The sequence below is a fragment of the Bos javanicus genome, chromosome 19 (assembly GCF_032452875.1).
Source record: "Bos javanicus breed banteng chromosome 19, ARS-OSU_banteng_1.0, whole genome shotgun sequence".
NCBI classification, from domain to species: Eukaryota; Metazoa; Chordata; class Mammalia; order Artiodactyla; family Bovidae; genus Bos; species Bos javanicus.
Genome location: NC_083886.1, coordinates 39112224 through 39173171, shown reverse-complemented (window position 1 = coordinate 39173171; position 60948 = coordinate 39112224). Strand labels below are relative to the sequence as shown.

The window sequence follows — 60948 nt, the reverse complement described above, 5'->3', positions numbered from 1 at the left end:
ATGAAATCTTGCCATTTGCGACAACATGGTTAGTTCTAGAGAGTGTTATGCTAAGTGAAATAAGTTAGACACGGAAAGACAAATGCCATATTATTTGACTTATATGTGGACTAAAAAACAAAACAAATGAACAAACAAAACAGAAACAGACTCAGAGATACAAAGAACAAACTGGTAACCACCAGAGGGAAGGCAGGTTGGCTAAATAGGTGAAGGGGATTTAAGAGAAACAAACTTCCAGTTATAAGATAAATAAATCACAGGGATGTAATGTACAGCATAGGGTATGTAGTCCGTAATATGGTAATACTTTGGTAACAGATGGTTACTACATTTATGGTGGTGATCAATTCACAATGTGTGTACATGTTGAACCACTATGCTGTGTACCTGAAACTGATATAATATTGTTTGTCAATTGTATTTCAATTAAAAATTTTTTTTGAAGGAAAGGCATTTTGAACTTAAATTTTTATACAAAATTTCATACAAAGGCAAATAAATCATCACTGCAATGTGAAATTTTTTACATTAAAATTTTTAATTAAAAAATCCATTTATCTTTTTCCGTCACCTCAAATATCACCTCTTCTAATGAAGCAGACTTAATCTTCGCAACTGGGTGTGAGGGCATTTCCTTCTCATCCACCGATGCTCTTCTTTAGTGGAACTTAAATCTGACTAGTTATCCGGGGACCCGTCTTACCCCACCGCACACTCCATGGGGGCAAGGACTGCCACGAGCATTTTTTGTCCCCCATAAGCATTCAGCAGACAATTGCTCTGCATAGCTCCATGGCTGAACAAGCAGGAGGAGGTGGGGCTAGGAAAGCATCCTACTCTTAATAATATTTTGCCTTTGGACAACCCAGAGCCATTACAGCCTCTAGGCAGGATCAGCTACTTAATTTGGTGGGCCCAATGCAAAAATGAAAATACAAGACTCCTTGTTCACAAATTATTCAGAATTTCAAGATGGTAACAGCATTAAACCAGATGCAAGGCCTTCCTAGCGTGGAGCCCTGTGTGACTGCATAGACTGCACGACCATGAAGGTGACCCTGTCGTTAGGTTCAAAAGTGCTGGCACCAAATTGTCCCTTAGGAAGACAAATAATTCTGACTTCACCTTAAGAGACTTCCATTTTATCAACTCAGGAACCTTGACTGGCTGGGGTTGGTGACTAGGGAGAAAAAGGGAAAGATACAGAGCTTCTAGGAAGTCCCATTTCAGCAAGTCTTACACCTTTTCTCTGGGCCAGACTATGACCTATGGCAGCCTAATAGTGATGGTGGCATCAGAAAAGGCAATTTGAGTTAGGATGGTAGGGAAGGCAGCCGGAAGATACTTGGGCACAGAGCTGCTGGTGTAGGAGGAGGTCTGGTCTTTACCTGATGAAGTTACAGCTGTCCTGATTCCCTTACTCGGGGCTCAGAGTTCTCCATCAAGCCCTAGCTCTTTGTCTTTTCTCTCTGGAGTTGAAGACCACTGACACTGACCTGGTGGTGCCCTGAGGGCTCTGGACTTCTGGAAATGGGGAGTCCTTCCTTGCAACACTCCTCCCTTCATGTTGCTCTATCCTTGGGAGTGTCCTGGATGGCAGTGCTGTGTGAGGGACCCATAAGAACGCCACTGGTGGGGCAGCTAGGACGTGTCCTGGGGCAGCACCCATAACTCCCGGAAGTCGTGGTTCTCCAGGACTGTAAGCTAACTGGGGGGCGGGACAAAAAGCAAGGCTGTTAGCTTCCGTAGTGCTAAAGGGAGGTAGTCATAAGACCAGGCTCTCTAGATGAGGAAATAAAACTTTCAGTTGCTTCTGCAGGCATCGTAGACACTGTAGGAAGAGACAAATCATTTCCTGGGAGTAAGAGGAAGAAATGGCAGAAATCCAGTCTGACTCTGGAAAGAAAAAAAAAAGATTTTTTTCTTAGATTTTTCTTTAAAATGGCTTCTAGAATATTTAAGTCAATTAACTTTCATCATCACCATTCCTATCTTGTGGTGATTCACATCCATTACCTACACAACATTCATATTCCTGAATCCTTATCATAGCCCCAAACATTTGACAAGGATCATTTAAGAGCTGCTAACCTGGCTGGTCCAGAGACAACAAGTGATACTTGTTAAGAGCACAAACTTAGCTCCCAGTATCTGTGTGCCCTTGGGCAAGTTAAGTTCTCTAAACCTTGGTTTCCTCATTTGAAAAAAGAGAATAACAGTGGTACTTACCACAAAGAGTTGCTTTGAGGATTGAGATACTGTAGGCAAAACTTTTAATACACCCCAAACAAGTGTCCAGTCTGTGTTGGGCTCAACACCATCAGCACAGTATCGTTACCACCATCATCACTGTAGCTACATTTATCGAGGAGGTTGCCAAGCACCCTGCATTAGCAAGCTTTAAATCATCCTTAAGTGCTACAAAAGGGACTATTTATCCCCTAAAGCTCAACTGTTAGCAGATCTGAAGCCCTGACCTCAGTGGCCTCACTGCGAAAGTGGATCCCAAGGAAGGATGATGAGGTTATAGAGATTTAAGCAGAAAAATGGAGGAATTTGTCAGGGCTCCCTTCCTCACATGAGTCAGGATGGGATCTAAGTTCATGGCGGATTGGTAAAGAGGAAGAAACACCGAAACCCACCACTGTGTGACATTGGGCAAATCAGTTAACGTTCCCAAACCTTGATTCTCTTCCTCTGCAAATTGAGGATAAGGGAATAATTCTGTCTTGCCAACCTCACAGCATTGACCTGAGGCTTACATGAGAGACAGTAGGTAAACGTGATGTGTGGAAGGTATTGTTATTATACCTACAGAGAAAGTTCATGATCTGTAGTCTGAACATCTGCTCTGCGCTTTCCTTCTCTAATTCAAGCATTATGCAGAAGCCCTATTCTCATACCCATCCTGCTCCATTTGTAAACCAACTCGTTGACAGGCATTCTGCTGCATATAATTAGACTTTTCCCAGTTTGCCTTGTATGTGTCAGTTCCTTGCAGTCTGATCAGCTGGGAATTTTGAGAAGCCATTACTTGACCTAAAAGCAGAGGATAAGCTCTGAGATCTGGTGACTCCACACAATACCCTGGAATGCCCTGCTTGGCCGTGGCCACCACTGCTTCCTACAGAGATACCTTCACTAAAGAGCCATTTATCATTCCCTTAGCTCTAACTGAAGACTAATATTAAAAATACCACTTGAAAGAAAGAGTGGTTGTAGAGCTTGAGGATTGGGAATCAGAAACATCTGACTCAAACCCTTCACCACTGAAAGCTGTGGAACCTCCTGAATGTTAAACCTTATGCTCTTTGAGCCTCAGTTTTTTCTTTTCTAAACTTCACAATTATGATTGAAATTAAATTATATATATACACAGAGAGAGAGGGTGCTAGTGCCTATAGAGTACATTACCAAAAAAAAGAGTAAATTTTACCATCATTCATATTCATCAGAAAACATGCCAGTACCTTCAGCCATTGTCTACTATGGTAGAGAAAGTCCATAATGGCAAGTGACCACATGACAAACTGCTCTTAGAAATCAGAGGCAGTGAAAAGAATCACCCCTAAAGAATCACCTGTTTACTAGATGAGTAAATTTATCTTTACTCATTTAGGAGAAAATATCAAAACCTTCTCTGCCTACAAATCCCAGAGCTTCTCATGGAGTCCAAATCCAAGCTGGACTTTGCTAAAGAATGGCCTGAAGAAGCAGCATCCCACGTCATAGCTGTTCACCAAGGTTCAACTGAGAGAGAAGCTATCTTTGTTCCCAGACTAGTTACATGAGTGCCAGGGTGTACAGAGATGTGCCAAGAGGTTGCTGTTGTTCAGTCACTCAGTTATGTCCCACTCTTTGTGACCCAATGAACTGCAGCACGCCAGGCTCTCCTGTCCTCACCATCTCCCAGAGCTTGCTCAAACTCATGGTCATTGAGTTGGTGATGCCATCCAACCATCACATCCTCTGTCATCCCCTTCTCCTGCCTTCAATCTTTCCCAGCATCAGAGTCTTTTCCAATGAGTCAGTTTTTCACATCAGGTGGCCAAAGAGTTGGAGCTTCAGTATCAATCCTTCCAATGAATACTGAGGACTGATTTCCTTTAGGATTAACTGGTTTGATTGCCTTGCAGTCCACGGGACTTTCAAGTCTTCTTGAACACCACAGTCCAAAAGCATCAATTCTTCAGCGCTCAGCCTTCTTTACTGTCCAACTCTCACATCCATACATGACTACTGGGAAAACCATAGCTTTGACTAGACCGACCTTTGTCGGCAAAGTAATGACTCTGCTTTTTAATGCACTGTCTAGGTTGGTCATAGCTTTTCTCCTAAGGAGCAAGCATCTTTTAATTTCATGGCTGCAATCACCATCTGCAGTCATTTTGGAGCCCAAGAAAATAACGTCTGTCACTGTTTCCATTGTTTCCCCATCTATTTGCCATGAAGTGATGGGACTGGATGCCATGATCTTAGTTTTCTGAATGTTAAGCCAGCTTTTTCACTCTCCTCTTTCACCTTCATCAAGAGGCTCTTTAGTTCCTCTTCACTTTCTGCCATAAGAGTGGTGCCATCTGCATATCTGAGGCTATTGATATTTCTCCTGGCAAACTTGATTCCAGCTTGTGCTTCATCCAGCCCAGCATTTCGCATCATGTACTCTGCATATAAGTTAATAAGCAGAGTGACAATATACAACCTTGACATATTCCTTTCCCAATTTTGAACCAGTCCACTGTTCCATGTCCGATTCTAACTGTTGTTTCTTGACCTGCATACAGGTTTCTGAGGAGGCAGGTAAGGTGGCCTGGCATTCCTAACTCTTTAAGAATTTTCCACAGTTTGTTGTGATCCACACAAAGACTTTAGTATAGTCAGTGAAGCAGAAGTAGATGTAGAAGTAGCCAAGAGCTTAGGGGATGAAGAAACCCACAGAACCAGCCCTAATCTTGGGGAGTGCCCTCTCCGGGGTTGGGGTAGGAGGATGAAGACCCTGCCTTCAGGGAAACCCCAGTGTGACGGTGCAGACATAGTCTGTGTCCTCGGGAGTCTCTGATTAGGGAGACAAAAAAGTCCAAAACAGTATGTGATGTTATTTTTTCTGCTAAGAGGTCCAGAGCCAAATTCAATTGTCATTTTAGGAAGCACTTAATCATACCCTTTCAATATAATTATTTCTCCCTTTCTCAGTGTGGCTTCTGATCATTATAACTTTATTTTAACACTCATATTGCATATGTTTTCATGCCCCAGGCTTCCTAGTGGTTCAGTTGTAAAGAATCTAACTGCAATGCAAGGAGACCCAGGTTTGATCCCTGGGTCAGGAAGATCCCTTGGAGAAGTAAATGGCAACCCACTCTAGTATTCTTGCCTGGGAAATCCCATGGACAGAGGGGCCTTGCAGGCTACAGTCCATGGGGGTCATAGTGAGTCAGACACAACTCAGCGACTAACCCCCCTCCCCTCCAACCACATATCATCCACCTCACTTTAAAAAATATTTATTTACTTGGCTGCATCAGATCTTGGTTGCGGCACACAAGTGCAGTTGCTCCAAGGCATACGGGATCGTAGTCCCCCTATCAGGGGTTGAACCTGTGTCCCCTGCATCACAAGGTGGATTCTTAACCACTGGACCACCAGGGATTACCAGGGAAGTCCCCTATCCTTCCCTTTAAAAGTAGGAGCATAAATAACTTAAAATTCTAGAAAATTATGAACCAGAGACAGTGGGGGTGGGTTTGAGCCCCATCAGGACTGAGGAGTTTTGTTCCTATAACAGGTCCACAGGTCAGGGTGGCCATCACAGGTTCCTCTGCCCAGGCCTGGGTCTACATATAGGATAGTCTTCATTTCCACACTAGAGAGATGTCTTCAAAAGGCAAATTCCCAGTGGCCTGTCCCAAATCTCATGTCAGGATTTCCAGAGGTGTGGCCTTGGAAACTACAGGCTTAACAAGGGCCCCCACACAATTCATATCATCGCGGAAGTTTGGGAAACACTAGGCCATTTTTTTCCTTTGAGGGTGGTGAGAGGACCATCAGAACACGTAGTGGAACTTCTTAAAATGCAGATTCCTGAACCCCTCAGTAGGACCTACTGATTCAGAACTTCCAGGAGCAGGCCTTGGAATATGCATTTTTATGAGCATCCAAAGTGATGCATATGGGCTGATATTCACTCGTCAGCCCTTCTGCAGTGTGAACTATAGGTCACAAGGGGGTCAGGTCAGACTGTCCGGTCAGTCTGTTTTAGGTGGCAGAAGTGAATGAGATGATTAAAATTTATCTCCTATAGGCAGTCAAGCAGTATAAATCCCTCCACCATCAGTTCAGTTCAGTTCAGTTACTCAGTCGTGTCTGACTCTTTGCGACCCCATGGACTGCAGTATGCCAGGCCTCTCTGTCCATCACCAACTTCCAGAGTCCACCCAAACCCATGTCCATTGAGTTGGTGATGCCATCCAACCATCTCATTCTCTGTTGTCCCCTTCTCCTCCTGCCTTCAATCTTTCCCAGCATCAGGGTCTTTTCCAATGAGTCAGTTCTTCGCATGAGGTGGCCAAAGTATTGGAATTTCGGCTTCAGCATCAGTCCTTCCAATGAATATTCAGGACTGATTTCCTTTAGGATGGACTGGCTGGATCTCCTTGCAGTCCCAGGAACTCTCAAGAATCTTCTCCAATACCAGAGTTCAAAAGCATCAATTCTTCGGCACTCAGCTTTCTTTATAGTCCAACTCTCACATCCACACATGACTACTGGAAAAAAAGCTTTGACTAGATGGACCTTTGTTGGCAAATAATGTCTCTGCTTTTTAAAATGCTGTCTAGGTTGGTCATAACTTTCCTTCCAAGGAGCAAGTGTCTTTTAATTTCATGGCTGCAGTCACCATCTGCAGTGATTTTGGAGCCCAAGAAAATAAAGTCTGTCACTGTTTCCACTGTTTCCCCATCTATTTGCCATGAAGTGATGGGACCAGATGCCATGATCTTAGTTTTCTGAATGTTGAGTTTTAAGCCAACTTTTTCACTCTCCTCTTTCACTTTCATCAGGAGACTCTTTAGTTGTTTTTCTCTTTCTGCCATAAGAGTGGTGTCATCTGCATATCTGAAGTTATTAATATTTCTCCTGGCAATTTTGATTCCAGCTTGTGCTTCATCCAGCCCAGCGTTTCTCAAGATGTACTCTGTATATAAGTTAAATAAGCAGAGTGACAATATACAGCCTTGACGTACTCCTTTCCCTATTTGGAACCAGTCTGTTGTTTCATGTCCAGTTCTAACCCTCCACCATAGGCAATGCTATCTTGTAGAGCTCTAAATTTTCACATATCACCTTCCTTCAGAAGCACTAATGCTCTGACAGAGGGCTCCCTTGCCATCTCTTTGGTGCTTTTACACAGTGGAATTAAAGCTTAAGGGTCTTTGAACTTTCCTGGTTGTCCAGTAGTTAAGCATCTGCCTGCCAACAGAGGGGACACAGGTTCAATCCCTGGTCCAGGACAAGATTCCACGTGTACGTGCGCCATAACACAACTACTTAGCCTGTGCTCTAGAGTCCATGTGCGGCAACTACTGGAGTCCCTGGGCCTAGAGCTGGTGCTCCACAACAGAAGCCACCACAATGAGAAGCCTTCACACTGCGAAGAAAAGTAGCCCCGGCTCAGTGCAACTAGAGAAAGCCTGTGCACAGGAAAGAAAACCCAGTATAGCCATAAATAAGTAAATAAGTAAAAGCTTAAGGATCTTTGTTTCCAGATCTCAGGCGCCAGTGTCCTGTTGTTCTGTCCCCTTAGTACACGCCTTACAGGGTCAGCTCTCAGGTCAAGTGCCCTGGACCTAAGTAGGCTAGGTTGGCAGAGGACAAAAGATATGGAGATCAACCTTTTCATGGTTAACACGGTTCTACTTCCAGGGCCGGTATTAGTGACTGTCTCAATTTCAGCCAGAAGTGGAAAACAAGGCAAAGTGTACTTAAAGCAGCGGGGCCAGATCAGTCATAGTAGAAACACATCGATACACTGCAAGGGGGTCACATTTTGACTGTGGTGAGTCTTTTTTTAAAAACATATTTATTTATTTTGGACTGTGTTAGGTTTCCGTTGCTGTGTACAGGCTTTCTTTAGTTGGGGCAAGCAGTGGCTACTCTTCATTTCGGTGTGCAGGCTTCTCATCATGGTGGGTTCTCTTCTTGCAGAATACAGGCTGTAGGCAGGGCTTCAGTAGCTGTGGCTCCCAAGCTCCAGAGCAGAGGCTCAGCAGCTGTGGTGGACGGGCTTCGTTGCCCCGCAGCACATGGATCTTCCCGGACCAGGGACTGAACCCATGTCTCCTGCATTGGTAGGCGGATTCTTTACCACTGAGCCAGCAGGAAGCCCTGAGGTGAGTCTTAACTGTCTACTTACCTGCGTGTCTTTATGAATCTATCTGCCCACCTACCTACCCAACATTCCAGAAATATATGTAAGAGTGCCTGCCAATGCTGTAGACACATGAAGGGAATATAAGTGGGCCTACCTAGTTCCTCTCACATCCTCTTTGGCCAGAGATCAGGTAGTGACTGTATGCTTCCTGATCCTGCATACACAGGTCTTTCAAAGCACCTGTATGGCTTCTGCCAGGCCTTGGGTCCAGTCGGGCTGGAGTGGCAACCACCAGCAGGTCTTTCAGGGAAACATCATGGCTGTGAGAATTCTGTAAGAAGAGGAAGGAGGGCACATCCAGCTGCCTCTTCTCACCAGAGCTTCGGCTGCGAAAGTAGGACTCCCGGAGCAGGGAGGGGTTTTCTGGAAAGGCAAAGTCATTGGCATCATCAATCTGTGCTGCTGGACTCAGCACAAATTCCTGGCGAAGGCCACCTCCCACTAGGGTCTCCTGCTTAAAACTGGCTGAAGCTCCTTAATTAGAATCAGCCACTGCGCCTTTCTTCCAAACAGTTTCTCTTCCCTTTTTTTTTTTCCAGACTTAACACCCCAAACTTGTACAGGCTCAGCTGAAGGGGCTTCATTTGAATAAGAACCAGAAAAGACTGAAAAGGGTACTTAGACATAGCATTCTATTTTTATCACTTTTTTTTTTTTTTTTGCTTTCCCATTAAGGCTAGAGACTCCCTAAGTACAAAGACTATGTCTCCACTATCAGACTGGGATCTCCCTGAAGGCAGGGGTTTCAGCCCCCCTCAGATGGGGCACTCCCCAAGATTAGGCTGGTCCTGTTGGTTTCTTCATCCCCTATGCTCTTGGCACATCTTCAAACACACTGACACTCACGTGACTGGTCACTCAGCACCAGCTTTGGGTTGTAGTGAGCTGGGAACAAAGACAGCTTCTCTCTCAGTTGAACCTTGGTGAACAGCTCTGACATAGGATGCTGCTTCTTCAGGCCATTCTTTAGCAAAGTCCAGCTTGGGTTCGGACTCCACGAGAAGTTCTGGGATTTTGTAGGCAGAAAACCGTTTGATACTTTTTCTGGGATGAGGTACCAAGGCACCTGCTGTGGCTTGCATTTAAAGGAGGCCACCCTGTCCATCTTTGGGCTGCTACACTCAGAGCTGGCTGTCATAGTCACATTCAGCAGACATTCAGGGGTGTCTGAGACCTGGGTGGTGGATTCTGGGAAGGCTTCTACTGAAGTTAGAGGCTGGAAGAGAAAATGGCCCAAAATGAGATTATGAAAAGCAAAGGGCTCCTTCCTATGCCCTTTTTAATTAAAACAAACAGATGAAGAGCTGCATTCATGAGCAATAAGGAAGATTTTGGTTAGAACAGTTTCTAACCATGAATTGGTTAAACACTAAGGCGGAAGATGGTGGGGAATGTCCACAGAGCTTCCTCTGGAGGTCTTTAAATGTGAGAGACTTTAAACACTGGAGACTAGTAATCAGAGAAATAGGTATTATTTCACAACTATTAAACTGGCAAAAAATAGAAAGCTGGATATCAGTGTTGGTGGAATGCAAGGGAGCTACAGGGACACTCATGCACTGCTGATGAGAATGTAGGTTGGTCCAGACACTCTGGTGAACCATCTAGAAGGATAAGTAAGATAAGATTACAACCCGTACACTGCAATGAAGAGTAGCCCTTGCTCACCACTACAGAAAACCTGCATGCAGCAACAAAGACACAGTGCAGTCAAAAATAAATAAATAAGATTACAAATACCTTGTTGACCCAGCAATTCAGCTCCTAGCTATAGATGCTAAATAAGTTATAAGATTGCTCCTTTTAAAAAAGTATGTACACCAATGTTCCCAGCAACATTATTCACAATAGGCAACAGGTGGATACAGCCCAAATGTCCACCAACAAATGAATGGATAAACAAAATGTGGTATAGGCACAGTGGAATATTATTACCATCCTCAAAAGGAAGTACATTCTGATATATGCTACAACATAAATGAACTCTGAACAGATTATGCTAAGTGAAATAAAGTTAAAGTGTTAGTCACTCAGTCATATCTGACTCTTTGCAACCCCATGGACAATAGCCCACCAGGCTCCTCTTTCCATGGGATTCTCCAGGCAAGAGTACTTGAGTGGGTTGCCATTCCCTTCTCCAGGGGATCTTCCTGACCCAGGCTTCGAACCTGGATATTCTGCATTGTGGGCAGATTCTTTACTGTCTGAGCCACCAAAGAAGCTCCGAAGTGAAATAAACCAGACACAAAGTACAATTATTGTATGATTCTCTTTATATGAGGTATAAATAAATATTTAGAAATAAGTCCATAATTGGGGTTGAGATTTTAAAATCCATCTCTAAGCAATTGATATAAAAAGCAGAAATCAAATTAGTCTGGATATGGAAAATCTGAGTGACCCTATCAACCAGGGTGATTGAATTGATATATATAACACTATACTCAGGACTGCAGAATACACATTCTTTTCAAGTGCCCATGGAATATTCATCAGGGTATTGCTGGGCTGTAAAAATAAGATGATAAATTTTAAGACACTGAAATTTTATCAAAGCATTGTACAAACCACAAAGGAATCAAATCAGAAATTAATAGCAATAAGCCACAGGACTGGAAAAGGTTGGTTTTCATTCCAATCCCAAAGAAAGGCAATGCCAAAGAATGTTATTTGCACACATCTCACATGCTAGCAAAGTAATGTTCAAAATTCTCCAAGCCAGGCTTTAATAGTATGTGAACCGTGAACTTCCAGATGTTCAAGCTGGATTTAGAAAAGGTAGAAGAACCAGAAATCAAATTGCCAACATCTGTTGGATCATAGAAAAAGCAAGAGAATTCCAGAAAAACATCTACTTCTGCTTTATTGACTATGCCAAAGCCTTTGACTGTGTGGAGAGACAGGAATACCAGACCACTTGACCTGCCTCCTCAGAAATCTGTATGCAAGTCAAGAAGCAACAGTTAGAATCAGACATGGAACAATGGACTGGCTCCAAATTGGGAAAGGAGTACATGAAGGCTGTATATTGTCACCGTGCTTATTTAACTTACATGCAGAGTACATCATGAGAAATGCCGGACTGGATGAAGCACAAGCTGGAATCAAGATTTCCAGGAGAAATATCAATAACCTCAGATATGCAGATGATACCACCCTTATGGCAGAAAGAGAAGAACTAAAGGGCCTCCTGATGAAAGTGAAAGAGGAGAATGAAAAAGTTGGCTTAAAACAACATTCATAAAGCAATTATCCTTCAATAAAAAATAAATTTAAAAAACTCAGCATTAAAAAAACTAAGATCATGGCATCCGGTCCCATCACTTCATGGCAAATAAATGGGGAAACAATGGAAAGTAACAGACTTTATTTTCTTAGGCTCCAAAATCACTGCGGATGGTGACTGCAGCCAAGAAATTAAAAGATGCCTGCTCCTTGGAAGAAAAGCTATGACCAACCTAGACAGCGTATTAAAAAGCAGAGACATTATTTTGTCAACAAAGGTCCGTCTAGTTAAAGCTATGATTTTTCCAGTAGTCATGCATGGATGTGAGAGTTGGACTATAAAGAAAGCTGAGCACTGAAGAATTGATGCTTTTGAACTGTGGTGTTGGACAAGACTCTTGAGAGTTCCTTGGACTGCAAGGAGGTCAAACCAGTCAATGAATATTCATTGGAAGGACTGATGCTGAAGCTGAAACTCCAATACTTTGGCCACCTGATGCAAAGAACTGATGCAAAGACGCTGATGCTGGGAAAGACTGAAGGCAGGAGTGGGAGAAGGGGACGACAGAGGATAAGATGGTAAGGATGGCATCACCGACTCAATGGACATGAGTTTGAGCAAACTCAGGGAGTAGGTGATGGACAGGGAAGCCTGGCATGCTGCAGTCCATGGGGTCACAAAGAGTCAGACATGACTAAGTGACTGAACTGACTGAATAGCAATAAGATATCTGCTGCTGCTGCTAAGTCGCTTCAGTCGTGTCCGACTCTGTGTGATCCCATAGACGGCAGCCCACCAGGCTCTGCCGTCCCTGGGATTCTCCAGGCAAGAACACTGGAGTGGGTTGCCATTTCCTTCTCCAATGCATGCAAGTGAAAAGTGAAAGTGAAGTCGCTCAGTCGTGTCTGACTCTTAGCGACCCAATGGACTACAGCCTACCAGGCTCCTCTGTCCATGGGATTTTCCAGGCAAGAGTACTAGAAAACTCTTAAATATTAGAAAATTAAACAATACACTTCTAGATCACCCATGGAACAAAAATGAAATCACAAGGAAATCAGAAAAATATTTCAAACAATGATAAAAATGCAACATATCAAAATTTATGTTATGAAGATAATCTGGTATTTATAGGGAAATTTATAGTGCTAAACACTTATATTAGATAGGAAGAAAGGCTTACAGTAAATAATCTAACTTTCCACTTTAAGAAACTAGAAAATGGTGATAGAATTAAACTAAAAGCGAAGAGAAAAAAGGGAAATAATAAAGAAAACACTGGTCTTCCCAGGTGGCTCAGTGGTAAAGAATCCTCCTGTCAAGCAGGAGATGCAGGTTTAATCCCTGGGTCAGAAAGATCCCCAGGAGAAGGAAATGGCAACCCACTCCAATTTTTTGCCTGGGAAATCCCATGGACAGAGGTGCCTGGTGGGTTACAGTCTATGGAGTCACAAAAGAGTCAGACACGACTTAGCAATGAAACAACAAACAACAACACTAGAAAAGCAATCTGCTAAATCACGTCAGTCATGTCCAACTCTGTGCCACCCCATAGACAGCTGCCCACCAGGCTTCCACTTCCCTGGGATTCTCCAGGCAAGAACACTGGAGTGGGTTGCCATTTCCTTCTCCAGTGCATGCAAGTGAAAAGTGAAAGTGAAGTTGCTCAGTTGTGTCCGACTCTTAGCAACTCCATGGACTGAAGCCCACCAGGCTCCTCCATCCATGGGATTTTCCAGGCAAGAGTACTGGAGTGGGGTGCCATTGCCTTCTCTGGAAAAGCAATAGCAATAGAAAATAAATAGAAAGCAAACTGTAGAGAAAATTAACAAAGCCTAAAATTGGTTCTTTAATAAAATGAATAATCTCATACTAAGATCAAAATAAATAAAGAGGAAATATAAATGCTTTTATCATCCATGAAAAAGGAGATATCTGGATGCATCATGCAGAGATCAAAGAGATAAGAAAATTTAAAACAACCAGAAGGGACAGTAGTTTGGTTCTGATTCTAGCTAAGATGAATTAAGCATATTGCATCTATCTATCCCATAGGCTATTCCTATAAAACCTGCACAGAAAGCATGCATAGAATAGTTATCTGACAATTCTGAAAAGTAAATAGTAGCAAGCAGATTGAGGAAGATTTGAGGAAGATGAGAATTCAAAGCACCAGCAAGTCAGCAGTGCTGTGCTTAGTCGCTCTGTCGTGTTCCACTCTTTGAGACCTCATGGACTGTAGCCTGCCAGGCTCCTCTGTTCATGGGGATTCTCCAGGCAAGAATACTGCAGTGGGTGGCCATGCCCATGCCCTCTTTCATGGGATCTTCCCAACCCAGAGATCAAACCCAGGTCTCCCACATTGCAGGTGGATTCTTTACCATCTGAGCCACCAGAGAAGTTTACTTTTTTTTCCTTCAGTATGCCCTGACTTGAACTCAAAGCAACTCAAAATTCAAAAGTGGGTACTGGGGAATATTCACTATTTTGTTGTATTTTTTAAGATTCTACATATAAGTGATATCATCCAGTATTTGTCTTTCTCTGACTTAGTATAATGTCCAGGTCCATCCATGTTGCTGCAAATGGCAAAATTTTGTCCTATTTATGGCTAAGGAACATTCCTTAGCCAGCTAAGTAATTCCTTAGACAGAGAAAGCCCTAACAGAACCTTTTAGTTGTGGCTCTTCTTTTCTTTTCTCTACTCTCTTTGCCCCCATACCCATGATGAAAGTCCTGAGGTGGATTCCAGTACTGAATAGAATTCAGTGATTAACAGAACTAGTATACAGAAATTTAGTAAGAATATAGAAGAAATGAACAACATCAGCAACCAAATAAACCTAATTGACCCACTGCCCAATAGCAGCAAAACAGATACTCTTTTGAAGTGCACTTGAAACATTCTCCAAAAGAAACCATGTTCCGGGTCATAACATAAACTCTAACAAATTTTAAAGAACTGAAATCACATAAAGTGTGTTCTCTGATGATATGGAATTAAATTAGAAATCAATAACAGGAAAACCCCCAAACAACTGAAAGTTAACACATTTCTAAATTGCCAAGATATGAAAGCAACTTAAGTGTCCAGCAACAGAAAAATAGATAAAGATGTCGTATAACCACACACACACACACACACACACAAAAGAACGTTCCTTAGCCATAAAAAGGACCAAATTTTGCCATTTGCAGTAACATGGATGGACTTGGAGGACATTATGCTAAATGAAATAAGGCAGACAGAGAAAGACAAATACTGTATGATATCACTTACATGTAGAATCTAAAAAATACAACAAACTAGCAAATATAAGAATAAAGAAGCAGACTCACATATAGAGAATAAACCAGTGGTTACTAGTGGGGACAGGGAAGTGGGGAGGGGATAGGGGAGTCAGAGGTACAAACTATTAGGTACAAAATAAACTACAAGGATATATTGTACAAATGGGGAATTGAGACAATATTTTATAATAACAATAAATGGAGTGTAACCTTTAAAAATTATGAATCATTATATTGTATATCTATAATTTATATATTATATAGCAAATATAGTTCAATAAAAAACACAAAAATAAATAAAATTTTAAAAATTAAAAAACAATCCACATTTCTAAATAACCCAAGGGTCATAAAGACAATCTCAAGTGAAATTAGAAAACATTTTGGACTAAATGAAAATGAAAATAGATCAAAATTCATGGTATCTAGTTAAAGGTGTTCTTAGAAAGAAATTTATAGCATGAAATGTGTATATTAGGAAAGAAGGTCTTATTCAACATTCTAAATGTCCCCCTTAAGAAATTAAAAAAGCAAAAATAATCCAAAGCAAACAGAACCTAAGTATTAGTGACAAAAGTCAATGAAATTAAAAAATCATAAAATAATAGGAAATGGGAAATAATAATAGAAAATAATTGGAAAATAATAGAAAATTTAAAAATTCATGGAAACAAAACTCAGCTCTTTGAAAATAATACATTGATAAACTCTTAGTGACACTGACCAAGGGGAAAAAAAGTGAAAGAATAAACAAATTACCACTATCAGGAATGAAAGAATGTATCACTACAAACTCTGCAGACATTAAAAGGATAATAGGAAACTACTATAAACAACTCTTCACATATAAATCCAATAACTTAGATAAAATGGACCAATATCTTAAAAACCACAAACCACCAAAACTCACTCAAAATGGAATACATAACTATTAAAGACATTTAATTATAGTTTAAAATATTACAAAAAAAGAAATCACCTGCTTGAGATCATTTCACTGGAGAACTCTAACTGAATACTTAAATGAGAAATAATGACAATTCTACACAATCTCCTCCAGAAGAGGAGAAAACACTTCCCAATTTATTTTATGGAGCTAACAGACAAAAGAAACAAACTATAGACCAACATCCCTGATGAACACAGACAAAAATCCTCAACAAAACGTTAACAAATTGAATGCAGCAATCTGTAAAAAGAACAATACAACCTGGCAAAAGGGTTTTATATTCCAGGAATAAAAGATTGGCTCAAGATAAAAAATTAATCAACGTTATATACCATATTAACAATGTAAGTAGAAAAACTTCTATCAATTGGTACCAAAAAAGCACTTGACAAAATTCAATATCCATTCATGATTTAAAACAACTCTCAGCAAACTAGGAATAGAAGTGAACTTCTTCAAGCTGGTAAAGAACATTGTCAAAAACTACAAATAATGCCATTCTTAATGATAAAAGACTGAATGTTTCCCCTTTAAGATTGGAAACAAGGCAGGGATGTCTACTCTCTCCTCTCCTATTCAACACTGTGCTAGAAATCCCAGACAGGCAATAAGGCAAGAAAAAGAAATAAATGGTATGAAGATTGAAAATAAAGAAGTAAAACTGTCTTTATTTGAAGATGACATAATTGTTTGATAAAAATCCTATGGCATCAACAACAACAACAAAATAAAACTTTAATAGAACTTATAAGGCACCTAAGCAATTCAGTGAGAAAGGAAAGTCCTTCAGTAAATAGTCTTGTAACTAGATGTGCCTAAGGGGATAAAACCCTACTGCCCATCACCTAGCACACTCAAAAGTTAATTTGAGTTGGATCATGGACCTATACACAAAGCTAAAACCATAAAGCTTTCAGAAAAAAACTAGGGAAATATCTCTGACACGGGAGTGCATGAAAACTTCTTCAACAGGACACAGAAAGCAATAACCATTAAAGAAAAATTCATAAGCTTCATCGAAATTGCTTTTTCACTAATCAAAAAACACTATTAAGAAAAAGAATAGGTAGGTTTCCAGAATATATAGAGTTCCTACAACACAACAGCAAAACAAAAAATCCCATTTCTTTGTATATATTCCCAGAGAAAAACATGGCCCGAAAAGATACAGGCACCCCAGCATTCACTGTAGAACTGCAGTGTTTACAATGGCCAAGACATGGAAACAGCCGAAATGTCCATCAACAGAGGAATGGATAAAGAAGATGTGGTGTATATATATTTATACAATGGAATATTATCCAGCCATTAAAAAGCATGAAATAAGGCCATTTGCAGCAACATGCATGGACCCAGAGAGTGTCATACTGAGTGAAGTAAGTCAGACAAGGAGAGGTGAAATTATCATATGACATCCCTTATATGTGGAATCAAAAAAGAAATGATACCAATGAACTTACTTACAAAACCGAAAGAGACTCACAGACTTAGAAAAGGAACTCATGGTTGCCAGGGGGAAGGGATCGTTAAGGACTTTGGGAAGGTCATGTACAAACTTCTATATTTAAAGTGGATAGCCAACAGAAACCTGTTGTTTAGCACATGGAACTGTGCTCAACGTTATGTGCCAGCCTGGATGGGAGGGGGCTTGGGGGAGAATGGCTACCATGTATACGCATGGCTGAGTCCCTTCACTTGTTCACCTGAAAGCATTACAACATTGTTAACTGGCTGCACCCCAATACAAGATGTTTTTGGTGTTAAAATTTTTTTTTTTAAATCTGGGACTTCCCTGGTGGTCCAGTGGTTAAGAATCTACCACGTGGGTTTGATCCCTCATCAGGGAACTAAGATCCCACATGCTGCAATGAGGATCCCCTGTGCCACAGCTAAGACCGAATGCAACAAATAAACAAATATGTTTTTTTAAAATCCCATTTCTTAAAAAGGAGAAAGGCAAAAACTTGAACAAACTCCTCATAAAGAAACATTCATGAAAGAAACATACTTGATGAAGTGCTTGACATGGTTAATCATCAAATTAAAACTGAAATAAGAAATCACAACATAGCCATTAGAGTGGCTAAAGTTTAAAAGACAGCACCAAATGGTAACAAACATGGAGCAATCAGTACCTTCATCCATTGTTGGCTGAAATGTACAAAAGCTATTATAATCACTTTAACTAAAGGCTTTGGTGTTCTTATAAAGTTATACATAGATCTACCCTTTGACCTAACAATCCTTCTCGTAAGTAGCTATCCAAGAGAAAAGAAAACTACGTCCGCAAAAAGACTTATATCATAAGACCTTTAATCACAATAGCAATAAAAGAATAAAAACTAGGGACAACCCACATGTCCATCAACAGGAGAATGAGGAACACACTGCCGTGTATTTGTACAATGGAACACAATTCAGCAACAAAGAAGAACAACGTACTGATGTCTCCAACAACATGAATCAATCTCACAGATATAATACTGAATTAAAGGAGTCACACTCAAAATAATATATACTGTATTATTCCATTTACACAAAATTCTAAAATAGGCAAAACTAAGATGAAAAAAAGAGTCAGGATAGAGGCTGCCTTGGGGAGGGATGCAGGGAGCAAAGGTTAATTGCCTGGGAAAGGCCAGAGGGAACTTTGGGGAAATATCAGAAAGTTCTATATCATGACAGGGATATGGATCACACGGGTGTATTTATTTGTCAGAACTGTTCAGCTAAAACTTAGCATTTTAATGCATGTAAAATTAATCTTAAAAAAGAAAAGAAAAAGTAGAGCTCAATAAGAATAAAAATAGGACATAGAATGAGATAAATAACCCAGTCACATTTAAACAAATTTTAAATGCTTGCATTTTAAAAAATCTCTTCTTTACAAGGAAACATATAAACAAAAGATGGTGGCTAGGTGAATGGAGATGAGCATAGGGACAAAGTGACAAGTAAATAAACCAAACAAGCAAAGGCTTTGAATGAACCAAGTATAGTACAACATCCTGAGCCAATGATTTTGCTCAAATCAACATGAAATCCAAAAAAAGAAAAAAAGTGAATTTTTGCTAGCTGCCTTATTTTGTAATTTCATCAGAGTTAAGTAGTACTGCTTTAAGTCTTAGGTTAAAGTACTGCTTTAATTCTTGGGTTTATGCAAAACACACACACACGCAAGGGGGTGGGTCTTAAGAAGTAGCAGTAACATTAAAATAATAGCTAATGCTTACTGACTCCTGTGTGTTGAATACCACTCGAAGCATTTTTGCGGATCCTTTCATTTAATCCTCATAGTAATCCATTGGTAGGTACTATGATGAAAATTCCATTTTTTAGGTGAGGAAACTAAGGCTTAGGGAGACTAGACTGATTAGATGGAAGTCATGTATATAATAAAATTGAGACCCCAAGAACCCAACAGAGGCAGCCGGATTCCCAAAGTATACTCCTTACTCTTCATTATTATAGTAAAAAAAAAACCCTCATATAACATAAAATTTACCATCATAACCATTTTTAAGTGTATAGTACAGTAGTGTTAACCATATGCACATTGTTGGGCAACAGATCTCTAGAATCTTTTTAATTTGCAAAACTGAAATTCTGTACCCATTAAACATCCTTTTTTCGCCCCACCCAGCAGCCACTGGCAACCACCACTCTGGTTTTTGTTTCTAAGAGTTTGACTACTCAAGATACCTCATATAGGTGGAAGCATGCAGTATTTGTTTTCTTGTTTTTGTGGCTGGCTAATTTCATTTCGGAGAAATGTCTATTTAAACCTTTCCTTCCCCACCCCACTTTTTTTCTTTCCTTTGGCTGAATCACATGGCTGGCAGGATCTTAATTCCTGACCAGGGACTGAGCCTGTGCCCTCTGCAGTGAAAACATAGAGTCCTGACCAGTGGACCACCAGGGAAGTCCCCGCCTTTGCCCAGTTTTTAATCAGGTTGTTTGGTTTTGTTGTTGCTGTGTGTTGTAAGAGTTCTTTATATATTCTGGATATTAATCTCTATCAGATATACAATCTGAAAAGAGTTTCTCCCATTCCAAGGTTGTCTTTTTATTTTGTTGATTATTTAAGTCTGATGTAGTCCCACTTATCTATGTGTGGGTTTGCTGCTTGTACTTTTGGTGTCATATCCAAGAAATCATTGTGAAATCCAAGGGGATAAAGCTTTGAAGCAAACTCTCTTTAAGATGTTTATCAAACTATGGGTTGCAAGCCTACCACTAGGTCATGAAATTAATTTAGGGAGTTGTAAGTGGTATTTTTAAAAGAAAAGACTGAGTCACTCACTATATGCAGCATGGCTAAGCACTGTTTTAAACTCTTCTCCAGTTGTAGGTATATATATTTGATGGACTATGAAATAAAATGAATTTCTATTATGGGCTCTGGTTAGAAATTTGAAAAACACTGCACTGCTTTATACTGCACTTGGACCAAGTGAAGGCCCAACAGTGCTGAAGATTTTCCAGTAGAGTCACCACATAGCTTGTGGTTGGCCTAAAAGAACCTGTGTTAGGACTCTCAGTACCACATTTATGTGGCAACTTGGTTTCTACAAAAAATAGAACATCAACTGTCATGTGAAGTTAGTATTTTGTGCCCATTTTATTGGTGCTGTTTGCTTTGTTTTTTAATTAATTAGTTTTTGGCCAGACTGGGTCTTTGGTGCTGAGCGCAAGCTTTCTCTAGTTCCAGGGAACGGGTGCTTCTCTTCTTTGTGGTGTGTAGGCTTCTCTTGCTGCAAAGCATGGGTCCTAGAGTGCGCGGGCTTCAGCAGTTACAGCTCACAGGCTCTAGAGCATGAGCTCAACAGCTGTGCTGCACGGGCTTAGCTGCCCTGAAGCCTGTGGGATCTTCTTGGAGCAGGGATTGAACCCATGTCCCCTGCTTTGGCAGGCAGATCCTCAACCACTGGACCACCAGGAAGTGCTTTGTTTTGTTTTGTAGCTGTGTAAGAGTTATAAGTTTCCCTGGTGGCTCAGTGGTAAAGAACCTGCCTGCCAATGCAGGAGACACAGGAGACACTGGGTCTTCCCTAGGTCAGGAAGATCCCCTGGAGGAGGAAATGGCAACCCACTCCAGTACTCTTGCCTGGGAAATCCCATGGATAGAGGAGCCTGGTGGGCTACAATCCATGGGGTCGCAAAGATTTGGAAACGACTGCAACAACTTAGCATGGAGCAAGAGCTATAGGTGGGCTTCTCTGATGGCTCAGATGATAAAGAATCCACCTGCAATTCGAGAGATGTGGGTTCGATCCCTGGGTTGGGAAGATCCCCTGAAGAAGGAAATGGCTGCCCACTCCAGTATTCTGGCCTAGAGAATTCCATGGACTCAATAGTCCATGGGGTGGCAAAGAGTAGGACATGACTGAGCAACTTTCACTTCACTTCAAGAGTTATAGGTATAAAGGCTTTCTATCTGATCTTATGCTTGTATATATTAAAAAAATAATTTGTTTACAGTTGGAATCTGAAAGAGGTTTCTTTCCATCAAAAGGTGTCCATACATCAATGGAGTTTGAAACTCCATTGTTTCAAATGGAAATGTTGTTGAGGTGGTATACTGGGTTCAACAGCTCCCTAAAATTTATGTACACCCACAACCTCAGAATGTGACCTTACTCGGAAATAGGATCTTTGCAGATCTCAAGTTAAAAATAAGCTCATTGTGGATAACGGTAAGCCCTAAATCCAATGACTGGTATCCTTATACCAGTCAACACAGAGGAGAAGCACAAGGAAGAAGTCCATGTGATGACAGAGGCAGAGATTGGACAGCAACCACCAGAATCTAGCAAGAAGCAAGCAAGGATCCTCCCTAGAGAGGGGAGCATGACCCTGTCAACACCTTGTTTTCAGATCTTTAGCTTCTGATCTGAAGAATAGATTTGTGAGAAGAGATTTGTGTTTCAAGCCACTAAGTTTACGGTAATTTGTTACAGCAGCCCTACAGAAACTAATACAACAGATGGTAACCTGCCCGAAAGAGGGCATGCATCCTTTCTAAAAGCCCTATACCATAGGTCTAGACTCCTAGCAGGAGTGTCGTTCCACAACTTGGACTTCACAAGTGGGGAAATCGAGGCCTGAGAAGGGAAGGCAGCTTACTCAAAGGGCCATAGTAAGTCAGGGGTGGAGAATGGACCAGAAGGCAAGACTCCCACCACTACCCCACCCCACCCCAGCTCAGTCCTCAGGGGAGGCAGACTGCTCTACTTACCACAGTGCTGGTGATCGTGTTCACTGCAGAGGTAGACTTGGCTTCCTTCATTTTGGAGATGGGTTTACTGAGCTCTGGCCTGGAGCAGCTGAGAAGGCTTGAATTCCTCAGGTCAGGTACAGAGCTGTAAGGCCTTGAAGATGAAGGCTTACGGAGTGCTGGATCAGCCTCCTCTTTGGGGGCCTCCTGGTCAAGGCTGCTATCTGCTTCATTTTTCTCTGTGTGTCTGACACTCGAGAGCAAGTCAGGTGTACCGGACACCAATAGCAATGGCTGGAGATACTGGGAAGAAGGAAACCAAACATAGAGCCCATGGGAACCAAGCTCTGTCCACTTCCAGATCATCTGCACCCAACGGTAGGTGCAAAGGAGATCAGGAGTAGAGGAAAGCAATCTGAATCAGTCTCTCTAATCCAGGGCTCTTAACCTAGGGTTCAAGGACACCCCTAGAGGGCTCATGGATGGCTTCATGGGGCCTTTGAACCACTTAAAACTGCAGTTACTTATGGAAAGAGATTCCATAGCTTTTATCAGATTCTCAGAGGGTCTATGACCCTAAAAAAATTATTCCAAAAAAACCCCTCTAATCCTGTCACTTCAGGTAAGTCTTTAAGAAGGAGGAGAGAGACTGAAAAGTCAACTGAATCTTTCCATTGAGCAAGAAGAGAGAGCTAGGCCAAGAAGGGGGTTCCAGAGACTGAGATCACGGGACAACTGGACAGCTGGCTCCAGCCTGGAGGCCAGTCCATACTTGGAGCAGAGAGCAGGCTGGAAGGACCAGCTGTGTTCTGCCCTCCATGTAGTGTTCTGAGGCCCTGCCCCCAGAAGTTCTTCCCTGTAGCCTCCTCTCTCAGTTGTGCCCCTGGCCTGCAGGAAGGGGGCATTCCAACCTAAACTGGAATTGGGGACCATGAGTAGGGTAGTCCTAGAGCCCACTCCCACATGGGGCTGGTCCTCAGCCTCCCAGCTGCTTTTACTCCTACTGCAGGGAGAAGGACAGAACAGCGCGAGTCCTCTCTGCCTGGATGGAGGGATCCTCTGAAGGCCGCGGGGCTCCTTGTGACTTCCAGGCCCCCCTCCTGGGCCCCAGCCCTCCATGCAGCCTCCATTCCTTCAGTGTTTCTGAGCTCTCAGTAGGGGTCTTCTCAGCATCCCCCCCTGGAAAACTGGCCCCAGCCGGGGAAGTGTGCTGGGCATGCGCGTTCCCCTCCCATCCACGTTTACTTGTTTGGAGGTCTGGCTGGTGTTAGTCTTGCATTTCTGCTGTCGTTTCTGTCGCAAGCTCTGCCAGCTCTTGCCTTTCGCTTGCTCGCCTGCCGATTCCCCCTGCATGTCTACCCTCTTCTGTTTCACTTGGAAGGATTTTTTCTCTTGTTTCAGTCTCAGCTCCTGGATCAGCTGCCTGCCCAGTGAGGAACAGTGAGTATCACGCAGGTTAGGGATGGGCTATGAATATTATGGACATACTTCTTGAGGGGCAGACAAGACTGGGCAAGGAGGGGCAGTGCTCCATCTTCCCTGCCCCAGTGTGTCCAAATGATTGAGAGTTCCAAAGCAAGAGATGGAAGAGATAGTCCTTCCTCCAACCACACCACTTCCCATCTGGGATTAGCCCAGGGAGACATGTGGTGGGGGCAGCACCCTACTGTACCACCCCATCTCCCTCCTCCCTTCCCAGTATGCCAGATCACACAACCGACAAGTGCTAGGGAGAGGGTCTGGGTAGGAGGATAAAATCAGGGGCTCCCACATCCAACCCCTTCATATGCTGGGCCTCTCTGGTCAAAGACGTGATGGAAATAACTCAGTCACAGGACTCAGGGGACAGGGCTTCTAGAGCTTCTTCTGTCATTATTTGCTGGATGATCCTTTTTCCACTCCATGAAATGGATGGTGGGTAGGCATTGGACTGGATGGGATGAGTCCCTTCTGGTCCTTAAATCTGATACCTGAATGAATCTAGGAAGTAGTTCTGAGGGGTTGGGCTTTCTGGGAGTGGGGTTGGGGTGGCTGTCTTAGGGGTGAGTTTGTAGAAACAGCTTCATATCCACTTACCAACATCCCACACCAAGGAACCTTATGATTCCTGGTCCTTGTGAGACTAAAGCAACTTCATGGCTGCCCCAAGGTCACACCACAGGTCAAGCACTATCTCCTCTTCCCCCAACACCCAGCCACCCTCACCCCAGGAGCCTTCCTACCGGGCATAGACCTCCCGAGCCCTGGAGGTAACTGTATTCTGGAAGAGGGAGTTGTTGTCCTGGAAAAACTTCTCATACTTCTCCGAATTCACACTGGGATAAATCAGGCGGAACCCTCCACAGTTTTCCTTTTCATACTTCTCAGTTTTCTCTACACGCACGGCCTGAAAGCCCTTGACTTCCTCTTTCCTGTTGAGAAGCAGAACACAGGGCTGCAGTTAGGTTTTCTTGGGACCAAGCTTGGAAAGGACATGGCCTTTCCAAGGACATGGATGTCATCTAGGGTGAGACCAAGGCTTTGCACGCAAGAGCGTTCAACCAGCGTTTCCTAAGTAAATGAATCCATGAACGTTTCCTGAAAGGAGATTCTAGCCCTCCTGGGACAGCTGGTGTCATAGTGCACTAACAGCTGGTTAGAACAGTCTTCCTGACAGCTCACCAAATTCTCTCCCATCACAGGTAAAGCCCATTTCCCTCTTGGCTTAGCTTCTGACGGGAGGTAGACTGTTACCTTTCCAATCACAGTCCCCGCTACTCTCCTCTGGAGAACCGGCTAAACTTGAGGGCTTCGTGGATAAGCCTGATGAGATTTTACGAGAGCTGATGATCTCATTCCCCCTCACAGCCCCCCAGGAGGTGGAGGTCAGGCCGGAGGATCAATAAGCCCTTTTGATAGTAGGGAAACCAGGAGCCCCTGAGCCATCCAGGGCCAAGTCATGACGAGGAGACTGATTCAGGGGATGCTCCTTAGATGATGCTGCCTCCTTCTCCAAGAGTTCAGTGGAAGGCATCCTGGAATGCCAGACAGCGCACACCTATCAGGCTCTGTGTCCAGACCTGACACTTGCCAGCGAGGTGACCTATACAGGCAGCTCCCCTTCCAGAGTCTTGGTCTTCTTAGCTCCAAAAGCAGGACATACAATCCCCCATGCTACCACCTACCCGCCCCCTCCTTACAGGGAAGATGGTGGACATGAACGTGCTCTGAGAAACACAGTGCCATCCAAACAGAGATGGCCTGATGCCATGGCCTGGTTCCAGAAGTTCAGTTCCAAAGGGTCAGGCTTGTGGGGAGGGCAGGGGCCACTGTGAGATCTGAAAAGCAGCAAAGCCAAGTCCTTGACGGGCTCTGAGATTTCCTTTTCGCTCTGCGGACAAAGGCCTCTGTTATAGAATGAAAGCAAATGCTATGCAGCAGGGATGAGGTGTCCCCCACAACTCAGTGACAAGGGGAGAACAGATGAATGTTCCTTTTTGTAATGACAAATGGTTTTACTTTTTTGTATCGGTAATCCCTGGATCTCTTCATATGATATTAACAAATTATATTCATCACATGTACTTATGTCTATAAATAAATCTATTTTTAGGAACAAAGGAATAACCACAGGAAAAACTGTTTAACCTGCCACATCCTGCAAATGGAAACTAATGTTCCAAACAGGATTATCATTTGTTAGAACTGACCCATGACTGTACCTGGTCTCCCGAGAACGACACTGCTGTAGGAACTGCCCCCGCTGTCTCTCCTCCTCCAAGACCTTCTTTTTGTCACAGCTTCTCAGGTTGATCAGGACCAGAGTGTCGTACAGCAGACTATCCTTTACCTCTTTATCCAACCAGGAGTCAGTGGAGAAGCTTGGAGAGTGGTTTACCTGTGAGGACAAGACGGCAGCTGGGGAGGCTGGGCAGCATGCAAGCAGGGGGTAAAGCTAAGTGCCCCCTCCACGGAGCCACCCGAGCCCACCTAGGGGCCCTGGCTACCACAATGAGTGGAAGAGAGAGGGAAAGAGGGTCTGGACTGGAGCCCCGGTGAAAAAAGGAAGGAGCAGAACCCCCTGCAGTGTAACTAGCTTTATTTCAGTCCTGAATTCCTGAGGAGCATGCCAAGGGGTGGGAGTTGGGGCACTGTCTTTGGTTTCCCCTCCATCTGGGGTGCATGTGCCCCTCCCATGTACTGTGCACCCCAGGGAACAGCTGGAAGAGGGCAGTCCAGAGGGCCAGGCTGGGAGGTGGGAGGGGAAGGGAGTGATGCATTCAGGATCCTGACAGGGGTTAAGGGTCAGGATGGTGGGAGGACTGAGATGACTCATTCCTGCTCACAGAAGAGTACATATTGTTCAGAGGCACTATGTGACATTTGAAGACTTCTAGCAGTTTCTGAAGGCTTGCTCCTGGTAGCTTATTCTGCTCTTTGGTAAGAGCTCTGAACGGCCATATTCTCCTTCCCACCTGCACTTGGGAACAAGGGCTAGGAATGGAGGAAAGGCAAGACCCCAGGAATTTGATATGTAATTCTGGGTCTTCCCGTCTGAGGGCTGCCTCTGTATCACTGGCAGCCGTCACCATCACCTCTGACTTGTACCACAACCCTGCCCTCGCCCCTGCTTCCGGTGTGTACTCTGAACGGCCGTGGGAGAGGCCTGCTCGCACAGGTCCAGTCAGGAAGAGACTCAGACACCCAGAAGCTTCTCTTCCTCCTCTTCCCACCACCCCATGGGTCTGGAGGAGACAGGAAACTCACTGAGTGGCCCCCGCCCTTTTCCGTGCCCACAGACACTAGGTTGTTCTCTGCTGGTGCTTGGTACTGAATCTAGGCCCCAGATAGCCAGGCCCAGTAGCTCCATCTGATCTCAAATATCCTCCACCCAGCTTTGATGAAGATCAAAGTCTCCTTTCTGTGACGGACACAACTCTGTTAGAAAAGGTAGAGCTGTCTTTAGAGTCACTCTGTGCCTGAGATCAGAGCTTCTAAGTCTGGGTGGACCTCAAGAAAGCACAAGGAATTCTCTAATTCCCGGCCGTCTACCTCCCTCTGGTGGCCGCTTTTCAGCAAAGGGAGACGCCCCAGGCAGCGAGCACCGGGGAGGCCGTTGCTCGGCAAGTGGATTACAACATGCTAGCTGAGCCAGGAGGGCGGAGGGATGGGACTGACCCCAGTCACAGGTGCCAGCTTCACCCCTCACCCCAACCTCCCTACCTCCAGCAGCCAGGGCTTGAGTTTGTGATCTAACAAAATATCAAAGCCCAGGATTTCAAAGCAGGCGCTGTTGAGTGTGTGGTGGGGAAAGCAGGTGTGGTAGTTATGCTTGATGATGGGGTAGGCCGAGATGATCGTCTTGATAATAACGTCCTCAATGTCTCTCCAGATCTGCGCCACGTTGTAGCCATGGCTCTCCATGTACGTGTTGAAGGTGGAGAGCTTCCTGGAAGGGAACCATGGGCCATGAGGCAGGGCGGCCCACCTCTGGTCATCTAAGGCCGCAGAATGCTGGAAACTAGAAACTTCTAGAGAGGATAAAGTCCCAAAGCCAGTGGGAGGGACACTCAGGAGCCAGGGTAATAGCTGTGTCAGCTCAGGAGGACCCGCAGGAGGAAACATCTGTGGGCTGGGGCAGGGATTGGCTATCCCGCTGAATGGATGAATTTTAAAAATTGTAAAAACCAACACCCCACATCACAATGTTGCTTTGGTAGCAATGGTTTCTTAGCCTTTGGTGTTAATTAGAAGCAGTTAAGGAGTCTTTTAAGACCACTGATATCTGGGTTCCACTTCCACTATCTGAGGGGATTCTGGGGACACTAAAAACACAGAAATATTGTTAATTTTATTCAATGTTAACCCCCTAAAGGGAAGCCCAGAGGGAAAAGGCAACCCCAGGGCATTTCCACAGATAGAGTTACCCACTGTCCCAGGCAAACCAGATAGTCTTGACTTTACAGCTTAAAGTCCCACATCCCAGGAAACCCCTCAGTCACAGGCAAACCAAGATGGCTGGTCCCCCTGTCACAGATATCGGAGAATATCTACCCCTTGCAGAGAATTTGTGAAGAAATGCTCCAGTCAGCTCTGAGCTGGGCAGTACAGAGACAGGACAAATCTGACAGGTCCAAAAGACAATGGTGGGGACAGATACCAGCCCCCTCACATACACACATGTGTGCACAGAGCCGAAGTAGGAAGTGAAAACATTGGAGGAGGAAATATGGGTGATGCAGGAGAATGAAAAGCAAAGAGAAGAATGAGAAGACAGGAAATACAGCTCAAGCAGCAGTCCATAGATCTGGACCCCAGTCGGTGGAGCCAATGCACACTTACTAAGGGCCTGCTGGTGGCTCCAGTGGTAAAGAACCCACCTGCCACTGCAGGAGACATAAGACACATGGGTTTGATCCCTGGGTGGGGAAGGTTCCCTGGAGGAGGGCATGGCAACCCACTCCAGTATTCTTGCCTGGAGAATCCCATGGGCAGAGGAGCCTGGCGGGCTATAGTCCGTGGGGTCACCAAGGGTTGGACACAACTGAGCGACAAACACACTGCTGTGTGTGCAAAATTCATGCGATGAGGGGATCCTGAGAAAGCAGCACCTCTCCTGTGGGAAGCCTAAGGACCATTTGAGGAGCCAGCACACATATGAAACAACCAAAGACGCACTTATAGGATGACAGATAAACAGAGACACTCAGTACAGAGGCACGCCTTTCTACCTGCCACTGTCCAGGATGAAGTGCTGCTCGTAAATGAATTTTCCAGATCACTTGAAGCCAATCCTCTCAAGTGAAAAAAAAAAAGTGTTTAATTTGCCTAACTGGGAAATAAATATTCCCCAAATAGATTAGATACTCCTCTACCATCTTATAATAGACATTATGAATCATAACATAACCTCTTCTTGATGACTCAGGCACATCACAATGAACCCACATTACTGTGTAATTTCATAACGCCCAGTGGTTAGTCCATTCAATTTAACACACCAACTATGTGCCAGGCTCCCTGAAAGATGAAGAAGGCCCCGTGTCTGCCCCGGAGGCCTGCTAAGTTTCCAGTTTTTCTTCTTCACTGCTCCTACTGAGTTTGCAGTCTGGTGGGGATTTACTGCGGGTATGGTTGGTGTCAAGCTAGGAAGGGGGGAGTTTAGGGCAGGTGGGGCAGTCAGTAGGAGAAGCAGATGGTTTCAAAAGGTGAGGAAGAGGAGAATGAAGAGAGGTGAAAGCAAATTGGAGGGAGAGAAGGAAAACACTCTGCCTTAAAACATGGGAAACACCTAGATTCTAAAGCCAGGGCGCCATACTAACCCTCAAGGAACTTAAGTACAACTGGGTACACGGGACAAACATGTGCTCCAAGCAGAGTAGTTACAGGCTACAGTTGATGCTGACCAGGAGGATGGTGGGAGTCCAGAGATGGAGAGGTTTCTGGGGTGATTAGACTCAGATTCCACAGGCTTGTCCTTAGAGATGGAAGACAATTCTCCCATCTGACAAGTGAGGAAACAGAGGCCCACGGAGAAGATGGGTTTCCCCCACGCTGCAGTGGTTATGTGGCTGGACCAGCATCTAGGACCAGGTCAGAGAAGGCAACACTGAGCTTAGTTAGACAGAAGGGCCTTCAAGGATGTTTCCCTATGTTTCCAGGTGGAGCTGAGCAAAGGCAGAGAAGTGGGAAGGAGCAAGGCTTGTGTATCAAAAAGCGAGCAAAAGAACATCCTCGGAGAACACCACAGAGTGGATGGTGCAGGCAGTGTTACTAGTAGTTAAGGGCAAGGACCAGACTCAGGAGTTAATTCCAGCTCTGCCACTTTCTAGCTGTGTAACCTTGGCCAAGTTTCTTAACATTATTATACCTGTTCCCTAATATGCAAACTTGGGAAATCATGCCAACTTAATAGTGTCATTGTGAGGATTAAATGTATTGAGGTGTGTACATTTCTCAGAGCAGTGTCTGGCAGACAGCAAGTGCCCAACAAATAAAATGGTAACTATTATTGTAGTAATAATAGTGGGAAATGGGGTCTGGTCAAAGCATAGAGCGACTAGAGGAGTTTGAACTGGTGCTCTAGGCACCTGGGAACCATACTGGTTGCCTGAGTGTGGAAGTAATGAGTATATGGAGTGTATAATAATAACAGGAGCCACCTGCATGGGGGTTATGGTTTTTGAGGCCTATTCATACACATCATCTCAATAAGTTCTTATGGTAAATCTGTTTGAGGCTGGCTGGCCAGGATTCGTTTTTATTGCATCATTTTATTTATCTATTTGTATTTATTTTGTGGGCTGCACTGCACGGCTTGTGGGATCTGATCAGTGAACTGATTAGGGATCAAACCCATGTGCCCCCTGCAGTGTAAATGCGGAATCCCAACCACAGGACCACCAGGGAATTCCCTATCATGTCATTTTATTTATTCGTTTGGCTATGCTGAGCTTTTGATGTGGCATTCAAGATCTTTTAGTTGAAGCATCTAGGATCTAGTTCCCTGACCAGGGATTGAACCCAGGCCCCCTGCATGGGAGTGCGGAGTTTTAGACACTGGACCACCAGGGATGTCCCAATCTCATCATTTCAGAGATGAGAAATCGGAGGTACAGAAAGGTTAAGCAGAGGTGCCTGGAGCTAAGGAGAAGAGTGATGAGGTCATGCAATAGTCAAGGAAGAGGCTGAACCAAGGTCAGGCCTGGTGGACAGGAAAGGACTGGGGGAAATTTGAAGGAAGGAACTTCAGAATTCAATGATTTGCTGAAAAAGGAAACATCTGAGATGATACCAAACTCTCCAATCCTGTGAATCAGAAGGTAGAGAGGGGGAAGCTTGGACTGCTGGGGTGGACATGAGGAGAGAGGATGCAAGACATTGGGAAATGCTGAGCAGAAGGCAACACAGACATCCAGGTGCAGCTGAGGAGAGATGGGCCTAGAGAAAGGGTGGATGGTGGACTGCAGGGGGCGGGTAGGAGAGGGGGCTCCAGCAGGGAGGGGGATGGACAAGAGCAGAGAAGTGAGGCCAGGCCTGGGTGAGAGAGGCGACGAGAAAGAAGAGGAAGGAAGGAAGGAAAATACAGGCAGCAGAACAATACTCTACACCCCCACCTTGGTCCTGGCACCACACACACACCGCCCATCACAGTCTGAGGGCCCAAAGTCCATTAGTGGGGTGTTTGTTCTCATAAGAGGAGGGGGATGGTGGTCCTTTAACTACACGCCTCTAGACTAAGGAGAAATCACAGTAACTAGGAGCGCTAGTGGTCTGGGCGCTCTCACAGGTCACGTGAGGCTTGGAGTGACCCTACGAGGTGGGCAGGGCAGGGCATCTCACTGCTCTCATCCTACAGACCAAGAAACAGAGGCTCACAGAGGTGAAGGGACTTGCTCCAGACGACTCAGCCAGCAAGAGTCAGAGCAGGGACTAGAAGCTGGGCCTCACCGAGCCCCGATGTTCAACATGGAACAATGCAGAATGCCAGTGGGTCCCCAAGGACCAGGTGGGCAAAGAGGAGGTCAGGGAGCTGTGGGCAAGATGGGTGGTCGGCACTCTCAGACAAGGGGGAGATCGCCTTCTATCCACCCGACACGTCCCCTTCCAGGAGGCTTAACCTACTGATTTTCCTTTTGCTTTGTGGAATTCTGCTACCGAGGGAGTTGTGAAATTTCCTATGCTTCTCTGATTATCTGAAGCCAACAGACTCTATTTATCAGTCCTTTAAGCCTGATACAAGAGAAAGATCATGCACCTTGGAATCTGACAGACTGACATTTGTGTCCAGCTCAAGCATTTATAGCCTGTAATTTTCGGCAGCTTATTTAACCTCTCAGAGGCCCAGTCTCCTCATCTATAAAATGGAGGTGGTGCCTAACTCATAGCTGTCCACCTACAAAGGGGAGGTGATGGCACCTCTGCCATGGTGTTGCAAAAATTCAATGAAAAAAACATGCACACAAAGCACCAACATGGGCCCTGACACACAGGCCTTCCTTGCCCTCTCCCTTTAGCCTGCTGCTGCTGCCAAGTCACTTCAGTCGTGTCTGACTCTGTGCGACCCCATGGACTGCAGCCTACCAGGCTTCTCCGTCCATGGGATTCTCCAGGCAAGAACACGGGAGTGGGTTGCCATTTCCTTCTCCCTTTAGCCTAGTCATCTTAAAACTCAGTGAGACAGGATTAGATGGTAATAGAAATGTAAAAGCCACTGGGGAAAATGTAAAAGCCACTCATGCATTCCTCCCATTTCCCCCCATTCTTCTGGGGAAACTTCTAGCCAGCTAGCCACAGGTCATGTCACACCAGGACACCATGCCACATCATTTGAGAATCTCTGTCGGAGCAACACCCCAGGGAACCCCAGGCCTGGAAGGTCCTTCTCCAGTGGCAGACCAGCAGTCGATAAATAGCTGTTGGTCTGAAAATGTCAGAAGGGCCAACTGTAATATGAGTATGTTTTGGTGTGTGTGTGTATCCTGCTAGGGAAACAGTTCATGTTTATCTCTCCTCCTCCCAACCCCCTAGGGTTTATAATGTGACCTTCTTTTAATGATTAACAGCCAGAAGGCAGAGACTAAGGCGTCTGTTCTGGGTTTAGAGGAAAAGAAATATTTTTTGAGACCACATGATCTGAGATGGAAACACTGATGGGGTCTGACGGGGTTTGAGTAGAATCACAGAGAGCCACTCTGAGCCCAGCAGGGAAAGAAAAGAGAAGGGGAACCGCTTCCTTACCTCTTGCTGCCAGAGTGAGCATCTTGAAGGAAATTGGCACTGTGCTTATTAATGGAATAATTAGTCAGGTGCATGCAGATATCGTTCTGGGGAAAGAGACACAAGTCTGTGGGGTCAGAAGGAAGCACAGCCTCCCACATCCTCAATGCACCCTCCCATGGGCCCTGGGGATTAAAGAGAAGGAAGAAGATGTCTTAGGGCTTACATATACTGGCAAAAAGGAGGAAGAAAGAAGGGGTACCCTATAGCTGGAGCATAACACTCCCACTCCTCTGGAGGCTGAGTGGCACTCTGCTGAGGAAGACCTGAGGAACCTTGGGGCCAGGGATGTGGGGGAAGGACTAAGGGCTTGCCCATGTCGTTTTTTTGAGCACCATGGAACTGTGGTTTTGCAGTCAGGCCACGAGTCCCATCCTCGCCTCTTCCTAGTTCTGTGAACTTGGGCCTTGGCCCAAGGTCCTGGACTTTCCTAGTTCTGCTGTCCTTATAACTGGATTTTAGTTTCCTCATCTGTAAATTGGAGATGATAATCCCTATTCTGAGGGCTCTTGGGAAGGCTAAATCCAAGAACAGATACACCCTGTTACACACTAAATGAGAGTCCAGCAAGTGACAGCCACATTCACCCCGCCTTGGGAATGCAGATGTAACTAGGGGTTTTTTACCAGCTTAAAGAGGAAGTGGAGGGAGCGTGTCCCCGAGCTCACCAGGTTGTCTGTGCAGGGATGGGAGTAAGAGGTGGTGGCGAAGCGTGCCAGTCCTTCATTGTACACAAAAATCCTGAGGGGGTCACAGGATGTCATGAGCACATAAATCCGTAAATCGAACTTGAACCCGTCAATGATAAAGGGCTGGGAGGAGAGAACAGAAGCCACACAGCGTCAGAGGAGAAACCCAGACCTGAAGCTCATTAGGGCCCTGTCTTGTGTTTGGTGTCAGCTCCAATGTTGCCTGTGTTTAAAAAAGGGTGGCCTGGGCCAGGACTGGAGAGGGAGATGTGGGGCCTGGGCCCTGTGATCCATCACGTGACCCTGTGGAAGTCACTAAACCACACCTGGCCTTTGTTTCCTGATCTGTCGAATGGCACAAGTAAGTAACTACCTTGAAGAGCTCTCCTGGCAATGAAACAAAATAACATGAAGAAGTCCTGTGATGAAGGACATGTTGTCACCCTCCAGGACTGCATATACTACTGTTGCCCTTCTGCCAGAATTCTCATGCAGTTGCAATGCTGATGGCAATGCCAGCCAGGCTTCCCTTCCATGTACCTTCTAGAAGGCTCCCTCTCTGTACTGGGCTTTATCTCCAGCCATGGAGTAAAGCTGGTTGCCCTGATCTCTCCAGAGCTACTTCTCTCTCCCAGAGGAGGTGGGATCTCCAGAGATTAGTGGCTGTTAGAGGCAAGGGGCCAGCCTGGCAGGGCCAGACCAACCTCCAAGGGTGCAAGGGCACGCTGGCCTAGGCACATGTCACCTCTCCAGTCAGAAGGCTTGGTCTGACCAAGTACAAGGCAGAAGATGGGATTCAGCATCACTCCCTCCCTGCCCTCCCTTCCCTAGTTTCACAGTGAAGCTACAGCCTGAGGGTGCATGGATGATAAATAAATAGTTATGATGAGGAAGTACCTTTGAGATATAGAGCTGACAGATCATATCCTCCCCTGGTTTGATTTCTTTCACTGTTCGGGTGATGAATATACCTTTCCCTTGGCAGCCCGAATCCGGCTTACAGATGTAAGTCTTATTTTTTCTTGACCTGCTGTAGTTCTGCAAATCTCCCCAGCTACCAGAGCAGGGAGGGAATGAGACACCTTTAGCTGGGGATCAGCGAAAATGAAAGCTCTTTATTTTTTTAAAAAAAGCTACAAAAACCCTGGAATTGACAGACAGATGCCCAGAGATCTGGAGAGATAGTGGAGCACACACAGTGGAGAGTGGATGGGCTCTGGAGGGAGATCAGAGCTGGATTTAAACCCAGGCAACATCACTCACCAGCAGTGTGGCCCTTTGCATGGACTTGATCTCACTAAACCTCAGTTCCCTCATCTACACAATGTGGACAATGGCAGTTATCTCATACATGACACAGTGCAGGCAAGGTGTTGGTACATGCCTCACTTCCCATAAAAGTAACTGTGATCCACGCAGTTTGGCTTTGAGTTTACAGATAAGAGATGTGGAGTTCTGAATCTGACTCAAGCCCTGACAAATGACGTGACTTTGGATCTCCTTCCCTGCTCTGGACTTCAGCTTTTCCTCTGTAACACCTCCACTCTAGCTAGAGGGACAGGGAAAGTGCTATCTTTTTATTTTAATTTTTGGCCTCACCCCATGGCATTTGGGATCTTAGTTCCCCAACCAGGATTGAACCTGCACCCCCTGCATTGGAAGGTGGAGTCTTAATCACTGGACCACTGGGGTAGTCCGGCAAATGCTATCTTTGAATGTACTTTGAAGAAAGTATACTCAGAAGCAAGCAACCAACTTAAAGCATTCTAAATCTCAGCCTTGCAATACTTCTTGTTTTCCATTTAACTCAAAGGAGCTTTGTGGCCACTGGAAAAGTCATGTAACTACAATGTCTCTCAGTGGCCAGGAAATCTGGAGGAGCCTGCTGACCTGATGACAAACACATTTCCTTCTAAGTTGCAGCTAAGCTCTGCCAATTGTTCTAGACAAGTCTGAAAAGGCTGGGCACCCTGGTGCTCTTGGTTTGGGAAAGCACTCAGTGGAGCAGGGACAGTGGGACTCCTGTGGGGCCCCTGCCCTATGAACATCATTCTGATGGCAATGCTTCTGTACCCCCACCTCCCCACCTCATCCAGACACCGGACTGTACCCAGGTCATGCTCATGTCACCTCACATTTCTCCTGCTTCTCAGCGGTGTGGTCCAGAGTACTTTATGTACCAGGAATGGATGTCCAGATGGATATAGTAAGACAGAGATGGGAAAAGGCTGACTGCCATGTCCTGCCATGGGTCAGAGGTCAGGCATCCCTCCCTGCTCCTAATGGTTAGAGGGCTCTAACTATCACCTCACTCCCTCCAGAAGTGCTCGAAGGCCTCAAAAATTCAGAAACTGCACAGTGAAAGGACTGGAACAAGTTCAAAATTAACAGCTTTCAAGGTGAGAACAAACTCTCAACCCAACTGTGGGCACAGGCTCCAAGGCACCCAGCCCCTAAATGTCATCTAATTTTACGGGCAGAGCCTTGTGTTTTCTCAACCTTTGACACACCCTTTATCCCTTCTCTTCCTGAAGCGAGAGAAATGGAAGATCCCATGGGAAGGGAAAGTAGTAACCAGGGTTAGGGGCAAGAGGAAAATGTAAACTGGGGGTGGGGAGTGGAGAAAGGGGCACTCACTCAGCAGGAAGACACCAGGTCCTCGGGAAAAAGTGGAAATCTTTCGGGAACATCTTCAACATGCGGCTCATATTCCTGGCCAGCAAGTCCTTGCGGCAGATTTCACTCATCCCTGGGAAGTGATTGATTTTCTGCAAAGGAAGCCGAAGTGGTGAACAATGGGGCCCAGAGGAGCACCCAGGAGCTCCCCTTTGGGGTAGTCATAAGAGTGGGGCCCCACAGGGTCGATGCCACGCTTACACCGAGGACCAGCTCCGACCCAGATACCTGGTAACTTTTCATTTCCATCACCCGTTCCAGTGACACTGAGAAGTCAGTCCAGTAGAGAGTCCAGTCGTCATTTTCTCCTCCCTCTCGAAGGCCATACTGTTGGGCGGCCCTACGCACTGCCAGGAGGGAGAGGAAGAAAGACCCAAGGGGGAAAGTGGGGAAGAAGCACGAGAGGGGGAGGTTACGTTCCTAGGTGCTCCCAGACTATACACGGAAGCCAGACTAGTGGGCTCCTTGGGACCGGAAGCCATCTTGCCCCATCTGGACATGCCATTGCCGAGAAAGGAACACAGAGAGTCAAAAGCTATTGGAGAGCATGGCCTGTGCCCAGCGATCACCACAAAAGGTTTTCTGAGGTCAGTGTTTCACCCACCCTTGCCAGGAAGCAGGCCTTGGCTTTCCTCCAAACACTAGCACTGAGTATTCAGGGAATATAAACTAATCCTTAACATCAGCCAAAACCAAGCTTAATTAGTAAGGTAAATTGACAGAAGAAAACTACACAGTGTATTTCAAAACCACACACATCCTTCTTTCCTGGTCCCTATTAATAACTGGGAGCTGACTCCAACACAAATTCAAATACCTTCAAGGACCTGGAAAGGAAGAAGTGCCTGTAGTGACCCAAAGAGTCAGGACCAGCCTAAAGCACCCAAATTCAAAGTGAAAATAATGACACTCTGCTCTGCAGTCAAAGTAGGTCTGCAGGTCATCTTTCGTCCATGGACTGCCAGTTTGTAACTTGTGCTCCAAAAAAGAGCCATTGATTGCAGCCATCGCTGCCAGCTCTTCAACAGATCCCCCAATAACCATCAACAGGAACTATAGATAGTGGAAGTACACACCACTGAGATCAAAACTCGTATTTTCTTGGAATGAGATACCCAACCTTCTCAAATAGTTCATTGGACTGGGAGATGCAAAGAACACAATTAGAACCCCTTTCCTGTCCTCAGGAATATGTGAGTGACCCTTCCCAACTCTTTGGGGGAATCTGGTGGGGTCCCCATGGTGGATGCGTTGAGGGCAGATGCTCACCACTCTCATATCGGCAGCTGGATAGATTGATCACCAATCATCTGGAAAAGAGAAAGGGGAAAGCACCAAGACAGAGACAGACACACTTGCCAGAACAAGTGACTGCATGCAAAAACATCCAGCCCCATGGGAGCTGAGTGAACTCTCAGTGGCCACACTGAGCCTGCTTTGACCATCCCTGTTACCAGGGACACACACCCCTGTAGCTGCAGAGTGACGGGAAACATGGGTGCAGAGTACTGTTGCTCTGCCTATGAGCTAGAAACTCTGTATTGTGATTATCGCTGATTTTGAAGCTTCACATTAACATCATCACTCCTCAATCCTCTAATTCCAGTGGCCCATCAGGAATAGGAAGCGAACATCTTTTTGGCCAAAATATTTAATGGTCTCCCTCCTATTGCCCCCGATTAAGGGAAGCTATGAGTTAGAAAGCAGATAAGATGTCAGATATCAATCAGTCTGAGGAGTGATTCATTCCCCCCTCACCAAGAATGGAGTAGGGTATGGCAAAATATTAAATAAGAACTGGAATACAGAAGCCACAGTCAGATCCTAAGAAATCAATGTGGTTCTGTTACATTTAAAGTATACTGAATCCCCAAGACAATAAGTGCTCTCTTAAAATGAGGAAATCGTCTCTCCCCACACAGTTTTTCAAAAGGCATTCTAACAACAGAATAAAGATGAGGACAGGTGTGGTTTTAGATTACACACACCATTATTTGATTCTATAAAACAGATAATCAAAAGTAGGTTCTTTTTTATATGAACCAAAAATGGTGTGACTTACTCCACAGTTTCTCCTTTACCTACTCCTTCGCAGCTGAGGCCCCCTCCCCTCCAGGTCCCTCCTGCTTTTCCCAACATGGATCCCCATTCCCCATCTTGCAATCCTAACCTCTTTTTCTTCCTCTTCTTCTTGCCTTGCTGATGGGCACTCTGAAGCCCCCTTTGCGCCCCAATGTTCTCTCTCACAAAAGCCATGGTGATGATTTCTTTAGAATCTTCTATAGAACCATCCTCTTTCTCTTCTGAGTCTGTCCCTTCCTCTTCTTCCAAAGGTAGGCACTGGAGCATCTCCCCTGCCTGCGAGGAGGCTCGGGGGAAATACTGCCCCCGCCTCTACCCTGGAGAGAGGGCAAACAGAATGGCAGTTACTCAGATCCACCTGCAGGGGGACCCCCTCCCTTGCTCATGTGGGCGGTGGGCCAGCACTCAGAACCAGACAACAGGTTGCAGTGCATGAAATGCTACCTCACCTCCACGGTTCGTGCAAGCTCCAGCAAGGAGCTGATTCCACCTTTTGCCATGACTATGACCTTGGGGACTCACTCAGCCAACTCTGGCCTTGGTTTTTTCCCTCCTGGGGTTTTCAGCATCATAGCAAGCTGAGATGCTATGCCCGGCACCAGGTAAACAGTCTTATTAAACTGAGTGTCTGGAGACAGCCTCAGAACTGAGCCCTGAGCCTCCCTAGCTGAGGGAGTTGGTCCCCATGGTTGTAGACGGGGTGCTTTGAGGAGGTCTGTTAACTATTCAGGCACTGCACCAAACATCCCGCATGCAACTGACATTCACAAATGCAGGACTGACTTGTAGCTGACTGAGCAAGACTCCAGCCCAGGGTCAGATGCAACCCTTCAGAGACTTCAACCACAGAAGAGGCTACAGTGTCTCCCTCACCATCCAATTCAAAATAAAAGCAAGACAAAATAATAAAATACCTACAAGGAAGTCCAGCAAAGTTTTCATCTCCTAACCCCACCTCCATGATGACTTCCTTGATGCTTGCTTGAAATTTCAAAATCAAGTTTTTCGACGTGGATTTTAATGCCCTTGCTTCACTAATCCTTAGGAATGTGTTTAGTCTGCCTTTGGGTAGCTAGAACTGCCCAGGCCCAATGAACTGATTCATATCCCCTTCACATCTGAGGCTTCCTTGACCATAAAACCAGATTTCTGGTACATTCTCCTCACCTCCCCAAACCCCACCAACCTCTTCATTATTTTAATCCCTCTGATTTGATGCCAATAGTCCTCTTGCTAATTACCCTATTCTTTCCTCAAAACTCCTTGGCTTTTAAAAAATGGTTAATATCTTTACTACAATTTATTCTAATTTATTATTATCATTGAAATACTGTTAATGTTATAACATTAAAGGAAGCTCAGAAAAGGGCAAGGTGGGAAGCCACCTGTAACTAACAGAGCAACTTTGGCCTTTTCGTGCATTCTCTTTTTTTTAATGTGGACAATTTAAAAAGTCTTTATTGAGTTTGTTACAAAACCGCTTCTGTTTTATGTTTTGGTTTTTGGCCACAAGGCACGTGAAATCTTAGTTCCTGGCCCAGGGATCAAACCTGTGTCTTCTGCATTGGAAGGCAAAGTCTTAGCGACTGGACCAGAGGGAAGTCCCTTGTATATTCCTTTTTATTCTAAAATTCTAATTATCGTTAGTCTTATATAATTATATAAGTCTTACATATGTCTTATATAATTAAGTCTTATATAATTATAATTATATAATAAACAACATTTGATCTGCTTTTTGTCCCTTACTATCATATCATAACCATTCTTTTGGTTGTGGCAAAGTTTACATAGTTCTAGCTTTTCATCATTGTGTAATAATATCCCACTGAAGGAATGTGTCTGAATTTAACCAGCCGTTGCAATTAAATGCAGTTATTGGCAATGAAAGTTGCTTTCAATTCTGCTATTATATAAATAGCTCTAAAATGCACACTTTCATGTATAGAAGAGCCTTTATTTCTTTAGGATTATAGTCTTAAGATATTTATCCAGAACCAGAATTACTAAATTAATGGATATGGAAATTATGTAGCCTCTGATATTTTATTTATTTATTTATATCGCCATGTTATTTCCCAGAGGGGTTCCAACAATTTCAGCTACCACCAGCAGCATGCAATTACAGCAGGCTCAGCAGAGTCACACAGCCTCTTGGGAATCACCTCCCCTCTATACCCAACCTTGCTAATTCTAGACAACTTCGATACCTTACAGCCGTGTTTTATTTAACATTATGATACCCTGCCACCACTCTCCATTTCTTTTTCAAACCAAGATGGGGGAGGGTGCTCTAATTCAGAGGCTACCTATGAATAATTTAATAATAAAACCCTACATGGACATAATTCCTTAGGTTTTCCAAAGAATTTTCACATACACCATCTCACTGAATGCTCGTAGCCACCACTGAGAGGAACAGCAGAGCTCTTAAGTGGCCAAGAACTGCCCCTGGTTTCTCTCTCTTGCTGAAGAGGGCTGTTCCTCACAGCCAAGCCATCTGTGGTGACGCCTGCCCTGAGCAAGGGGAGAAAGGCTGCACTCAGTGCAATTAACGGATGAAACCTGGGCGTTGTGCGTCAGTTTTTCTCAGTGAACAGGCATATTCTTGGAAAAGTTCAAGAGGACTGCAGTACATGAAATCTTGACCTTGGACTGCTCGCTTCCTGCCAGGTAAACGGCCGGCTCCCCTCCCCTGGCCTCCACAATGGCTCCTGTTTACCAAGCCCTCTAGGAGGAGTGGCTCCGTTTACCTAAAGGTTAATGTTAACTTGAGGAGGGAAAACTGACCCTGAATCTGGCCTCTGGAGTTGCAAGTTGTCTTTGCCCTTTTTCAAATCCTTGCCCAAGTGGTAAAAACAAGTCATGGTTGCTTGTATTTGTCTGCCTCAAAGAGAACAACAACAACCCCCCCTAAAAAAAAAAAGCCAGTCAAATTCTGTTTACTCTTGCACAAGAGAGCCTCGGGCACAGAAGGCAAGGAAGGGACAGAGCTTGTGTAGTTCTGTGGGTTCATCATGGCAGACTTGCCCACCTTCCTCTGTAAACTAGGCTACATGAGACACACTTGGAAGGCACCCGAGACAGATGCAAGACAGCAGACAACAGCCATTGCCACATGTGACTATTTTCGCTTTGTCTTTGGGAGCTTTCTCTTCCTCAGCCCTCTTCTTCCTGTTTCATACCCAAGGCTAAATCCTTTTGGCTTCTCTCCAGCCCCTAAAAGAGAACAGCTCACTCAACATTTGTCACCAGGGTTTGCCTCCTGAATCTAGCCTACAGAAATGTTTACTTGCCCCACAGTGGTGGTCATCACTGTTAGAGATGTAAAAAAGAAGTAGCTGCCAATAACTGGGAAATGTAGATCTGTCATAAAAATCTAGATGTCCATTCCTTTCAGAAAAGGAGGTCCCCATAGCTTCAGACCAGCAATCAACCAGAACAGAGCAATGGCTCCCTCTCTAGACATTTACCAGTCTGCCTCAGTCCCTATCATTCCCTGTTGTCTCCCTGATTCAGGGGCCAAGTGACAGTTACCCTCATGTTATTGTTTTCCATTTAGCAGCATTAAGAGAGAGAGGAAACACTTTTGTATGCCCCAGATCACTGCTCTTTCATTTAGGCTCCACGTCTGACCCCACAGACATCTGAATTTACTCAGACTCTGCTAGCAGATCTCAACTTTTCTTTCCCAGTCTCAGCAACTACTCCCTGTTAACCTGGGGGTTCCTACCTACTCTTCTGTCTTAAAATTTGGTCAGAAGCAATCTGGTAGCCTTGAGAAATCAAAAGAGGTGAGGCCACAGATTCAAAGAACAAGGTTAAGGAGAATGCAAAGAAGGGAGGGGGGCTGCTGCTGGCATCCTGAAATACGGTACTTATATCCCAGTGGAAGGGCCTGTGCCTGATGCTGAAGCTCCAATACTTCAGCCACATGAGAAGAACTGACTCATTAGAAAAGACCCTGATGCTGGGAAAGACTGAAGGCAGGAGGAAAAGGGGATGACAGAGGATGGGATGGTTGGATGGCATCACCGATTCAGTGGACATGAGTTTGAGCAAGGTCCGGGAGATGGTGAAAGACAGGGAAGCCTGGCATGCTGCAGTCCACGGGGTCGCACTGAGTAACTGGCAACAACAACAAAGGGCCTGTGCAGTCAGGGATGTGGCTTTAAACCACTTACTAAGAGGCAGCTGTGCGCAAGTGGCTAAAAACTCAAGATTCTGGAGTCTATCTGCCTAGATTTAAGTCCATGCTTTGCCACTTCCTAGGCGTGTGGTCTCAGGCAATTTACTTATCATAACAGCTCTCTGCCTTAGCTTCCTCAGCTGTAAAATGGTGTACCCCAGCCATGAGAATTAAATGTAGTAATTCGTTTGAGTTAATACAGTCTGCTTAGGAGAGTGCCTGGCACATAAGCAGGTGCTCACTATTTGCTATCATTCTCAGCTGTGTGGCCCTGGACTGTGACTTCTCTGATGGAAGAGGCTATTGTGAATTCTCAACTCTTGCCACAGTGTCTGACACATAACAGAGATCCCTATGCTTCTTGAATGAATGGACTGGAAGGATGAATAAACGCAGGAACTAGTCTCACCTTTCTAAGGTTCCTTTTCCTCATCTATATAATAGAAATGTTGTGTGAGCATAAAAAATAACTTTTTTTAAGCATTGACTTTGCATCCTTTCATACGGAAGGCATTTAAAACAGTTTCATTCACTATAATAGTAAATACTATTTACAACCTACTTACCTAGACTACTTAGCATGCATGCGTGCTAAGTCGCTTCAGTCCTGTGAGACTCTGTGTGACCCTATGGACTGTATAGCCCACCAGGCTCCTCTGTTTGTGGGATTCTCTAGGAGTGGGTTGCCATGCCCCCCTCCAGGGGGTCTTCCCAACCCAGAGATCAAACCCATGTCTCTTACGTCTCCTGCGTTGGCAGGCAGATTCTTTACCACTAGCACCACCTGGGAAGCCCACTTACCAAGTATAACAGGTATTAATTATACTTACCAAGTATAACAGGTATTAATTATACTAAAGCACTTTACATACATACTGTCTCATCTCATCCTCATAATATCATACCATAGATACTCTCTTACTTCTACTACAGATGAGAAGGCTGAAACACAGAGAGGGTAAGAGGCAGACCTGGGATTAGAAGCTATATTCATATTCATCTGACCCCATATCCTGTCTCTCCTCTACTCTTCATCCACTGCCTTTTCCCCTCTGCCAATCACCCGTAAACGACCATAACCATAAAGTGAAGCGACTGATTTCCTAGCTCCCAGAAGCAGTCTAGTGATGTTAGCCTCTTAAGAATCAGCTGGTCCCACACCATTTTCCTTTAAGCCAAATACTTCTAAATCCCCACTTCCAACAAGGGGCCTGGATCTCCCCAGATCTGACATAATCTGAGACCAGCCCTATTGTTCCTACTGTGTATGTATTTTTACTCTGTTTCTTTCCCTTCTTTTCGCCAGTGTCCACACTGTACCAGGGCTCTTATTTGAGTGTAATTAGAGCATGTTCCAGTGGGATTCCTGAATATTACAGTGGGGAGGAACCTTGGAAATTGTCCAGTTCAGCCTGTTTGCTTCTTAGAGGTTTTGAAATCCCCCTCCCAGCTAGCGGACAGGGACAACTTGTAGAAAGCCAGAGAGAAGTCAGCAGAGCCAGGATCAAAGCCCCAGCTTCCTGCCCTTCTACATAGCTTTCCATTATGCCAGTCAGTGGGCAGGCAATATAGACCAAGGGACTTAGGGAGTTAAAGCAAAAACAACATACATACTATGCTGCACAAATATATGTAGCAAACATAGCAAATATCATCTTCAGTTCTTCTTGATGACACAAGACACAGTCAATTCCCCTTCCTAAGTAAAATAGTTAAGACAGTGGGAAAAAACCCTGTTTGCATTTTGGTATGGGATTTGATCTTGGGATCTTCCAAGCAGAGGTTGCCAACCAAAGCCTAGTGACAGCATGAAAATGACTTCCATTGGCCACCAGGGGGAGGGGATGAGCACCGGGAGAGCTCCACGCAAGCAAACACAACGCAGGTTACTTGGAGAGACCCATTTCCACTTCTCAAAGACTACACATGTTGACTACTCTTGGCCCGAGAGGTGCTACAGAAGGGTGGGAAATGTTTAGTGCTTTCCTTTGCTAGGCTGAATTAATATGTTTAGTTGCTCAGTCATGTCCGACTCTGCAACATAGACTGCAACCTGCAAGGCTCCTCTGTCCATGGGGATTCCCCAGGCAAGAATACTAGACTGGGTTGCCATGCCCTCCTCCAGGGGATCTTCCCAACCCAGAGATTGAACTCAGGTTTCCCGCATTGCAGGCAGATTCTTTACTGTCTGAGCCACCAGGGAAGCCTGAGAATACAGGAATGGGTAGCCTATCCCTTCTGCAGAGAATCTTCCCAACCTAGGAATCGAACTGGGGTCTCCTACATTTCAGGCAGATTCTTTACCAGCTGAGCTACCAGGGATTAATATGGGGGTCTGTAAAAGGGAGGAAAGAATCATTTGGTTGTTAAGTGTTTCAAATGTTAGCCTAGTTTTTTTAACCCTGACCTTCACAACCTAGGCTTTTCTTTTGGTCTGTAGGAATTCATTCAGCACTGAAGAGTTTTCCTACTGTGTCTGCCTGTGATTTCCTTCTCTTCTTCCAAATAATAGGTTTTCCTGCACTCCACTCACCTTTTCATCTTTTAGTCCTCATTCCCCTACCAGAAGCATAGAACGCCTCTGCTAGCTATTAGAAAAGATAGAAGTAGATAGGGCAAAAAAGATATGGAGTAAGATCTCTGGATCTTGCTTTTAGCTTTGCCTCTTTGACATAGGATATCATATTTAGAAGCCAGTGCTTATATTCTCCCTCATTTCCTATCTTTTCTGTCATTACAGAATCACCACTAAGATTAATATCCAGGAAAGTGCTTTGAACTTTGAAGCGGGCAGGATAAAATAAAATGCCTACTATGGTCCTCCACTCCTTCCCCTACTCTAGCAAGGTTATTTTTTCTGCCTCTTGTTACCAGAGTCAATTTGAGCACTATTTGGTCTATATTTTAGCATAAAACTATGACTTCAGAAAGCAAGGGCTTCCCTGGTGCCTCAACTGGTAAAGACTCTGCCTGCAATGTAGGAGACCTGGGTTCAATCCGGGGTTGGGAAGACCCCTTGGAGAAGGGAACGGCTATCCACTTCAGTATTCTGGCCTGAAGAATTCCATGGACTGTATAGTCCATGGGGTCACAAAGAGTTGGACACGACTGAGAGACTTTCACTTTCACTATGGTCTTTTGGCTTTTCATTCTATCCACCCTTTGAATTTCAGCACAGGGCCTGAAGGGACCCTTAGCAAAACCCAGACTAACAAGGGAGGCACTCAACTATTCAAGGGTTTTGCCAATAAGTGCTGAGAATAACTGGCCACGTTCCCTGCGAACAAGAAACTTGCTGACTCAGATGCCATCTTTTATTCTGCTAGAAATCAAGGCATTCTGCAAGACTGGAAGATGCAATTTTCAGGCAGGCTCATACCCAGTCATTTTCTCCACATTACGCAGTCGGACATGACTGAAGCGACTTAGCAGCAGCAACTAGCAAAGACAGATTGGTTCTGGATCCAAACCCCACCTCTACCACTTACTATAACAGAAGCGTGACTGTGGATGAGTGAGTCTCTCTGTACCTCAGTTCCCTCGTAGGTAAAATGAAAATAATATTCACCTCATGAGGTTGCTTTAAAGATTACGTGAGTTAATATATCTAAAGCTCTTAATGTTTGGTTCAAAATAAGGGCTATTGTAAAATGAAAATGTAATTGTGGCACTGGTATACACAATAAATAACTTAAGTGCCTAGCACATACTAGGGTTTAGTAAACTGTTAACTCCCTTCCCACGTTCATTCCTATTAATAAATATGTTACGTTTTTCCCTAGGGTTCAAGTCCCAAAGAATTTTCCTCAAGCCTAGAAGGGTTTTCCTTCAGGAAGGTGAGAAATAACGCCTAGAAGTGAAAGAAAAAGGAGATAGGTTATTTGCTGCTGCTGCTGCTGCTGCTAAGTCGTTTCAGTCGTGTCTGACTCTGTGTGACCCCACAGACGGCAGCCCACCAGGCTCCCCTGTCCCTGGGATTCTCCAGGCAAGAACACTGGAGTGGGTTGCCATTTCCTTCTCCAATGCATGAAAGTGAAAGTGAAGTAGCTCAGTCGTTTCCGACTCTTAGCGACCCCATGGACTGCAGCCTACCAGGCTCCTCTGCCCATGGGATTTTCCAGGCAAGAATACTGGAGTGGGTTGCCATTGCCTTCTCCGAGGTTATTTGCAGAGGGCTGGAAAGGAGGTAGGTTATTTGCAGAGGGCTGGAAAGGAGGTAGGTTATTTGCAGGGGGCTGCGCTGCCACGAGAAACAGAGTGTCTTTCTGTAAGGATTCTTCAGACAAAGGAAGAAAGGTGGTCAGGAGAAGGATCCGAGGATGAGGAATGAGGAAAGGGACAGAGTTGTGCGATTCCCAGGGATCTCTGGTATCTCAGGGACAGCTCCCTGGGGGCAACGATTTGGGGAAATCGAGGGAGGGCAGGAAGTGAGGGTGCGCACAGAGGGCGACCCAGGTTTGGGAGGAAAGGTAGGTTAGGAAAGAGTGAGGAGCTGGGAAAAGAATGGCTGGTGTGTGAGAAAGGTACTGGCATGGGGTCCTGAGGATGAGAAAAGGGAGTGAGAATATTTCAGCAATGAACTGAGTATGGGGCGTGGAAGAGGGCAAGCGATACCTAGACCTGCTGAGAAGAGGTGGGCTACAGGAGAACCGAGAGAAAGCAGGGGCGTGCGGGAGGCTTTTGCCACAGAATGCCACCAGGGAAGGGCAGAGGGGTAGCCTTGGGAAATTGGGCACCGTGGGGGACGAGGGGGACATGTAGAACCCTGTTTTCACTGGCGAGGCACTAGGAGGCCGCAGCCTGGGGGCAGCAGCGGGCTTTGGGGCGCTCTTACCCGCAATTCCTATTCCCCCGTCTCGCCCCCGCTTGCCGCCCGTATAGTTCGCAACCACACTCGTGGGTCCCCTCCTCGGAGACACGCTCCCTCTGGCTGCCAGACAACCCCTAACCCCAACCCTAGCCGCTCCTAATTTGGGGTCCGCCCGGCCCCCCTATTTGCATATAGGGCTTTCCAGGGCTTCGATTGGCCCCTTCGATAGTTGGCATGCCCCCAGCCTCCCGAATCCAGTTAACCGCTCGGAGAGAAGCGCCCGAGGTCGTCCCGGGAGACGCCGAGGACGCTGGGACGCGGGGCCGCGCTCCAGCCGCGCGAGCGCAACTACCGCTTGCCCTCCGCGGGTCCCCGCCTTACCGGATCCGCCCAGCCCTCCCCGGTCCGCCCCGCCCCCGGGTCCTTGGCGGACCCGGCCCGCGCCGTCCGGGCGTCGTGCGCAGGCGCGGCTTGAACGTCGGGGACCGGAGCGAATCAGAACGTCTGATTCTGGAGCTCCAGGGGCGTTAGTCGGTCCGAGCGAGGGGAACCTTGGGCCTTAGGCACTCTGTAGAGGGTAAACATCCACTACCCGGAGCAGGAAACACCGAGCGGAGAGGGCTAGATTGAAACCCAAGTCGAGATCTCAGGTTTCCTTTGTAACCTCGGACAGCCGACGTGACCTGAGACTTAGCTTCTTTAGCAGTAAAATGGGTATCACAAGCCTGTGACGAACCGCTCAGGCTTATTGAATCATGATACCTCAGGGGGGGGGGGGGGCGTAGGGGGGGCCCTGACCGCGCCACTGAACTGGCCAATAAGAAAGAGCCGCCCAGGGCTCAGGGGTTTTGACTTCTCAAAACAACACCTTGACTGTTCTCAGGTGGAGAATCAGAGTAGTGACTGGATTCAGGTAATTGTGGTTTCCTAAAGTTTCCACCTGTCTGAGCTTAGAGTCCTGCCTGGAAAGGATTGGCAGCCAGTAAAGAATCGGACACGACTGAGAGACTAAGCACAGCACAGAGCTGTTTTTGCCTGGGTTAATTCAGATTGGTGAAAGATTGAACAAAGGATTGATTTTTAAGTCTTGAATCATAGCGATTTTGAGAAACTCCCTTAACGGATTGAACCGAGGAGGGATATACATCCCTCTTCGTTCTTGAAATTTTTCCAGATGCTTGACTTGATGCCACTGAAATGTAGCTGCTCCTGTGAAAAAAAAGATCGTTTAGTCCCAAGGAGTATGATTTATGTAAGACTTGGATCATTACTTTCTTTTCCAGCAATTGAGGGGAGACATGTAAGAAGGAGAAGGCCTCCTAAGAAAACCTGTGGTCAAAACAACTAAGGGAAAAGACAAAATCCACATCTGTGATGTGAAGCATGCTGAAGTTAGTCCAGGAGCTAAATTTTAGCAGGTTCACTGGTAACTTTGTACCCAGGACTTCGTGCCATGCTGTGATAGAATACTAGAGAAACAGCAGGTGAATGGACTTTAAAAAAAAAATCTTCAGGAGAGTTTTTACTTTTAAGTTGGAAGTATTTGGGCTACAGCCGATGCAGAAAGAAATCCAATTTGAACTTCCCTGATGTAAATAAACCAGAGTTTTCCAAACACCAGTGGTCACAATCTGGCAACCCCCTCCACCCATCCAGGAAGATCTCCAGTCAGGCAGGCACCACCCAGCCATTTGGAATGTCCATTTTCTTGGACATTCCAAAAAATTGTGTAAACAAGTCTCATTAGAGACTTCCATCCTTTGAATCCCTAATCACCCCCACTCTTATTAAACTGATGTCTAAACCTTAATCCCTAGCTATTTGGGGTAGTTACTCACTCCTGAATGCTCTGGTGTACATAAAAACTTTGTTACATTTCAGACCTAAATTGGTAGAGGAAAAGTTTTCCTGCCAACCCAGGACACCACCCCTTTACCTGCTGATCTGCTCAAGCAGGAGGCTAGAGGCAAAGGCATAGCATAACCTGAAGCAGACACTAAAATCCTGCTACTTGGTGCTTAAATTTACACTGGAGGGCCCAAGGTGCACCCTTCCACAAGCCTCTCTGCCATCCTGTTCTCTTCCCTCTTCCCACCAGGTGGCCCTAGGCCATCTTGCCCTTCCCCCTCTCCAGGGCCTTGGGGATCCAGGTGACCATCATCAACTGGCCACCCAACAGATGCTTCCCTAAGACCAACTGTCCCAGCTCTGTTCCCCTCCCCCATCCCGCCTCTTTCTTTCCCCAGTGTCCTACCAATCTGCTCTGGCAAGCTCACGCTTTGGTCTCTGGTCCCTCTGGAGTAATATTGTGATGGAAATGAGAGAGAGGATGCAGGAGGGAGCTACAAAGATTTACAGCTTCCAGAGGGCTTCCATTAAAATCCCTGACAACGGGTTATTTATGAGAGGGTTGGCCGCAGTGGGAGCTAATAGGCCAGAGCCTGGCACTGCTGTCCTTTCAGGGGTAATGACAGGAACAAACACAGGGTGAACAGTAGAGCTGCCCCCACTGGAGAGCAAAGCAGGGTTCAACCCCCTCAGGCATCCCCTCCAGGGCCAGAGAGTGACAGCCAAGAAATCTGAGCATCAGCGATTTGTAGCATACAAACCAGAAGCAGGAAAACCCACATGACAAACACTGGGGTTTCCTGAGCCTAGGTGTGAAGGTTAAAGCAGTGTGTTAGAGGGTCCTTGCAGTCCTCCAAAAATGTAAACTATGTCCCCTCCTCTGAACTCCAACTAAGAAGCAAGAGTGTGTGAAAAAATACAGGTCTGAAGCTGTTTGTTTGCACTGTCTTTTTGTTCCTAAGGCACCCACCTGACTAAATAAATAAAAGACAATAACAGAACCCTCAGAAGTTTATTTACAGTTGACACACACTCTGTTTCCCAGTTTGAGACGCTTCCTTTAAGTAATTAATGTAAAAAGATAGAGTGTCCTGCTTTTGGTCCCCTGACCCAAGATCCAGCCTAGAAGCCCCTTCTGCTTGTGCCAATCAAAAGAAAGTACTGGTATATGTACCATGTACATCCCTATGTACCAGGGATGAAGTAGGAAATAGAAATGATGTAATGTATTAGGAAATATTATAGAGGTATGTCCAATCACAGAAGTCTTATTAAATCAGAAGAGATCTCTTGTTTGCAGATGTGGAAAAGAGAGGCCCAGAAGAATATGATGCCTTGGCCAAGGCCTTACAGGGTTTCATAGAGAACTGCTCCTTCCTTCACACACTTCTTAGTACTGTTATTGGTGAAATAGTAACAGAAATTGCTGTCCAGCACCTCTTCTGATGTCTTCCGTTTTGGTATGTATCTGATAGGGCTCAGAGAGGCCCAGGGAATAGGGCTGCTTGCCCAGGAGCAATGGAGCTTCCAGCTTCTGTTTTTATTTTGTCCTTTCTCATCTTCCCTCTGCCTTCTGGGGGAAACAGCTTTCCCTGAAAGGAGCTATTATTCATGATTGTTTTTACGGCACCCTTTTTTTTTTTTTTTTGGTGCAGATGCTTTTAGAAACAAATTCCATAGAAAGTGGCCCTGACTGCAGAGGAAATAACAGGCACATTACTTGAACACTTTATGTGTGCAAGGCAGCTTGCTGGGTGCCTTGGAGACACCAGATGCACGCACTTGTAAGTGCACTAAAGTGAGGTTAAGTCACTCAGTCGTATCCAGCTTCATGGACTGTAGCCTGCCAGGCTCCTCCGTCCATGGAATTTTCCAGGCAAGGATACTGGAGTGGGTTGCCATTTCCTTCAGGGGATGTTCCCAACCCAGGGATCAAACCCGGGTCTCCCACACTGAAGGCACTACATGTAGCGAAAGGATCCTGTATAGTCAGAGTTACCTTTTTATTTTCCTTCAAATTGTTTGGAATACTCATTTCCCACTAATTCTTCTTTTATAGACTCCATACTATGTACCCATGTATGTGTGTGAAATGAGTATATAGTATGGAGTCCTCTCACCTACACATTGATATCATTTTATATGGTAAAAATAGTAATGAGGGACTTCCCTGGTGGTCCAGTGGTTAAGAATCCACCTTGCAATGCAGGGGACGGACACAAGTTCCATCCCTGGTCAAGGAAGTAAGATCTACATACCACAGAGCAACTAAGCCTCTGTGCCACAACTAGAGAACCCACGTGCTGCAGCTCCTGAAGCTCACGTGCTCTGGAGCCCTTGTGACACAGTTACTGAGCCTGCTCACCACAGCTAGAGTCCATACACCGCAACGAAAAAGTCCGCATGAGGCCACGAAGATCCAGGATGCAGCAGCTAAGATCTGACAAAGCCAAATAAACAAATAAAAAAACACTTATTTATTTATTTAAAAAAAATAGTAATGATAGTCAAATTCAAGAATTTCAGAAGGAGTTAAGCAAATGCAGAATCTTTGCTTTTCAAAAGTTGTTTTGGGAATTCCCTGGTAGTCCAGTGGTTAGGACGCCATGCTTCCGCTGCAGGGGTGCTGGGTTCAATCCTTAATTGAGGAACTAAGATCCTGTATGCTACACAGCATGGTCGAATAATAACAATAATAAATAAAGGTTGAATAACTTAAATATTCAATGGTTAGAGAATAGGGAAGAAAGCTGTAGTAGAATCACTTATGTAACAACAACCAAAAAAACTCCCAATCGTTATGAAGTTTTACAGCAGTATACAAAAGTTTTTTTCCTGATAATAGTAAGTGAAAAAAAATGTATAAAGACTATGACTACAATTATGTCAAATATGTATTTGTATGCGTTAAAAGTTTAAAATATTAAGAAAATGTTCACCAGAAAAGGTAAAACCATGATTCACACAGGTATAAAAGTGCATTTGAAAAAATAAAATAAAATAAAAGTGCATTTGAACTCATGTTAAAGGTTTTATTTAGCTCATTCAGTGAAGATAGATGGTTCAGCTAGTTCAGAAAAAGCAGCACAATTTGTCTGATTAAAAAGAACTGCCAGTGCAAATAATCAATAGCCAAACTATGATAGGAATAAAAAAGAGTTATATTTGAGCCAACCAAGACACAGATAACTCTGAGAAAATTCTCAGATAACTTTGACGAACTTCTCTGGAAAAACACAGTTTTATATCTTTTCAGATCAAAAGAACATCAAACAAATCATGGATACATTCCTTCAAGGCTAAAAAAAAAAAAAAAAAGAATATCAGCATGCACACAGCAAATCAGTATGACCTTGGTACCTGGGAAGGGAATCTTCTCATCAAAGGAGTACCAGCATTGGTGTTCCAGGGACTTTACTTTTAACACGTGCTGTGCTTAGTCGCTCAGTCGTATCCGACTCTTTGCGACCTCATGGACTGTAGCCCACCAGGCTCCTCTAGGAAAAGAATAATAATACATACTACGACAATAAATCAGATAATTGTCTATGAAGCAAAGTGGAAAAATTGACTATTCCTGGGGGGAGCCAACTAGATAGATCATTTAAAAAGTCAGTTTTTCTTGCATCTTATAACCATTTAGCCTTTGTGGGAAAGACTGCTGAGAACCTAGGAGTTTCTAAATTCTGGAGGGATCAGATGAAAAGTGCTTTAATTCTGCTTCAATTCAGTTCAGTTCAGTTCAGTCGCTCAGTCATGTCAGTCACTCAGTCATATCCAACTCTCTGTGACCCTGTGGACTGCAGCACACCAGGCTTCCCTGTCCATCACCAACTCCCGGAGCTTGCTCAAACTCATGTCCGTCAAGTTGGTGATGCCATCCAACCATCTCATCCTCTGTTGTCCCCTTCTCCTCCTGCCTTCAACCTTTCCCAGAATCAGGGTCTTTACCAATGAGTTCTTTGCATCAGGTGGCCAAAGTATTGGAGTTTCAGCTTCAGCATCAGTTCTTCCAATGAATATTCAGGACTGATTTCCTTTAGGATTGACTGGTTTGATCTTGCAATCCAAGGGACTCTCAAGAGTCTTCTCCAACATCACAGTTAAAAAGCACCAATTCTTCAGTGCTAAGCCTGCTTTATGGTTCAGCTTTCACATCCATACATGAATTCTGCTTATAAAGGTATAATTTACCAAATTGCTATAAGCCATAATTAGTTTAAGGAGAAAAGTTCCCTTATATCTGGAAAACAAAGATTAGAAGTCAGCAGTATTTCAGACAAAAAGTCACAAAAATCATAATCATATTTACCAGTTAGTAAAATCCCATGTAGCTGATTTTTTTCCTTCTTGAGTTTAGTTTTTCCTTTAGTTTTGTTGAACTTGTCTGGTGATTGAGGATGATAGTGACAGTAATGATTTTAAGAAGTTTGTGAGGTCTTTTTTAAGACTCCAATGTTGGAAATTCTCTGGCAGTCCAGTGGTTAGGGCTCTCTGCTTCCACTACAAGGGGCACGGATTAGATCCATGGTCAGGGAACTGAGATCTTGCAAGCTGTGCAACACAGTCAAAAATAAATAAATAGAATAAAAAAGAAGACAAGTATGATTTTCCCAGTGAAGTAGGTGCCTTGATCACCGGAAAAAGCATACTCCACATGGAAAATACATTTTCTAACAGTTTCTTTGTCACTATGAGAACGTCAGGCTTGCAGCAAGGGAAGAGTTTAACCCATCAAGCAAAAATGTGGCTTGCCAGGGAACCGGGAAAATCCGAGCAGCTGTATTGGGTTTCCCATAGCCTCAATTGTTTAATTCATAACTATTTACTGTTTACCCATCTTAATTTCTCTGATTTGGGAGCAGACCGTAGTCATGTTCCAAGGACATCAGGAGGGCAAAAGTTCAACAATGAAGGGTTCATTTTTACGAAGGTAGAATGGACTTTATCTATAGTGCCATAACCATTACAGATTCTGTTGTCTTCGCCTTTGTGTGAAAGTCATTTCCCTAATACTTGGGTTCAGTTCCTTTAGTGCAAGCCTTAGTTTTGATGACAAATGGCATTTGCAAAAGCCTTTAACTGTCAAATCTGAATGAGCTCGTTGCTGGGTAGAGTATTCTTGGTTGTAGTTTCTTCCCTTTCATCACTTTAAATGTATCATGCCATTCCCTTCTGGTTTATAGAATTTCTGCTGAGAAATTTCTGCTGATAAACTCATGGGAGTTCCCTTGTATGTTATTTGTAATTTTTCCCTTGTTGCTTTTAATATTTTATCTTTGTCTTTGATTTTTGTCAGTTTGATTACTATGTGCCTCAGTGTGGTCCTCCTTGGGTTTATCCTGCAGGAGACTCTCTGTACTTCCTGAACTTGGTTGACTACTTCCTTTCCTATGTTAGAGAAGTCTTCAGTTATTATCTCTTCAAATATTTTCTCAGGTCTTGTCTCTCTCTCTTCTTCTAGGATCCCTGTAAGGCAAATGTTGGCGTGTCCCAGAGGTCTCTTAGGTTGCTTCATTTTTTTTCATTCTTTTTTTTATTCTGTCTGGCAGCAGTGATTTCCACCATTCTCTCTTCCGGGTTACCTTTCCAATCTTCTGCCTTATTCTGCCATTGATTCCTTCTAGTGTATTGTTCATCTCCATATGTTTGTTTTTCAGTTCTTCTGCCGCTGCTGCTGCTGCTAAGTCGCTTCAGTCATGTCCGACTCTGTGCGACCCCATAGACAGCAGCCCACCAGGCTTCTCCAGGTAAGAACACTGGAGTGGGTTGCCATTTCCTTCTCTAATGCATGAAAGTGAAAAGTGAAAGTGAAGGTCTTTGGCAAACATTTCTTGCATCTTCTCCAGTGGAAGTGAGAAATAGATTTAAGGGCCTAGATCTGATAGATAGAGTGCCTGATGAACTATGGAATGAGGTTCGTGACATTGTACAGGAGACAGGGATCAAGACCATCCCCATGGAAAAGAAATGCAAAAAAGCAAAATGGCTGTCTGGGGAGGCCTTACAAATAGCTGTGAAAAGAAGAGAAGCGAAAAGCAAAGGAGAAAAGGAAAGATATAAACATCTGAATGCAGAGTTCCGAAGAACAGCAAGAAGAGATAAGAAAGCCTTCTTCAGAGATCAATGCAAAGAAATAGAGGAAAACAACAGAATGGGAAAGACTAGGGATCTCTTCAAGAAAATCAGAGATACTAAAGGAACATTTCATGCGAAGATGGGCTCAATAAAGGACAGAAATGGTATGGACCTAACAGAAGCAGAAGATATTAAGAAGAGATGGCAAGAATACACAGAAGAACTGTACAAAAAGATCTTCACAACCCAGATAATCACGATGGTGTGATCACTGACCTAGAAACAGACATCCTGGAATGTGAAGTCAAGTGGGCCTTAGAAAGCATCACTACGAACAAAGCCAGTGGAGGTGATAGAATTCCAGTTGAGCTATTCCAAATCCTGAAAGATGATGCTGTGAAAGTGCTGCACTCAATATGCCAGCAAATTTGGAAAACTCAGCAGTGGCCACAGGACTGGAAAAGGTCAGTTTTCATTCCAATGCCAAAGAAAGGCAATGCCAAAGAATGCTCAAACTACCGCACAATTGCACTCATCTCACACGCTAGTAAAGTAATGCTCAAAATTCTCCAAGCCAGGCTTCAGCAACATGTGAACCGTGAACTTCCTGATGTTCAAGCTGGTTTTAGAAAAGGCAGAGGAACCAGAGATCAAATTGCCAACATCCGCTGGATCATGGAAAAAGCAAGAGTTCCAGAAAAACATCTATTTCTGCTTTATTGACTATGCCAAAGCCTTTGACTGTGTGGATCACAATAAACTGTGGAAAATTCTGAAAGAGATGGGAATACCAGACCACCTGATCTGCCTCTTGAGAAATTTGTATGCAGGTCAGGAAGCAACAGTTAGAACTGGACATGGAACAACAGACTGGTTCCAAATAGGAAAAGGAGTACGTCAAGGCTGTATACTGTCACCCTGCTTATTTAACTTCTATGCAGAGTACATCATGAGAAACGCTGGACTGGAAGAAACACAAGCTGGAATCAAGATTGCTGGGAGAAATATCAATAACCTCAGATATGCAGATGACACCACCCTTATGGCAGAAAGTGAAGAGGAACTCAAAAGCCTCTTGATGAAAGTGAAAGTGGAGAGTGAAAAAGTTGGCTTAAAGCTCAACATTCAGAAAACGAAGATCATGGCATCCGGTCCCATCACTTCATGGGAAATAGATGGGGAAACAGTGGAAACAGTGTCAGACTTTATTTTTGGGGGGCTCCAAAATCACTGCAGATGGTGACTGCAGCCATGAAATTAAAAGACGCTTACTCCTTGGAAGGAAAGTTATGACCAACCTAGATAGCATATTCAAAAGCAGAGACATTACTTTGCCAACAAAGGTTCGTCTAGTCAAGGCTATGGTTTTTCCAGTGGTCATGTATGGATGTGAGAGTTGGACTGTGAAGAAGGCTGAGCACTGAAGAATTGATGCTTTTGAACTGTGGTGTTGGAGAAGACTCTTGAGAGTCCCTTGGACTGCAAGGAGATCCAACCAGTCCATTCTGAAGGAGATCAGCCCTGGGATTTCTTTGGAAAGAATGATGCTAAAGCTGAAACTCCAGTACTTTGGCCACCTCATGTGAAGAGTTGACTCATTGGAAAAGACTCTGATGCTGGGAGGGATTGGGGGCAGGAGGAGAAGGGGATGACAGAGGATGAGATGGCTGGATGGTATCACTGACTTGATGGACGTGAGTCTGAGTGAACTCCGGGAGTTGGTGATGGACAGGGAGGCCTGGCGTGCTGCGATTCATGGGGTCGCAAAGAGTCGGACACGACTGAGCGACTGATCTGATCATTATTCTGAATTCTTTTTCTGGAAGGTTGCCTGTTTCCACTTCATTTAGTTGTTTTTCGGATTTTATCTTGTCCCTTCATCTGGGACCTAACCTTCTGCTTTTTCATTCTGATTAACTTTCTGTGTTGTGGTTTTTGTTCTAGTTGCTGCGGGATTGTGGTTCGTCTTGCTTCTTTTGTCTGCCCTATGATGGAGGAGGCTAAGAGGCTTGTGTAAGCTTCCTGATGGGAGGGACTGGTGGAGGGAAAAACTGGGTCTTGCTCTTATCTGCTGATGGGTGGGGTTGTGCTCCCTCACTGTTAATTGTTTTGCCTTAGGTGATCCAGCCCTGGGGTCTAACAGGCTCTGTGGTAGAGTTAATGGAGACCTCTAAGAGGACTTAGACCAAGGGGCACCTTCCAGGACTACTGCTGCAGTGCCCCCATCCCCATGGAGAGTCACTGCCGACCCACACCTCCACAGAAGACCCTCCAACACCAGCAATGTCTAGTTCAGTCTCCTGTGGGGTCACTGCGCATTTCCCCTGGGTCTTGGTGAGCTCAAGATTTTGTCTGTGCCTTCCAAAAGTGAAGTATGCTTCCCTTAGTCCTGTGGAAGTCCTGTAGTTAAATTCTGCTGTCCTTCAAAGTCAGATTCCCTGGGGATTCCCGGTCCCTTTGCTGGATTCCCAGGCTGGAAAGCCTGATGTGTAGGGGTCAGAACCTTCATAACAGCGGGAGAACTTCTTTGGTATTATTGTTATCCAGTTTGTGGGTCACCCACCTGGCAGGTATATGGGATTTGATTTTATCATGATTTTGCCCCTCCTACCATCCTGTTGAGGCTTCTGCTTTGTCTTTGGATTGGGGGTATATTTTTTGGTAGGTCCCAGCATCTTCCTGACAATGGTTGTTCAACAGCTAATTGTGATTTTGGTGCTCTGGCACCAAAATAGAAGGCACATATCCTACTCTGTCACCTTGGAGATTAGTTTTTTGTTACATTTAGAAACATTTGATTTGTAGGTGCTTATGCTGAAATCAAGTAAATACAGCTCTTTTATAAATTATATAATATCATCTGGAGATAGAAACATATCATATTTATAATACACACAGATATACACATACATCCAGATAGACACACAGAAAGATCTCATAGTGTTCTTCCTTGAGTTTAAAAGGCTTCCCTCTCCCACCTTCTTTTTTCAATTTTTAGTCAGTTCAGTTCAGTTCAGTCGCTCAGTCATGTCCGACTCTTTGCGACCCCATGAATTGCAGCACACCAGGCCTCCCTGTCCATCACCAACTCCTGGAGTTCACTCAGACTCACATCCATCAAGTCAGTGATGCCATCCAGCCATCTCATCCTCTGTCATCCCCTTCTCCTCCTGCCCCCAATCCCTCCCAGCATCAGAGTCTTTTCCAATGAGTCAACTCTTCGCATGAGGTGGCCAAAGTACTGGAGTTTCAGCTTTAGCATCATTCCTTCCAAAGAAATCCCAGGGCTGATCTCCTTCAGAATGGACTGGTTGGATCTCCTTGCAGTCCAAGGGACTCTCAAGAGTCTTCTCCAACACCACAGTTCAAAAGCATCAATTCTTCAGTGCTCAGCCTTCTTCACAGTCCAACTCTCACATCCATACACGACCACAGGAAAAACCATAGCCTTGACTAGACGAACCTTTGTTGGCAAAGTAATGTCTCTGCTTTTGAATATGCTATCTAGGTTGGTCATAACTTTCCTTCCAAGGAGTAAGAGTCTTTTAATTTCATGGCTGCAATCACCATCTGCAGTGATTTTGGAGCCCCAAAAAAATAAAAAAATAAAGTCAGACACTATTTCCCCATCTATTTCCCATGAAGTGATGGGACCAGATGCCATGATCTTTGTTTTCTGAATGTTGAGCTTTAAGCCAACTTTTTCACTCTCCACTTTCACTTTCATCAAGAGGCTTTTGAGTTCCTCTTCACTTTCTGCCATAAGGGTGGTGTCATCTGCATATCTGAGGTTATTGATATTTCTCCCGGCAATCTTGATTCCAGCTTGTGTTTCTTCCAGTCCAGCGTTTCCCATGATGTACTCTGCATAGAAGTTAAATAAGCAGGGTGACAATATACAGCCTTGACGTACTCCTTTTCCTATTTGGAACCAGTCTGTTGTTCCATGTCCAGTTCTAACTGTTGCTTCCTGACCTGCATACAAATTTCTCAAGAGGCAGATCAGGTGGTCTGGTATTCCCATCTCTTTCAGAATTTTCCACAGTTTATTGTGATCCACACAGTCAAAGGCTTTGGCATAGTCAATAAAGCAGAAATAGATGTTTTTCTGGAACTCTCTTGCTTTTTCCATGATCCAGCAGATGTTGGCAATTTATCTCTGGTTCCTCTGCCTTTTCTAAAACCAGCTTGAACATCACGAAGTTCACGGTTCATGTATTGCTGAAGCTTGGCTTGGAGAATTTCAATTTTAAAATTTTCAATTTTAGGTTCTATTAATTGAGCCAATGGGGCTCTCCTGGTGGCTCAGATGTTAAAGAATCTGCCTTCAATACAGGAGACCCAGGTTTGATCTCTGGGTTGGGAAGATGCCCTGGAGAAGGGAATGTCTACCCACTCCAGTATTCTTGCCTGGAGAATTCTGTGGACAGAGGAGCCTGACAGGCTACAGTCTATAACAGCCCATGGGGTCGCAAAGAGTCAGACACGACTGAACGACTCACACACATATTTAAGTACTTGCAAGTACTGGCTCCACATCAATTGTACATGAAGCCAACAGTTCAGTGGGTGGCTGTCTGTCCATGAGTTGATAAGCTTTAGAAGCATAGTTTTTCATTTTTAAAAAAAGTTTAATTTTACTATAACATATACATCTTTCCAATTTTAAGCCACACTTTAAAAAAAAAAAAATCAGCCAACCTAGTTCATTCCAAAATTTCTTCTAGGTCTTTCCTGCCTAGAAATTTCCCCTTAGTCCCTGCCTAGGAATTTCCCCCTATGTCTTCTGTCTAGGAATTCTCCCTAGGTTCCTTTCACGTAGGAAATGAACTGTTACCTGCTTAAGACTACAGATTTTAAGATAACAGCTCAAATAAAAGTCATGGACTATCATTCCATAAAAGGATATCCAGATATCAGGGATAACTCACCAAAACATCTAAAGAGTGCTGTGAGGCAGAGGTGGGGTGGGGATGGGGGTCCTCAAGGGGCTTGGTACTAAGCACCAGCCCAAAGTAGGATACAGGTGACCTCAGGCCAGCTTTTCTGATATCCTGCCAACTACCCCAAGAATTGTCAATGTAAATAATTAATAACCAAACTGTAATAGGAATAGAGAAGAGTTATAGTTTAGCCAAATTGAAGACTATAACCCAGGACACAGCCACTCAGATAACTCTGAAGAACTGCTCTGGAGAAGCATGGTTTTCCATACAGTTTTATATCTTGTCAGAACAAAGAATATCAAACAAATCATCAGGGATACATTCCTTCAACTTAAAAAAAAAAAAAAAGCAGATCAGCACATACACAGCAAGTTGGTATGGTCTTGACACCTGGGAAGGGAGTCTTATCATCAAAGGAGTTCAAGCATTGGTGTCCTAGGAAGGGAGGCATTTAATTCTTATGGACACTTTAAACTTCTGGTCACTATACCATTTTCTTTGATGGCAAAACAGATATATAATATATGTTTGATAGGCCACAGAGCATAAAATTCAAGTTAAATCACCTAGAAGCCAGAATGACCTCCCCATACTTCAATATGTGAAAATGTCTTCCATTAGAATATTGAAAGGAGTTGCAAGCAGAGGCAAAACTGATTTTTTTTTTCCACAAGAAAAGGAGGGAAAACAATCAAACCTCTATCAGACAAGTCAAACTTACCTGTCCCCAAATTACTTACAATTTACAGAATTGTGAA

At 44.6% G+C, this 60948-nt stretch overlaps 1 protein-coding gene across 3 annotated transcripts; it reads right to left on the bottom strand.

Annotated features, from left to right (window-relative positions):
• Positions 1–517: 517 nt before the first annotated feature.
• Positions 518–46035, bottom strand: TTLL6 (tubulin tyrosine ligase like 6). Of its 3 annotated transcripts, none has more exons than XM_061391477.1 (15): positions 38409–46035; positions 37507–37545; positions 36466–36584; positions 36199–36329; positions 34459–34615; positions 33541–33684; positions 32834–32919; positions 27317–27542; positions 25816–25991; positions 24337–24525; positions 23360–23537; positions 22136–22417; positions 9278–9647; positions 8526–8794; positions 518–1899 (listed from the first exon to the last, which is right to left on the bottom strand). In XM_061391477.1, exons 1-14 carry the CDS (start codon positions 38584–38586, stop codon positions 8526–8528), a joined length of 2544 nt encoding a protein of 847 aa, XP_061247461.1. In that variant the 5' UTR covers positions 38587–46035; the 3' UTR covers positions 518–1899. The 3 variants fall into 3 exon arrangements, with proteins under 3 accessions (XP_061247461.1, XP_061247462.1, XP_061247463.1); XM_061391478.1 differs by having other exon boundaries at positions 24415–24525; XM_061391479.1 differs by lacking the exons at positions 8526–8794; positions 9278–9647; positions 38409–46035 and having other exon boundaries at positions 37507–37547.
• Positions 46036–60948: the final 14913 nt, after the last annotated feature.

What these genes read in the sequence shown, in the direction of transcription:
- TTLL6 (XM_061391477.1), bottom strand. Translation starts at nt 38,586, where the DNA reads ATGCTCCAGTGCCTACCTTTGGAAGAAGAGGAAGGGACAGACTCAGAA. An exon ending in TGGAAATGAAAAGTTACCAG is followed by an intron (nt 36,330 to 36,465) that starts GTATCTGGGTCG and finishes CTTCCTTTGCAG; the next exon opens with AAAATCAATCACTTCCCAGG. An exon ending in ACACGATCACCAGCACTGTG is followed by an intron (nt 9,648 to 22,135) that starts GTAAGTAGAGCA and finishes TTTCTCTTCCAG; the next exon opens with CCTCTAACTTCAGTAGAAGC.